General features: G+C 43.1%; 1 protein-coding gene and 1 pseudogene across 1 annotated transcript; one reads left to right on the top strand and one right to left on the bottom strand.

Moving 5' to 3' along the window:
- Nucleotides 1–2906: 2906 nt before the first annotated feature.
- Nucleotides 2907–6636, bottom strand: LOC112246558 (annotated as a pseudogene).
- An 8059-nt stretch (nucleotides 6637–14695) lies between these two features.
- Nucleotides 14696–57763, top strand: fhl3a (four and a half LIM domains 3a). The gene is made up of 6 exons (XM_024414952.2): nucleotides 14696–14946; nucleotides 48062–48246; nucleotides 49365–49539; nucleotides 54560–54729; nucleotides 54970–55156; nucleotides 55496–57763. Exons 1-6 carry the CDS (start codon nucleotides 14868–14870, stop codon nucleotides 55651–55653), a joined length of 954 nt encoding a protein of 317 aa, XP_024270720.1. The 5' UTR covers nucleotides 14696–14867; the 3' UTR covers nucleotides 55654–57763.
- Nucleotides 57764–72089: the final 14326 nt, after the last annotated feature.

Here is a 72089-nt window from a genome sequence, read left to right on the forward strand (position 1 = left end):
CCGGCTTTCTAAGAGTGAATTAAGCTATTTTGAAAACGCAATTAAGGGAATTAACTGGAATGATCTCGTCCTATACAGACGTGGAAGCTGATAGTCAGGTTTTTCTATCCACAATCCAGACTACAATAAATGGTTTCCTAAAGAAAATCAAATCCAAACCTGGCCAAAAGAGCACTCTTCCTTGGCTAAATGGAGAAATCTGGAAATTGATGAAAGAACGAGATTTATGCTCTAAAAATAGCCCTAAAATCCAAATTAGAGCATGACAGACGTAGGTTTAAAAACTCCAAAAAGACTAGAAATCATGGTGAATAACAATCTAACACAGGATGCAGTCGAAATAGCCTTCAATTCCTACTTTATTGACTGTCAGGGTACTGACACAGAACCCCTCCACTGGTTTATTGGGCTCAGTGCTAGTAAATGATGCTCAACCGGTCTTCATCATAAGGGAGGTTTCTGAGTCAGAGGTGAACAAGGTGATTAGCTCACTAAAGAACTCTAAAGCCAAAGATGTGTTTGGGCTGGACTCTACCTTTCTTAAAAACTACAAAGAGTCACTCATTGACCCCATTACTAAGGTCACCAACACATCTATTGGTCTCGGGGTGTTTCCAAGGGTATGGAAGTCGGCCATAATAACGTCCATCTTTAAATCGGGCGACCCTGCTGACGTGAGTAACTACAGGCCCATTAGTATACTACCTGTGGTTTCAAAGGTTATTGAAAAGTGTGTAGCAGAACAACGGTTTGCCCACCTCAACAGCCCCTTCACATTACACTCCATGCAGTTTGGCTTCAGAGCGAAACACTCCACAGAAACGGCCAACTGCTTTCTTCTGGAAAATGTGAAGTCCAAGATGGACAAAGGGGGCGTTGTTGGGGCTGTGTTTCTGGACCTAAGGAAGGCTTTTGATACTGTTAACCATGAGATTCTCACCACAAAATTGTCCAAGTTCAACTTTTCCCCTGATGCCTTGAGATGGATGAAATCATACCTCGAAGGCAGAACTCAGTGTGTCAGAGTGAGCAATGAGCTGTCGCCCACTCTTAGATATGATGTGGGCGTGCCCCAAGGGCCAATACTGGGGCCCCTCCTGTTCAGCCTGTACATCAATGATCTGCCTTCTGTATGTACTGGGTCTGAAGTTCAAATGTATGCAGATGATACAGTGATATGTGAATGGAAAGAGCAAACAAGATGCACAAGAACTCACTACTGTAATGGTCCAGGTTACAAAGTGGCTCAGTGACTCGTGTTTGCATCTCAATGTAAAAAAAAAACTGTTTGCATGTTCTTCACAAAGAGGGCAACAGATGCTACTGAGCCAGATGTCTATGTGTCAGGGGAGAAGTTCCAGGTGGTATCTGATTTTAAGTACCTTGGCATCATACTTGATTCCAACCTCTCTTTTAAAAAGCATGTGAAAAAGGTAATTCAAATAACCAAATTCAACCTAGCTAATTTCCGATTTATACGAAATTGTTTGACTAGAGGTAGCAAAACTGTACTTCAAATCTATGATACTCCCCCACTTAACATACTGCTTTTGACTAGTTGGGCCCAAGCTTGCTGTACAACATTAAGACCTATTCAGTCTGTCTACAAACAGGCTCTCAAAGTGCTTGATAGGAAGCCCAATAGCCATCATCATGGTTACATCCTCAGAAAGCATGAGCTCCTGAGTTGGGAAAATCTTGTGCAATACACCGACGCATGTCTTATATTCAAGATCCTAAATGGCCTGGCTCCCCCTCCACTCAGTATTTTTGTTAAACAGAAAGCCCAAACATATGGCAGCAGATCCACAAGGTCTGCCATGAGAGGTGAATGTATAGTTCCCTTAAGGAAAAGCACCTTTAGTAAATCCGTTTTCTCTGTGAGAGCTTCCCATGTCTGGAATACACTGCCATCAGACACACATAACTGCACCACACATCACACTTTCACAAAATGCTTGAAGACATGGCTAAAGGTCAATCAGATTTGTGAATATGGTCTCTAGCTGTGTGTTGCCGCTTTCCATGTCTGTAACTTGTGAGGTGTGGAAACACTGCTGCTTTTATGAATTTTGTCTTGCTGCTTTTTGTTCTATGTTGCTCTGTCTGTATGCTACGTCTTGCTTATCCTGTTTGCTCTGTCTGTATGCTATGTCTTGCTTGTCCTATGTTGCTATTGTCTATATTGTAATTGTTTTTAATAACCTGCCTAGGGACTGCGGTTGAAAATTAGCCGGCTGGCTAAAACTGGCACTTTTACTGAAACGTTGATTAATGTGCACTGTCCCTGTAAAAATAAAATAAACTCAAACAGCTTCAGTACATCCCGTCATAGATTCTACAAGAGCCTGGAATTCTATTGGAGGGATGAGACACCATTCTACAACAAAAATGTCTATAATTTTGTGTTTTGGTGATGGTAGTGTAGAGCACCGTCTCAGGTGCCGCTACAGAATCTCCCATAAGTGTTCAATTGGGTTGAGAACGGGTGACAGCCGGCCATGGCATATGGGTTACATAGTGTTCATGTTCTTCAAACCATTCAGTGACCACTTGTGCACGGGGGCATTGTCATCCTATGGCGGCATAGCCATGGTAGCCAAAATAATGCCCAGAATAATGGCGTGCCAAGTATTTCTATACACGACCTTAAGAATGATGGGATGTTAATTGCTTAATAAAAATCAGGAACCACACCTGTGTGTAAGCACCAGCTTTCGATATACTTCGTATCCTTTATATTTACTCAAGTGTTTCCATTATTTTGGCAGTTACCTGTACATTGATGAAGTACACTAGTGCCATCTACTGGTAGTATAACTGAACAACATGAGATTGATAAATGCTCATATGAACCTATAAAAAAGACTTTTGGCATAGACATATACAAGATTGAGGCTTAGAAATTGGTCTCAAAACAATTTATTCATACAAAAATCTAACTTATATCCTTTGATGAATATGTACAAAAACTCTGCATTGCTGCAACCATAGAGATCAATCTATGCCTCCAACAACAATTGAGAGGGTATTCCCTGACCATTTCACCAGTCCATATCCACATGAATTGCAATAGGAAAACCAACGTTCACATTACTGTCCGATGGAGACCGACTGGTGATTGTATAACAGGCCACAGAACTGTCTGGTTGATGATGCGTTTCCTGTTCAAAGAGGTTTACCTTTCTCATCGCTTCCTCTTAGCTTCAAACTTGTAGACGGCAGAGGCATTGACCGTCTCTTTGCTCACCTTCTCGTTCTTATCCTGGACAGAGACACCATAGAGATGGTAATACTGTTGAACATTCTACTGTTTAGTGTGTCATCGTATTCTGTGGGAGGCACACACAAGCACAACGAGGATCAAAGAAACCTCCTATATAGTTAAAAAGCAGGCTGTTCTTTCTAGAAGTAGATGCACCCTTTGGGACAGTGGATAGAATCAGATGAATTAGAACAGAACCCAATTGAAAAGCCTAGAATTAAGCACAACTTGTCCACCAGGAGGAAATGTACCTTTGGTTTTGCTAACATGTGACACGCCTAGAAAAAAACCCATCAATACAATTATCATGGGGAAATCCATGTCTTCCCCAACCACGTCTTAAGCATTACGACTCATTAAGCTTCTATGGCTTGTAGTCATCCCCTACTCACGTGTAGGTCTTTGCGGGTCTGGATCTTCTGACCAATGACAAACATCTTCTTCTCCCGGTCAATCCGCTGGGACAAGATATTATACTGGTGCTTCCTGTCTGGCCATCTTCTGCAGAGAGGAAAACAAACAAAAACATCAATACATGTAACAGAGAAATACACTGTAGAGAGTTGAATAACCACACAACATCATCATTTATGCTAACAAAGGCCTTAAATGAAAGACTGGAATGGTCTAAAATGTGCAAACTCTACCCACCCCGGTGCCCTGGGTGAGCTAAAAAACAAATGTACCCATTGCTGAGGAACAGTGTGGCTGTCAGGCTATACAGGGACAGTCCTGACTGACCTTTATACTGAGAGGCTCCACGGCGCCCTGGATGGTCTTGCTCTCCGGCATATGGAGGGTGGTCCAGTTGTACACTCTGTCCACCAGCTCAGGGGCTGTATCCAGATGGCTGGCCAGGTCAAAGTCTGCTACTGTAGTGGAACACAAAACCAGGAGAAATCAGGGCTCTGTCAGTTTCAGATGGTCTTTAGAAACAGTCTTCAGTTAAAAGAAAGATTCATCCATTTTAAACGTTCTAACATATTTGTGCATCTCTGAGCGATGTTTTATCGATTCCCGGGGTCATTTCATGTTTTCATGTGTATCTGAGCTATTTGCCATTCAAGCAGGCAGAGATACAGCCGCTGGATCAGACATTTTTCCTTTAACTATTCATAATGCGTCTCAGATTGAGAGTGCTGATCTAGGAGCAGTTTTGCTTTTTACATTGTAATGAATTACATTATATTACAAGGACAGGGGGACCTGATCCTAGATCGTCTCTCCTATTCTTAGACGCTTTATGAATATGGGCCCTAATTCCTTGGTGTACAAGAAGAATGTCTGTATGTATGACAAAAGTGGGATGGCCTTCTGTATGACATATCCAATGCAATACTACAAAATAACACTGCGCAGTGTGTGTATACATTGGTGTTTGTATTAATGTATTCCTCTACCTTTTTGCTTCGAGCCCACGTAGAAGGCGTGCCCGTTTTTCTGTTTGCCGTCAGCGTCCAGGAGATGGAGTTCCGATTTCAACCTCTCAATTTTCTGAAGGCAATTCAAAACACTTAAGCCTGCACTTTCACCACTGTATACCACCATTGACAACTTCAGTGACTGAACTGAGTGAGTAGAAGAAAGCAACAGTCTGCACGTTGCACCCCACAAGATAAATTGTTGTTCAATTGCTTTTCATAGGCTCTTAAAAGGTGCCGACTGGCATACATTCCCCTCACAATTTCACACTGTACATATTCACAGCCCATTCATTTATCTATTCATACAGCTAAAAGGAAATGAGGTCATTCAAGAACATAAGGAACCATTTATTCCAGTTTACAGGGCACCACAGTGAGCTCTTACCTTGCCCTCAGCCACTCTCTTCATCTCCACGTATCTGATATCCTGCGTCCTCATCAACTTCCTCTGTTCCTCTGTATTCTCCTCCTCTGTTCCTTTAGCCTTATTCGACACATGCACTCCGTCCTTTCAAAACACAAGAGGACCAGAGATGAGAGGGGATTTTATTATCAGACTGCAGAAATGGCACAACCATTAATATATCATGTTTTGGATGAAAGCAAAGCTGACATATGGACATGGTAAAACATGAAATGATCATATATAGGCTAGCTATTGTATTAGCCCGAGTGTCAGTCTGTTTGTGCCATCATGCCAACTGATTATCACGCTTGACAATGAGCAATAGAGTTGGCAAGTGCACAAAAAGATCTGGGAACCTGGCTACTCTTGTATAACCTGGTCCCAGACCTGTGCGGTCTTACTCCACTGTGTTTAGCTTGACAATGACCAGAGGAGTTGACAAGACAGCACAGACCTGGGACCAGACCAACATGATGACTTACCTTAAGCTGAGAGCTGACCATCTTGAAATAGAACTCATCAGGGTTCTTGTCCAGGGCTTTTTTTAACGCAAAGCAGCAAGGGTGTTCGGATTCTTGTGGTAGTCACTGAAAATGTCCAGACAAAAGGGTATAAGATCAGCAACCAAATCAAATCTGTACATGGACCACACATAGTTAGCTGTGTAGCACATGTGACAGTTCAGCAAAGGTGAATAAGGGGTGGGTATAATTTGTGGGAACGTTCCATCAGGAATCTGTTCCAAAAACTTAGTAAATAACAAAGTTGCCAACAAGCAACACATAAAGTAGTATAGCGGCCGAATAAGATACCGGGTAAGGAGCGGGCTATTTCATTATTTTTTTCACTCACCACGTTTATTCCGAAAAATGTCTGTCCTCACTCTGGTAGCCTATGGACAAACATTAAGAATAAACTACGTGGTGAGTTGATGCCTATTCGGCAGCTAGTTAGCTAGATGAATTGATCGTGCTACTTTGTACGCGTTGTTTGTTAGCAACCTTGTACTTTACGAAGTTAAAAGTTTGTAATCCTTCTTCTTTTCAAGATGTCCCAGATGTTTTCGAAAACCAGGCTGTGGCACAAAATGAAACAGATAAATTAGTTAACGTTAGTTATTACAGTAGGCAACAGGAACCAAATGCACAATGCCGTTAGCAACACAATGCTACATGTCAACAACCACCAATCACACCAGTTGAACAAACAACAATAACATTGATTCCTGGAAAGCTAACGTAACAACTATCTAATCCTTAAAAATGTTTTTTTTTTTTTTTTACTCTCTCATCCTTACCTGGGATCTTTCTCTGTGATTTTTTTGTTGTTGTTGGGACTTCAATGCCTTTCTAAACGAGGACATATTGACAATTTTCAAAGTAAAAAAATAAATAAAAAATCAATCGACTGTCTGGCTAACTACAAAGCCAAGATGCAAATGCCTCAAAATTCTTCCTTAGTAAAACACGTGGGTATACAGGAAGCGCTACCTCACTTTTCACTTAAGAAGATTCGTTAGTTCTTCTCTCTGCCGGCTACCATATGTAGCACAAATCAAACCATGATGATATCATGGTGAGCTCTCTTGATGTTATGGTGGGTGAAATTAGTGATGACGAAATATTAATATATGTTTAGAATTTCCGTTAGTGTCCTTATTCATATCAACAAAATACACAACATCAAACTTTTGTTGACATTATCAGATGTGGTTGTTGCAATATTCGCAATTAAACAGCAGGTGACAATGTTGCACACATTTTGACAATTACCCAGGCACTCCTGCCCTGATGTTGAAGGTACTATGTGATAGGTATTTGGGTATGGTGATGAGTCAGGCTCCTGTAAGTGTCACCTGTCTGGTGCTGAATGTCCTAACAGAGAAGATATAACGGACACCTTGGTCCTAAGGCCTTACATTCTAGAATTCAGCAGAATATGCACACTACACTGAGGGGCTTAAAATATATACAGTATTATAATGCTATTATGCGTGTATATTGTTATTAATGTCAATTTTCAGGGTGAATTTAAAAAGTAGCTTTAACCTCTGTTGTTGTGAGGATAATCAAATAAAAATCAGTGATAAGACAACCAAATAAGCCATTCAGCCCAGTAAATCCTTAAAGTTTTATTGTGTTGAAAGTTTTACATAAAATGTTTTACTGTGGCTTTAAAATATAAACTTTGGCAATCTGTCTTCAAGCAGACCAAGGCAGATGCCAACATCCTGCTACAGAGACACTAAGCACACATCACCACGTTAGCTTTATATGGACTTTTTAAGCATCCAACACTGGGATTGTCCTGTCTGGTCTGTTCTGTCTCATGCTGCACAATGCCAGGCTTGGAACAAGGAAGAGATCCATAACAAACCCAGATCACTGCACTAGTCAGTTTATATGTCTTGGCCGCAGTTTTGATGCTCCAAATGACTTTGGTCACTGTAATGAAGGCCTGCCTTTGCCAAAGAAGTTGTTTAACACTAACATATAATATGTTTGTGTTTTTCCAACATGAGTTCTTTATGTTTCCTGCTGGGGACCAGACCCCCATTATGGTTCATATCCAAGTCAATGGTTTCAAATAACCTCAGTGATAAACATCAGTGACAAATGCCTTTGTTGATGGACACCTGAGTGGATCTGTCCCTCTCATTTTTACTCTCACATTCCCCTGGCCATGTTTCTGTTTATGATGTGGGAAACATGGGAAAATAGGTAATATACAGTACCAGTCAAAAGTTTGGCCACACCTACTCATTCAAGCGTTTTTCTTTATTTTTACTATTCCTACATTGTGGAATAATAGTACTGACATCTTTGCACACTCTTGGCATTCTCTCAACCAATCATGAGGAATGCTTTTCCAACACTCTTGAAGGAGATCCCACATATGCTGAGCACTTGTTGGCTGCCTTTCCTTCACTCTGTGGTCCAACTCATCCCAAACAATCTCAATTGGGTTGAGGTCGGGTGATTGTGTAGGCCAGGTAATCTGATGCAGCACCATCATTCTCCTTCTTGGTCAGGTAGTCCTTACACATCCTGGAGGTGTGTTGGGTCATTGTCCTGTTGAAAAACAAATGATAATCCCACTAAACTAAACCAGATGGGATGGCATATCGCTGCAGAATGCTGTGGTAGCCATGCTGGTTAAGTGTGCCTTGAATTCTAAATAAATCACTGACAGTGTCACCAGCAAAGCACCCCCCACACCATTGCACCTCCTCCTCCATGCATCACGGTGGGAACCACACATGCGGAGATCATCCGTTCACCTACTCTGCGTCTCACAAAGACACAGCGGTTGGAACCAAAAATCTCAAATTTGGACTCATCAGACCAAAGGACAGATTTCCACCGGTCTAATGTCGATTGCTTGTGTCTCTTGGCTCAAACAAGTCTCTTCTTGATAGTTGTATTTTAGTAATGATTTATTTGCAGAAATTCAACCATTAAGGCCTGATTTACGCAGTCTCCTCTGAACAGTTGATTTTGAGATGTGTCTGTTACTTGAACTCTGTGAAGCATTTATTTGGGCTGCAATCTGAGGTGCAGTTAACTCTAATGAACTTATCTTCTGCAGCCGAGGTAACTCTGGGTCTTCCTTTCCTGTGGTGGTCCTTTTCCGGATTGACTGACTTTCATGTCTTAAAGTAATGATCGACTGTCATTTTTCTTTGAGCTGTTCCTGCTGTAATATGGACTTGGTCTTTTACCAAATAGGGATATCTTCTGTATATTACCCCTACCTTGTCACAACACCAGTGATTGGCTCAAAAGAAATTCCACAAATTAACGTTTAAGGCACACCTGTTAATTAAAATGCATTCAAGGTGAATACCTCATGAAGCCGGTTGAGAGAATGCCAAGAGTGTGCAAAGCTGTCATCAAGACAAAGGGTGACTACTTGAAGAATCTCAAACATAAAATATATTTTGATTTGTTTAACACTTATTTGGTTACTACATGATTCCATATGTGTTATTTGATTGTTTTGATGTCTTCACTATTATTCTTCAATGTAGAAAATAGTACAAATAAAGAAAAACCCTTGAATGAGTAGGTTTGTCCAAACTTTTGACTGCTACTTTATGTCAAAACATGTGGGGCCACAGTGCATGAACCAGAATCATGTCGGAAATTACACACTCCCCATCTCTCTAGCACAAAAATAGTTATTTTTCATACATTCCATATACTGTCACGTGCAACGAAAGCATGCTCTTCTCCTCAGTGACATGGTTTCATGACCACAGCATTCCATGGAGAGGATAAGGGGGTCACAACACCTCCTTGGGGAACACCGCTCTCTCTCGCTCCACTTCCTGATACAGTAATCCAAGGAGAGACCAGGCAAAGCCACAGTTGCCCCAGGTCCCTAATCCCTAATCTCACGTAAACTCTCGCTTTGGGAATGTTGTGGAAAAAGCTCAAGAAGGAAGAGGGATATTGCACTATTCCACAAACCATATTTTTCTTCTGGGTCGCACTCTCTGTGCTCTGTCCCCAATGACCACAGAAAATGTGTTTAATATGTGTAAGATTTGCCCAGCGAGCAGAATATTCTGCGGGTGATGAAGAAACCTCTGAATTGGTTCAGTGTTTCCACATTATGTCACCCACTTGTTTTTCATTTTCATCTCTAATGACCCTACTGTTAGGGGTCCGCCTCGGGGCCGCTGTGATATACTAGCCCACTAACATGAGTCTAATTACCAAAACACAGACAGCACTTCAGGATTTACGGGTTAAATAATGTCTGAGTAGATTCTGACTAATCAGCACTTATTGTAAGGGGTAAATAGTAGAATGAAGATTGTGAGTCATAACAAGTCGATCCTAGAGTGGGGGGATAAGAGCATTCGCCAAGGGTCAGGGATTTTGGAATACCCTTATGGTGGCAGATCTATGTCCTATTTGGTTTTTAATATGACCCTGTAAACATAACAGCAGTGACATAAGCATGCTAGACAGTGGCTGAGTTCAGGACTCTGGTCCTGTTTCCGCTGGCCCTGACCATTGCAGGAACTTTTTTACAGCAGGCCGACCCCGTCAGAAAGGCCATTGAAAGGAGTTCCTTAGTGTGGTTCCAGATCTGTTTGTGCTGTCTTGCGGGCTCCTATGGTCATTGGCGTGACAATGGCCATAGAATTTGGCAAACAACCCAAACAGATCTGGGACCAGGTTAGGAGTTTAACATTTTAGTCCCCCAACCAAGACCACAGTATTTTCCCAGTGCAATTACATTAAGTTTCTACGAGGAGACCCAGCCTCTAAGACATAATAGTGCGAGATGTAGCATTCTTCCTGTCTTTTCTCCCCTTCTCCCCCTCTGTTCCTCGAGAGCCAGCAACAGAGAGTGCACCCCTGGACGTGATTCCCTCTCCGACCGCAAAATTCCTATAAAACGTAAATCGTCTACAATTAACTGTTAAGTCTGCTGCTGAATTGCTCTGCTTGAGGTTGTGGTCTATGTTAGTGGATTACCTGTTTTATTATGGAGCCTCAGAGTGAGGTAGAGTGGGTGGTGGATGTTGTAAGTCTCCAAAATATGTCTGCAATCCTGAGGTTAAGACAGTTCATCTCAGGCTTGCTGTGAGCTCTAGGCCTGGGGTTCTCTTATTGTCTTCTAGGTATGCATAGCCCTACATTTAATTTTTGGACAAGCAACCAATTGGATATTGCGTTTGGACAAGCAACCACCACTTCTTAGACGTGGTCAAATACATGTGGTCTTAGACGTGGTGTATAGATATCTACTCTAGCCTATGGTGACCCATTATGGCTAACTCGCTTGGCAGATGCGACAACACCCTTCAGAAATGAACATTTTATTTTTCGTGACGTTTTATTTGGCACATTACATGACAGTCACCTGGCTAAACTCATAACAGGTCATACCAGGTCGGCATTTCGAACCGCATCCAAATCTGATTCTAAATTGAATCTAAGACTCTAAATCTACATCAAAGGTCAAAATACTGGACTCTTGTGGAAAATTGGCACTCGTGTTATTTTTGCTGTGACGGTTCTCAACCCGACACCCCCCACACACACACAAACACGACAGGCTGGGTGCAGAATGGGGTCAGCCACAAAGCAACATCCCTGGAGCAGTTTGGGGGATAATACCTTGCTCAAGGGCACAATGGCGGTACAATTGGTGGTACCTGAGATAAATGCCAGCCTCCGATTGCCAACTTACTCCATATTTTTCCCATCAGCACAGGCAACCCTCCCCCGCCATCAGGAAATGTATCATACTTATATCTCTAGTCATAGGGCTTCAATTAACCTCTGTGCTTGTTTTCCAAAATTGAGACAGAGAGTTGTTCTCTGTTGGGGTATAATATGGATCTCAACATCTCTAGGAAGAAGATCACTTTTTCCCTGTGTGAATAGAGCGGCTTCTATTCTCTAATTTGTTGTGCAGGACTGATGTGTTAAATACAATTTTATAATTAGGGGAATGAGGTGTTGAGAGGTCCTGACAGTATCAGGCACCACACTCTTCCAATTGTCTTGCCTTTGATCCGTGGAGACTGAGGAGTCTCACATGTCGTAGGAAACGTGAAGAATCCTTGTTTGTCAGCCCTCATCCCTTTAAGAAATGAGACACAATAGTTCTCTGCATAACGTTTTGCAACTCATGACGCAGGTTGCAAAATATGAATAGGATTTCTGATATGGTTTACATCACATGCGTGTCTTCTTTACCACATTAAATATATTACACTGAATCTAACAGTAACATAATCAAATCAAATCTAATTGTATTAGTCACATGCGCCGAATACAACAGGTGTAGACTTTACAGTGAAATGCTTACTTACGAGCCCCTAACCAACAGTGCAGTTCCAAAACATACGGATAAGAATAAGAGATAACAGTAACAAGTAATTAAAGAGGAGCAGTAAAAAATAACAATATATACAGGGGGTGCCGGTACAGAGTCAATGTGCGGGGCACCGGTTAGTTGAGGTAGTATGTACATGTAGGTAGTGTTAATTAAAGTGACTATGCATAGATTACAACAGAGAGTGGCAGTGGTGTGGAGAGGGGAGGAAGGGGGGGCAATGTGAATAGTCTGAGTTGACATTTGACTAGATGTTCGGAAGTCTTATGGGTTGGGAGGTAGAAGCTGTTTAGAAGCCTCTTGGACCTAGACTTGGCGCTCCGGTACCGCTTGCCATGTGGTAGCAGAGAGAACAGTCTATGACTAGGGTGGCTGGGTTCTTTGACAATTTTCATTGCCTTTCTCTGACACCACCTGGTATAAGGGTCCTGGATGGCAGGAAGCCTGGCCCAAGTGATGTACTGGGCCGTTCACACTACCCTCTGTAGTGCCTTGCGGTCGGAGGCCTGAGCAGTTGCCATATTAGGCAGTGATGCAACCAGTGATGCAACCATGCTCTCGATGGTGCAGCTGTTGAACCTTTTGTAGATCTGAGGACCCATGCCAAATCTTTTCAGTCACCTGAGCGGGAATAGGTTTTGTCGTTCCCGCTTCGCAACTGTCATGGTGTGCTTGGACCATGTTAGTTGGTTGGTGATGTGGACACCAAGGAACTTGAAGCTCTCAACCTGCTCCACTGCAACCCCGTCGATGAGAATGGGGACATGCTCAGTCCTCTTTTTCCTGTAGTCCACAATCATACACACTCTTGCTTCAATGTCAAAACCATATCCACCCAGTTACTTTTCCCAACTACACAATCTTGTTCTCCATTTATGTACTTTGATGATTTCGAGGCAGCACTCAAAACCCTTTCTTTTAAAAGTTTCTTTTAAGAATAATCAAAGCAGTGCTCAAAACTATTTCCTTATTCCTTTTTTTATTATTATTTGAAAATATAGATTTATTTTATCACGTCCATCTTTTTCTTGTCCTCAGTGAACTGGTACTGTTGGCACCCAGTTGGCACTCGTGCCTAGTTATGTAAAGGGGGTTTGGGCTGAGTGCAGAACCACATGAAATGGTGATCTGCTAGCACTAGCCTAGGCACTTGTCTCCGTGTAGTCTAAATCAAATGTGACGATCAAAACATGCCTGTTCAGACCAGAACAATACCATGGCGTAGGGGGATGCATGTGTCAACATCATGTTCTATAACACTTGGATTAACCTCTCCACTGTTCTAGGGAGTGTATAGAAAAAGCTTCTAGACGTGCTGATCTTAGGATCAGGTACCTTCATGTCCTTATAATCGTATTCATTATTATCTAAAAGGCCAAACTGATCCTAGAGCAGCACTTCTACTCAGGTGAGTATTTAAGGTGAGTATTTCATTTCTAACCCAAGGACATACTGTACAGCTGTTGACATTTATATCGAGAATGCTCCCTCTTGTTGACTCATATCGTCAAGATGAGACAGATGAGAAAAAGAGGAGAACAGAAGACGAAGTGAAACAGGAAGTGAGATAATTACCCATATTGGGGCAAAGTGCGCCAGATAGATCATGCCTGAGTTAAGAGAAAGAACAGCTGTGCAGTTTTGGGAAAATAAGAGAAAGTACTGATACTGGTCACAAAAATACATCCACACATATAGGTTTCAGTTTAACACGTGTAAAATCTATCAATAAATTTACAACAACAGAAAACGTAATGAAAGTATGACCAAAGGATATGAAAGCAATACCAATCCCCCAGGGCCCATTGTGCACTTGTTGACAACATTGGATGAACTCTACACTATGGCAATTCAAGTCCATAACACCAACACAATACAGCAGTAGGCTTATTGTCCATATTGTTGTGCAAGTTTGATTGTCAGTGTTGTGTATAAACCAGGCCTACCTGTTGTCTGTTATCCACCTACCTGTCATGTGTGTCTAGCAAAATAATGATATCAGCTCAAGCATAGATTTCAATCAAATCACCATTTACATGAAGTTATTTTTGGGAGAACTTGCATCTGTGTAAGGTGTGAATATATTTTGTTATCAGCAAAAACAACTTTATCACTGTCAATCAACTTCTTCGCTCAATAGTTGCCTAAAATATATATGTATGCAAATGTAGGCAAATCCATCAACACTACATGTCTATTCATGTGGTGTCAGGTGACATTGGAGCAAACAGTCTGGAGTTCAAATTTGATGTAAACTAGGCCTATGCTGGGGGAGTAGGCCCCACTGAGGAAGGGCTACTATAATATGGCCTACATAATGGATGGGCAACCTTGATGCGGGTGGGGGCCACAAAACATCTACATTTATCAGGAAGGGCAGCAGCGGCTCTGTGTACCCACATTTAATATATCTGAGCGAGAGTGACAAAGCAGATCAATGGGGGTCCTGGTCAGCAATTCAACCGTTATTAATACACGTTTGGATAGCTGTCTAGACTATGGGCTACTTGAGTGACTGTCAGTGACTGACATAACAATAGAAAAACTGCTGAGGCATAACCAAATTTAGGAATTGCACCTTGTGTATTCTACTATTCTTACTCTCCCCGATTTATTTTTGGGGGCCGCCATTTCCCATCCCTGGCCCACAGTACATGACCAAAGCGCAGCACAGTCCGAAGGTTCGAAGTCAGAAGGAGGAGATTTTTCTCCAATATCGGGGCGGGGTCTTGTGACTCAACACTAACTTCCTCATAGACAGTAGAGCCGGTGAACTCTGTCACTCTTCAGCATTGTACAGTTAGAGGTCTGAGTAGGCTGCAGTGGAAGAGGAACGGGAAAAGTTGTACAGTATAGTAATCTGCCCACTGGAGTAGCGACCGGTATACCGGCTGCAATTCTCATCATTTGAATGTCTGGTGACACAACGCGAGAGGTGGGCTTCGAATGTCAAGTCGCAAAGGTGCATTCAACAGCAGATATAACGTCGGGTAAGCGCAATCACCCATTCTACCTTCAAGAATGAATTGCAAACTTTTCGCCATCCTATCGCCACTATTCTTGGGTAGGCCTACGTAAAATCTAGAGTAGGCCTACACACACGTTTCTTATTCTTTGGTTTTCATCAAAGAATCCATGTGCATTCTTTATTTTTAATAATTCGTTTGTGCTATTTTGAATCCCATTCATTACGCATTTTTAGCCTGACGTCAGTAATGTAGGCCTAATGTGCATTTATTGAAGTAAATACTTTTTAATTTGAATTTTTCAGTTTTTAACTTTTAATTTGCAAGGTGAGGTAAAGGTAAATTCAGCAGTGCTCCGGGATTATGAATGAATGAATGAATGATACAGTAATGCGCATAATCCATGTCAGGACAGGAAGAAAGGATCATCAGACAATTTAGAAATAGCCTACTTTGTAGCAGTTTTGTTCATATTATACTACTGGCACTAAGTAACCTGAGAACAACTGGAAATTGAGACTAGACTATACTTAAATGTTAGCTTTCTGCTGGGCAATGCAACAAAGGGAGTTATTAAGTAATGCCATAACAGCATGTAGGCTTTTGTTTTCAAGTGTCAAGCATAAGAGCCTCATAGAATGGGATCTTTTGACGAATGATATGTCAATTTCAATATGAAATTTCTACTTTTCACATTTCTAAAGCAACAACCGGTCAGTAGACGACTCCAAATATCTCCTTTTATAAGTATAGTAGGAAAGGTGACCTAGTAGTGCATGTGGTGCACTATGTAGGGAATAGGGTGCCATTTGAGACAGAGCCATGGAATACTTATCACCACTATTCCCTCTGTTTTCACTGGCTTTCGTGCTACCTGTTGAACCTTGAGGCTGTCATCAAGACTAGCATGCCTGGGGCATCCTGGCACTGATGCAGGTAGGTAGCTGAGTAGTTCCCTCCTCATTGACTCGGTGGTCAGTCCCCAAGGCTGAGCAGTTCTCAGTGGCAAGAGGAAATGAGATGTGGCCATGTGTTTGGGATGGGTATGTCGCTGTGTTTTGAGTTATGTGAATTTTCATAGTTGCATAGTACTGTAAATGCTAGCCATATTTAGGGTTGAACTTTCCCCAAATTCCCTGGTTTTCCTGAAATCCTGGTTAGAAAACATCTGGAATCAGTATGGAATAAGCAGGAAAACCTGGGAATTTTGCATCCCTAGTCATGTTGCTGTCTCATCTGTTGCCGTTTCACACATGTTACATTGGGCGAGAAAGGGAAGATAAATCATACCCTTAAAATAGCTGTGTTACCACGCTTACTGTGGGTTCCAGACCGACTAGGTAAGGCGCCTGCCTATGCAGTTGGTTCTCCCTTCCATGCTTCCTGCCTCCTGCCCCACCTGGGACATCTTTAGAGATCCCTGTTTTTCTACACTCAAAAGACTACAATAGCCACAAGGCTGTTGACAACCAAAGCAACCATTATTGCAGTTGTTTAGCAGTTAACCCACTTCTTGTAGTTTGTTTCAAGTAATAATTTTATTTTCAAGTGGAGCACACTTATTAACATATAAAATAATGTCATTCAAATAAGTTGACTCACAAACATAAGTATACCTGGATGCATATGTATCAACTTTAAAATAGGGTGTGCTTTGTTTGGGCAAATGGCTAGGTTCCAAGATGGTGCAGCAGTCGGATGTCTGTTTTGTCTTGTCCCGTGTATATATCGTTTTCTTCGTATGTATTTTTATTCTCAATATCCATCTACGGATTGAAAGAGGGTGGTAACTAATTCCATCAGCGGCATCATTTAGGTTGGCCCCTAGGTATACTTAGGGACCAACCTAAGTTTGGCTATGAACCGAGCGTGAACCAGCAAAGTTCCCCCATTTGTTGTTGCGTCACCTCGCCTTAGCTGAGGAGCGCACCCTTAACCTCTCTCACTAAAGTGTCAGAGGTCTGACAAACTACAGTGTTCTTTAAAGGAGCTCCTCTTCTGGGTGTGTTGATACAGTATAACAGATGCCCAATCTAATTTATAAATCGGCACCATTCCAATTACACTATATATACAAAAGTATGTGGACACCCCTTCAAATTAGTGGATTCGGCTATTTCAGCCACACCCATTGCTGACAGGTGTGTAAAATCGAGCACACTGCCATGCAATCTCCATAGACAAACATTGGCAGTAAAATGGCCTTACTGTAGAGCTCATTGACTTTCAATGTGGCGCTGTCGTAGAATGCCCCCTTTCCAACAAGTCAGTTTGTCAAATTTCTGCCCTGCTAGTGCAGCCCCGGTCAACTGTAAGTGCTGTTATTGTGAAGTGGAAACGTCTAGGTGCAACAACGGCTCAGCCCCGAAGTGGTAGGCCATACAAGCTCACAGAACGGGACCACCGAGTGCTGAAGCGCTTAATGCATAAGAATCGCCTGTCCTCAGTTGTGACACTCACTACAGAGTTCCACACTGCCTCTGGAAGCAAAGCCAGCACAATAACTGTTCGTCGGGAGCTTCATGAAATGGGTTTCCATGGTTGAGCAGCCTCACACTAGCCTAAGATCACCATGCGCAATGCCAAGCGTCAGCTGGAGTGGTGTAAAGCTCGCCGCCATTGGACTCAGGAGCTGTGGAAATGCGTTCTCTGGAGTGATGAATCACACTTCACCATCTACCAGAAGTACGCTACCTGTCCCAATGCAGATGTTTACTGTAAAGTTAAGTGGGAGAGGAGTAATGGTCTGCGGCTGTTTTTCATGGTTCGGGCTTGGCCGCTTAGTTCCAATGAAGGGAAATCTTCAGGCTACAGTATACAACGGCATTCTAGATGATTCTGTACTTCCAACTTTGTGGCAACAGTTTGGGGAAGGCCCTTTCCGGTTTCAGCATGACAATGCCTCCGTTCACAAAGCGAGGTCCATACAGAAATGGTTTGTTGAGATTGGTGTGGAAGAACTTGACTGGCCTGCACAGAGCCCTGACCTAAACCCATCAAACACCTTTGGGATGAATTGGAATGCTGATTGCGAGCCAGGCCTAATCGCCCAACATCAATGCCCAACCTCACTAATGATCTTAAGGTTGAATGGAAGCAAGTCCCCCCCAGCAATGTTCCAAATTCTAGTGGAAAGCCTTCCCAGAAGAGTGGAGGCTGTAATAGCAGCAAAAGGGGGGCCAGCTCCATATTAATGCCCATGGTTTTGGAATGAGATGTTTGAAGAGCATGTGTCCACATACCTTTTGGTATTGTAGTGTATGTCTTCATAAATGATTTTAAATACGACAATAAGCTTGATTCATAAACAAGGATGGAAGTAAGTGTCTTACCACTAAATCTTACGCATAAACCTTAGATTTAATAGATCAAATACAAAGCTTGTTTCATAAACATGGATAGAAATAATAGTACTCGTTGATCTATATTAAATTACATTTGATTTATGAAATTAGATTGGATGGGAATTAGATTACTTTCTACATTGATGCTCTTCTTTTTTCCGTAGCATCACATTGTCACTTATGAAAGTCAGAAGGTCAAAGATCATACCCCCAAAGACATGCTTACCTCTCACCGTTACCAATATGGGGATATGATATTTGACCCCCTCTAGGGCCTTATTAATTCAGTGCTGCGGAGAACACGGACGGAATCACAGAATCAAGACATTAAAACGTAACTCAACAATATTAAAACATTTATTGAACATAGGATATCAACTAAGTGGATTGAATGGACGTATTAGAAAATGCGTTAATATGCCAAAGATTATCATAAGTCCTGAACAAAATGCATCAGTAATTCATATTTTCCCGTAAACTTTCTGAAGCGGCACAGGAATCCCCTTACCTGAATTTGCGCATTTGTCTACCACTTTGTGTAGCCATTAGCCATGATGCTAATGTAAGACAACTTCTTCTGGTAGATGGAAAGGTTCCCAAAAACCTTCTCAATTAAATGTTAACTACAAAGTAGCCTATGCCTACCTGGCAGAATGATATGATTGTTTGTATCAATCCAGTGGCCATTTTGTTTTGCGAAATCCGCAACCGCATCATGAGCATTACAGTAACATCACTAACCAAATGGTCTCAGGATGGTGCAACGTTAAATTAAAGGGTAACTACACCCACAGTGTCTTTAGATTTTTCCAGACCTTAAAACTGGTCTCCTGATGTGGTTTAAGCATGGTTGTGGACTTAGAACAACCAAACCTGAAAAAGAAGGGAAAAACAGAAACATGAGGGGGGGGACTAACAGAATCAGGCATAAGATTTGACTGATTTGTAACTCCAAAAGACAGAAACTCCAGTTATTTGTTGATTGCTAGGCATACAAATAAGATCATTTGTTGATGCTTTTGAACAGCTCTTGGCAGAATGCATTGCTTGACTGCCGTGAGGGTGATTGGCACCATATCGTTCGCAAACTGCAGCACCCCAACGATTCGTTCTCGAGTTCGAATTTGTTGCGCAAAGGCTGTGTGTATGTTTTGGTTCTGCAAATCTGTGTCCATCATAACATTCCATAATAAATGAATTGCATACATTTTTCCACCATGTGATCAATTATCAGTTCTATAAATGTATTACTTTTTTTGTGTGTATTTCACCCCCCTTTTCTCCCCTATTTTGTGATATCCCGTTGCGATCCAATTATGATCTTGTCTCATCACTGCAGCTCCCCAACAGGCTTGGGAGAGGCAAAGGTCGAGTCATGCGTCCTCCGTAACATGACCTGCCAAACCGCACTTCTTAACATGCGCCCGCTTAACCCAGAAGCCAGCTGCACCAATGTGTCGGAGGAAACACCGTTCAACTGATGACCGAAGTCAGCCTGCAGGCGCCCAGCCCGCCACAAGGAGTTGCTAGAGCGCGATGAGCCAAGTAAAGTCCCCCTAACCCAGACGACGCTGGGTCAATTGTGCGCCGCCCCATGGGACTCTCGGTCACGGCCGGGGTTGTGACACAGCCTGGGATCGAACCCGGGTCTGTCGCGACACTCAGGAGGCCCATGTATTTTCTTCTTTATGCGACAATCTTTTTCCCTGCGCACATATATGACAGACAGCTGTTGGTCGGAGCACGGCCACTGAGCCGTATTTCATTTGAGCTGTTTTATCCATTTTGATGTAAAATAAACAATTTTTTTGCTTACAATATAGCTCATTATTTGAATGATTTATTTTAGAAATATATTGCTCATCTTTATCAAGGGTGTCAGTCATTTCTGACCCTATATGGACAGTGGTAGTTCAGCTCAAAGCCATGTACCGCCGTCAACTTTGAAATAAAACCGCTCTTCCTCTCACTTGTACACCACAACTGGGGTGGCAGGTAGCCTAGTGGTTAGAGTGTTGGGCCAGTAACCGAAAGGTTGCTGGATCAAATCCCTGAGGTAAACATCTGTCGTTCTGCCCCTGAACTAGGCAGTTAATCCACTGTTCCCCGGTAGGCCGTGATTATAAATAAGAATTTGTTCTTGACTGACATGTCTAGTTAAATAAAGGTTGAGTAAAAAATAAACTCAACTTCCTCCTATGAAGAGCTGTGTGATCTGTAGTGTCCTGCTGTGCCAACAAGGCCAGTCTGTTGGTTTTACAGTCACTTTTTTTTTTCGGAGGGCAATAGAAGCCAACATCCTTTATGCAATATGTAGTGTCTGGCATTCCTGCCTTGACCCAGCTTATGGCGTATATAATGTGTTTTGCCTCTCTCTCGCTCTTCTTTTCTCTCTATGGCATTTTAAGCGACCACGGTCACATTCTTTGGAGGTCTCTGTGTTTTGCTGAAGGTTAGTAGTGCTTTGTTTTGGAGTGGTGTCATGTTTAAACTTCAGTGGGACCATAATGACTTGTAATCAAATGTATTGGTCACATACACATATTTTGCAGACGTTATTGCGGGTGTAGTGAATTGCTAGTGGATGGGTTTGGGGGCTGACGGTTTCTAGCCCATAGTACAATGATGACGGACAACCCACAGTCAAGTGCTTGCAGGTCGCTAAAGACTACAATGTTGAATTGTTTCTCCAACTCTGTTGAGGAAGGTTCCAGTCGTTGTTACTTTTTGCGGTCTGCTTGCTGTCTATTTGCTGACTCTCAAACACTCTTAAGGGGAATTGTTATTGTGGTCTGTGAGATATTGGTTAAGCTACCGAGGCAATAAGAAAACAGCTAGTTTTACAGAGAAAAAACAAACATAATAAAGGTATTGAGCACACAAGTGGTCCTGAAATGGACATGTCAAGCATTACCTACAAAGCAGGCTTTTCTTTCTGTATTCTGTATCCTATATCCTCAACCCCCATTTCCCTCGTCCTCCTGCCTTCCTCTGGTAGCCAGACTAGCCACTAACCAGGCACCCTTCAATTGAGTGTGGGGCTGCGTGGCAGGCAGCTGGAGTGTGTTTGGCCTGTCTGTGAATGGGGGGGGTGACCTCATGTTTCCTGCGTGAGTGGGGGTGGGTGTCCAGGTGCTGCAGTGTTATTGTGAGGGGGCACGGCTTCCTCCAGCGGCTGCTTTGTTGGTAAATGACTGAAATATGATCCTGAGAGTTTGACCCTCTGCGGGAGTCAGCGTAGGTGCTCCCTGTTCTGCTGTCTCTTCTCCTCTCTTGTCTCTCTCTGCTATAAAGGTTATTTATGCCATATGTCGTTCTCTTCCATATGTTGTTGTTCACTTCTCCCCTCACCTCTTTCTATCATAAATGTTTATTTTGTCCCTCCTATGAATGACATCAAGTAATCCTTCATCTCTACCCGATCTTGTCAATGCATGTTGTTAAAGAGTTTGGCTATTCCAATAACATTTTGTGAGAAAGCCCTGTCCACTCTCCTAGCTGCGGTTGGAACTGCATGACGTCAGCTCCAGCTCCATAGTTCTCGTGACGAAGCAGATGTTTAGGTGCACGATTCCTGTCGGGTCATCACCCCCCCCAGTCATGTATCCGGCTCTTGTGAGTCAGCCATGACTGGTTCCCTGGCCGCGCCCAGGCCTCTCCGGTAGGAGGATGTTGTCTACTGCAAGACTATGAGAAGTATAGCTATTGAGATATTGAAAGGCGTGTAATCATAATTAGTCCCCTCCTTCCACAAAACAATCATGTGACATAGCAAGATTTTATCCTGTATTTTAAGCCTCATCCAAAAATAAGAATTAGACAAATGAAAGCAATTGGCTGAGGATGATGCTGGACCATCTGACCCACAAACAAAAAAATCTGGGCATATCACATGACTGCGCAAAACACATGGCCCTAGTCATGACGTGAGATTGGCTGTCTAGATAGTATCAACACCTTCCCTTGTGATTTAATGTTATCCTGTTTGAAATTGTTCATCATTTTAATGGCACGTCTATAGTGTGGTAACCTGCCATCTCAGTTGAACTGTTGTGAAACAACGTGAGGACAGTGTTCAGTCTGGCTTAGGCAGTCTGATGGTTGATTTCATCTTCTGGCATGCATGACGATCCCCCTCGCCTAAACTTGCAACACTGTTAGATAATGTGCCCTAGAACACTGGCAGGGCACACCACAGTGCCTAGTCAGTTATAAACATCACTCTCATTCCCCATTTTCCAATAAATGGAGGCCGTGAATATATATGTATTTATATATTTTTCCTACAGCAAACATGCCTCCAAAACCAACAAGCAAAGTCACATCAAGCCGTAACTCATAGGATGGGCCTAAATGATTAACAGAGGCACTTGGGGGGGGTGTAATGTCATCCAATAATCTATACAGCGTGGTAGGGTGTGTAATTTTGTCTTGCAACACACCTGAGAGAGACACCATGTGTACAGGCCTCTTTGCAACTGTTTACTCTGCAGCCCTATGTCCTCCATTGACGTGGGAGTGTATATGTTACACAGATATATTCGCCATGCAGTAACTTAAACGTCCCTTTCGTAGCTGTCCCCTGTTACTTTGTCAACTCCCAAAAGCATTTATTTCGAGGACCGTGACCTGCCAGAAACCTACTGGCTGACAACAAAATGAAATGAATAACAATGAGGAGGAAGGGTGACGTTTTAGCGAGAAATCCATTGATCAATCAAACGCATCAGCCCAAACCTTTTTCTGTTTGCTTTCTTCTAATGGTAGTAATACATGGGTTATGTATAGCGTCTTTCAAGACCCAAGACGCTTCTGCTCCGTGAACTTAAAGGCGGCTGCCAAAAAACCCACATCTGTGGGACAGACTGTCCTGAAGGATCACCCGCCCGTGATAAGCATGTTGTTTCTCTTGTCGTCTTTCAGTAATCTCATTCTCTGCTAGATTTACACCTCCCATAATGTATGTGACAGAAGTCATTGTTCATCTGGAGTGTCATGGATTTTTGTCTTCTCCTTTTTTGGGTTGCTCTCACTCACCAAGCACATGGCCTAATTGGCCATCACTTTGAGGCATTGTGGCTTGCTCTGATCCCCACCACAGAGTGATTCTCAACAGCCCTGAACAAGGCCCAGCACTGTTGCTAATGCTAACGATACAACCAGAGAGCATTAGAGGGCCTGACATCTTTCCACCACAGCATGCTCACAAGGCTTTCTCATAACAGTGATGTCCTGGCGTAGCAATCCTTGTTTGTTCCAACATGCCATCAACACCACTGCAGTGGCTTTGTCTTTTATATGGCTCGGCTACCCACCTCGCCCCAGCACTCGCGCGCTCACACACTGAGCTAAGTGCCAAGGCCGGTGTATTAGGCTTGATTGCCTCCCACCACATCTGCAAGAAATTAAACCAAATGACTGTGACATCGCCACAGATGTGGAATAATCGGAGGTGTGTTTGTGTGTGTGTGCATTTCCTTGAATTTGTGTGTGTGTTTGGATGTATGTGGAGTGGACCCCTTTTTGTTCAGATACTGAACCCTGTACCATAAGTTGTTACTCAGCGCATCATCTTTTCTGAAGACGCTGTGTGAAGTGTGTACGTGCGCAAATTCCTCAACCCAAGTTATGGATTGGCTCACCCTAGCCGACCCTGGACGGACCCGTCTTGCATGGATGTTACTTGTACAGATTAGATATGTGTTTTCTCCTCTGTTAAATTCATATGGCTATTTTGTTTATTTGGAGCACAGCTGCGAGTGAGTGTGTTCCCCTCTCTGAGTAAACACAGGCAAATCTCTGCTCCGCCTGATGGAACTGGTGGGCCATCAAGAATGTGACTCCTTATCCGGGTATCTTCAGTAGCCGCCTCTCTCCTTTTCTCCCGCGCTCCCTCTTTTCTCTTCCCATCTCCGTCGTCGAATAGACAGTTGAGTTCTCTCTCCAGAGGAGGCAGGCTTAGACTAGGCCAGACCGACCTGCCACATTCACACATTCCGATAAAGGTGTGAGTGCATGTCACTCCGTGGACCATAAATCGAAGTGGATATGATAAGTTGCCCAAGTCCAACATAAACATAGGGGAGTGTTTACTTGGCAGCACCATGGGTACATGATGGCGCTAATGTGCAAGAGTCAAAGGCAGAGTAGGAGGGGGGAGGCTGTTCCCATCACAATGCCTTGTACTTGCAGGAGCCATAAATGGGAGAAAGTGTCCTTGGCTTGGATATAAAAGAACACCAGCTCCTGGTTGATGAGGAGAGGAAGACGGAGGTGATTTACGACAGGACGAGCAATGGCGAGCCACTGCCAGGGATGTTGAATGAAGGGCTGCAGAGAGGAGATGGAGAGAGGAGTGGCCCAAGAGGAACACCGTTAATGCTCGAAGGAACATCTGTCAGTGGCCTGTCACAGCTTGGCTTAATCTGAGATTACTACAAGTCCCTACTGTTTAGATGGCGTTCAGTCCATACTAATGCTATTGACTCTCGCTTGTAATGAATGGCTTGTGTTAGGCACTAGGCCGGAGATATTCCACTCCCTTTTTTGCTGCATGTTAAAGGTAGACTCCGTAATATGGCGTAGATGCAGAAAATAAACATTGCAGTGGGTACATTTCTGCATCTCTCATCTCTATCTGCAGTGCTGCACATGGCAACGTAATTTAGCGGTGTCTACCTTTTTAATTCAACAGAGCGGAAGAGAACAAAAATATAAACGCAACATGCAACAATTTCAAACATTTTCCCGTGTTTCGGCTCATATTAGGAAATCAATCAATTGAAATAAATTCATTAGGTCCTAATCTATGGATTTCACCATCCATGCACGTTGCCATCTCCATTTTGACTAATTTAACGGGGGTTGCCAGATTACCTCTCTACTCTCCACTGAGACGGAGTCAAAGCTACACATTCTCAACGCATTCCCCCATTCCTCTCGAGCAACGTCTGGCAAACATTATTAGTAGTTTGTTCTCTACTTTTTGATATACTTTAGCAATTTTTGCACTTCAAGTTGAGTAGGAGACCTAGGCATCAAACAACCACATCCAAAGCAAGTGCAAAGGAAATTAAATCAATGAGTAGAACGGGAGAGCGCCAGACTGCTTGGAAAGCAGTACAGCATAGGGCCAATGACACCAACACCATGACTAAACCCCGAAAATATTTCAACCCCCCCCTCGGCTGCCCTCATCCCCCCCGCCTGCTTCCTTGAAGAAGCTGGTAGATGGAGACCCGTATTCAAATTTTGTGATCGCCGAAAACAGTGGCACTCCACTGGTCAAAAACTGGTTGAATCAACGTGGTTTCCACATTTCAACCCCCCAAAACATCAATGTGATGTCGTTGAATCAACATGGACAAGTGATTGGATTTTGAAAAAAGTCATCAACGTACGGGCGTTTCATCTTCTTTCACCCATTTAAAAAAAATAATATCTAAATCCAATGACATGGTGACACTTTTGAATTCACAAAAGTTTATAACTCAACCAAATGTCAGTTCAACGTCTAGCTTTGATTTTACATCTGTGCCCAGTGGCACTATGATGTTAGAGGACTTTCGGTCTTCTTATGTCTGCATATAGATGATAAGGATCATAGGTCAGACCACGTCATACTTCTCTGTTGAACGCAGAGATAATTTGTGTATGCTGTATATGTGTGGTCCTACACGTTCTTGTGTGTGTGTGTGGGTGCCAGCTTTTTAACCTTTACAGTGTAGCCAGATTGAATGGTGTTTACTGTAGAGTGCCGTGGGGTGCCCTTTTATGTCACCATCTGTGGTTGACTGTGATGCTGTGCAAGCTAGCATCCCACTAATCAGGGCTGTGCAGTAGATCTCGTTAATTTACACCTTGTGTGACAAACATGTACTTTTAGTTGATCGATGGAGACGCCAGGTTTAGTCAGAGCAGTGGCTAAACCTGGGCTAAACCTGGAGCCTTTGCCTACACACTACAGGTTTAGTCAGAGCCGTGACTAAACCTGGTGCCTTTGCCTACACACTACAGGTTTAGTCAGAGCCGTGACTAAACCTGGTGCCTTTGCCTACACACTACAGGTTTAGTCAGAGCCGTGACTAAACCTGGTGCCTTTGCCTACACACTTTGTCTGTCTGCCAGGTTTCTGTCTTTTCCCGTTTCACTGCTAAAGTCATTTTCCTGTTCTTACTAGTGTTGCACGGTATACCGAAACTTCGGGACTTTTTCGTACTAGAACATGAAAAACGGTTCGGTACTAGAACTTGTTACTTTCGGTACTTCTGTGAAATCTCACGTCGTCTACTGATTGGGAGAGGATCAAGTCTGTCCTACGGCGCAGCCGATGTCCCCTCATAGCGCGAGCGCACCGTTCCTGCTCCACTACTCATTGCTAGCTCTAGCCTGTCCTGAGGAACCACTGCACTTACTGGGAGTCTTGGCTACATCATGTTAGCGCCACACTTAGGCTGCCCAGAAGTTAACACACTTGAATAATGCAACACGGCATGTTGAAACTGTTAATTACTGTTCGCAAAACAAGTTCATTACAGGCTAGAACACTTTACAATGAAAGATATTGGTAGCTTCCAGCTTTGTAGGCTAACTTTCCTTGCTAGTTCACAGCTGACGCTAACATCAATACACTACCGTAGTACCTCAAAACATAACGAAATAATAAAAACATATTGTTGAAATCCAAAGCTGATAGTCACAAAAACTTTATTCATTCCCTTCGTCTCCCCTGACTCGCATATCTCCCAGTCAAGATCATCCTTGCCCCATCCTTGAACTGACTGTGTGTGAATAAGCACTCACTTTTGTGAAATAACATACTGCTTCTTCTATGCAAATGTTGTTTATCAGTATAATAAACTCAGTCCCAAATGGAAAGGAAACTGTTTTTCATCTGTAGCCCCATGAAATCAGTCAATACAAGCTCAATAACACAATGCATGCACACACTTCTACTGAATATTCATTCACCGGTATTGTGAATAGGCCTAGGTTACATCTTGATTTACCCTGTTCATCAGTAGATTTACCATACAAATAAATCAATACCGTAGTTGGATTGGTAAAAAAGAAAGTCAAATTGATTGTATGAATGATTCATTATAATGCCTACATTTCAAAATTCAAACATTTTCTTCAAATGTAATGACATTGAAGTAAAAAGATCTGTCTGGATCAAGTGCTATTCTGTGACGTTGTTTTTTGCCGTTGTATCGCTTTGGTATCAAATATTGTCATGTTATCGCGTATCGTGATACCAACCTGGTACTGGTATCGAAGTAAAAATTCTGGTATCATGTCAACACTACTTCTTACTCTGTTTAATCTGTTCTTAAGTCCTAGTCTTGAGGTTTCACCTATACTGTTTCCTATAGCCTACCGTCTCCTAAAGAAGAGACATGTATAGGACCAGAGTAAAAGAGGGAGTTGAGAAAGAGCGGTGGAGATTGTGGATGATAGATTGCGAGAGATTAGACATGTCTGATTGGGACTCGACGTAATTCAACTCCCCTATCTGTGTTTACCGAAACACCTGTGCTTGCTTACGGTGTCTCTATTTATTTAACCAAAGTGCTGGGTGGACTTTGCAGTTTATCACTTTGCAGTGAATTAGGCGGAGAAGACGAATAGTGTTTTGCATGGCTGCATGATAAAGAGATCCCATGTGACACAGCGAGATAAGGGAGTGTGACGGATTGTGGCTCTCCTCTGGTAAAGTCGAAACTGGATTTCTTAGATTGGGCTCTCCTTCAAGCGCTGTTGAACACTACAATAGTCAAGTCCAAGAAAAACTCCCTGCCCATTCGCACCAAGGTATATCTGCTATTTTTGATAATGATTATGATAATTAAGAGGTGTCTACTGAGCATCTACTTATAACAACCTGCCACTCCCCAAATATCTTCTATGACAAGGAAGCAATGACCTGCCCTTGACCTGGCTACTACTAGTTCTGACTCCTTTTCATCAGCAGTGGAGGCAGAAGAAGTGTGCGACCAGAGTGAATGAGCATGGAGAATGTGCCTGCATTGCAAAGTCCAGCAGATAGTGCACCTTTATAGAATAAGGAGTTTCATCTCAGGGCCCATGAGCTACCATCTTTCATGCACAACTATGAACGTGGTCCAGGTTCTCAGGTTGGAGAAGGGCAGAGAGATGGAGAGGTAAGGGGAAGGGTAGCGGAGGGGCACGGAGTGGAGTCCTTGGCATGGCAGCTTGATTTATGGACACCTTTTAAAGTGTGCTCATTCCAGCCGGTGTGTGTGTGTGTGTGAGCCGGGGCGTTCTCCTCACGGTACGGAGAGGGAGAAAAATGACCCGCGGGTCGCTGACCCCCACTGGCTGCACCACTCACATATGCACTTCCTGATTTTGTGGCAATTCATCAGCATGCATTTGACCTCCGACGCTAAAATGAGCAACGCAGTCTTCTCTCAACAGACACGTGACATTCTCTTCTCTCGGGTCCTATGTGAAGGTCAAAGAAAATGAGAGAAGGGGGGGGGGAGAGAGAGAGAGAAAGGAGGTGGTCCTTTTTGATGGGTCTGCTGGGGATCCTAAAATTGGGTCAGGAGAGGCGTGTTTCAGCACAAGCCAGCAGTATTTCCTCTTTCTTCCTTCATGCCGGACTCTGGAAGGATGTTTAGTAACCGTGTGGTTGTGTAAGTGTATCATTATTCCCTAGTGGCCTAATGCTGAGATGTTTTTATTTTTTATCTCCCCCATGGCCGGTGTGTGTAAAACTTGTCACTTTTCCCTGTTATGACAGCTTCAGTGCAATCAGTGTTTGAATGAGCACAGCTTTCATTGGTCTCTTATACCAGTGAGGAGGGTAATTTGGCAGGATTATGCCTATTAAACCCTAGTGCTTCTTATCCCAGTCTGGTCCACTCTCTGTCTGGACTGGTTATCCACTCAGTGTGCTTTGATGACTGACCAGGATCTGCCCACTTTGTTTTTAGAGCTCATTTCCGAAATATATCAAGTTGTTTGATCATATCGGGTTCAATTATGAGTGGAAGAGTCGGAATTGTGAATATAAGCAATAATTACACTCAATGTGAAGTCCCCTAAAAAAGAGACTTTGTTTTCATCCTTGTTCCCTATATATGGTGCCCTACGTTTGACCAGAGCGTGAACTACAGAGAATAGGTTGCCATTTGGGACTCAGTTTAAACAAACTGCTGGTGTGTGTATACAGCTGCTCTCCGTGTCTGGTCTTCCTGCACAAGTCACCCATTGTCCCCCGATTTTTGTGTTTTTGTCTTTGAGCCCTCGATCTTCCCATTTAGCTTTTCAGTGTAAAGAAGTTGTGTGTGTGTGTGTGAACTTTTGCATGTGCTGTATATGTTTGTATGTGTACACAGTGGCCTGTGTGTGTTTCTTTGTCTAGTTGCTTGTCTCTGTGTCAGGCGTGTTTATACAGTACATGTCTGTTTTTCTTTGTGACCGTGTGTGCATGCCTGTGTCGGTGTGTTTTGTGTGCACATATAGTACTCGTGTGTACTGTGTACTGGGGTTGGGATCTCTGAGATATCCCAGAGCTCTCTGTTTGGGGGGACAGGAAGGAGCAACTGGCCCCCGCGTTGCCGTTGACCCCATGCTAGTCATAGGGGTCGCCGTCCAGCAGGAAAGGAACCCACTTCTGGCGCCTCCTACAAATTCCGGAATTAAAGAAATGGTCATTACGTTTTTATGAGTGGAAAATGTACATTTGAGATGGGGGGAGGGAGGGGGGGGTGGTACTCTCGACATAGAAATGCCTGCCTGTCGCTCCACCATTATCACACCCAGTTATTAGGTCTATTATTCTATTTTTGTACTGTAGATATTTAGTACGCTGCTTTTAATATGCTTCTGTTACTGTCCCTTACTGTACTGACATGGATTGACCTGATCTACAGGTTCTGGAGGCTTTTGGCCAACTTTTCCAGCGTTGCATCAGTTTTTTATATAAATTTTATTTTGGGCACCTCGGATCCAGCTGCCAGCTCCTCCGCCAAAGACATAATGTGGTTTTATCGGGGCAAAAGTAATGAAGTCAGCCCACAAGTCATGTACAATATCCCCTGAGAGTGAAAAAAAATATATCATGCACTACATTGAGTGAGAGAGTCAACATATTTCGCATTGCCACAGCATCACCTCCAGAACGCTGGTTGCTGCCCTCAGTGAACTCTGGGAGGACAAGAAGCAAGGGAACACTTCACTGCCAAACGTTTTATGGTGCCAGGGAATGAGGGCACTGTTTACACGTCTCCAAGGAGACCTTACTCTGTGAAGAAAAAAAGGGCCTCTGCATATTACTGGAAATGACTTACAACGGTGATTCATCCCAGTCGTTTCCCATTTGGCAGGTTCCCTCAGCATTTTCTGGACATACGTGATGTTTTTTCCCTACAAATAAACCCATCTTTTCAAGGTTATGGAGCGAGAGAGAGAAAGGGATGGTTTTTGGTGACCGCAACTTACTCTTTTGAGTTGCAGAGAACATAGCTAGGGTAGATGAGGTCAACTTTAGTACTCATTACAAGTGTACTTACTACTCTCACCCCCAGGTGGTATATACTGTACTCGATACCATCTACTGCATCTTGCCTATGCCTTTCTGTACCATCACTCATTCATATATCTTTATGTACATATTCTTTATCCCTTTACACTTGTGTTTGTGTATAAGGTAGCAGTTGTGGAATTGTTAGGTTAGATTACTCGTTGGTTACCACTGCATTGTCGGAACTAGAAGCACAAGCATTTCGCTACACTCGCATTAACATCTGCTAACCATGTGTATGTGACAAATAAAATTTGATTTACTAGGACCGATGTGCAACACTTCCAATAGGACAGATGCCTATACCTGCAACCTATACCTGCAAGCCACAAAGCCTCCAGATAGTCCCTATGTAGGTTTGAAATGGAGAGAGCGAGAAATAGGGAAAGAGACCATTGCCACATTGACCAAAAATCTGGCATCTTAACCCAAGGATCAGGTGCCACCATAGCAATCATGAGTGGCCATGTGTGTTTGTGGAATAATTGCTTGCAGTTGTGGCGAGCAGCAATTGTGCGTCGCCATCAAAGGGTGCTCAAATTGCTGACTGTGCGGGCTCTGAAACGCTACACCAGCTCCTTGATGCTGAGTCGGCAGAATCAGGCGACCCCCTGGGAATGGCCAGTTTACAGGAGCCATTTTGGCTCTGTGCCGCATGGTCTAGCCTTGGTTTTTGGTCCCTGTGGGTTGGAAATGGACCTATAAAAGGCGGTGGGGAGGTAGGGCATGAGGGGATGATGTCAAAACAACTTGCTGATGTATTCATGAACATTGTGCTTACTCTTGTCATGCTAAATGGTCTGTGCAGCATTTGACTAGCCAACTTTGTGTCAAAGGTTAAGGGAACAACACAGATTACCATTTTGGTAAGCAAATATAGAATGTGAAGTGTCATTCAGGTCAGATCCTTAGAAACCAGGGAGGATGGAATTTGCATTGTCCGTTACAGACGAAAGGAAATCCACTGCTCTGGAAAGGAAGGATAAGAGGCAGCATGGATCTTTCACCACTGTCTCTGCATGATGGACCGGGCTCTGAAAAATGCCTTTGTTCTGTATATCAAGTTACCGGTGTCCTATCTCAGCCATTTTGAATACAAAAAAAATGTATTTCACCTTTTATTTAACCAGGTAGGCAGTTGAGAACAAGTTCTCATTTACAATTGCGTCCTGGCCAAGATAAAGTAAAGCAGTTTGACACATACAACAACACAGAGTTACACATGTAGTAAAACAAACAAAGTCAATAATACAGTAGAAAAATAAGTCTATACAATATGAGCAAATGAGGTGAGATAAGGGAGGTAAAGGCAAAAGGCCATGGTGGTGAAGTAAATACAATATAGCCAGTAAAACACTGGAATGGTAGATTTGCAGTGGAAGAATGTGCAAAATAGAAATAATGGGGTGCAAAGGAGCTAAATAAATAAATACAGTAGAGGAAGAGGTAGTTGTTTGGGCTAAATTATAGATGGGCTATGTACAGGTGCAGTAATCTGTGAGCTGCTCTGACAGCTGGTGCTTAAAGCTAGTGAGGGAGATAAGTGATTCCAGTGTCAGATTTTTAGAGTTCGTTCCAGTCATTGGCAGCAGAGAACTGAAAGGACAGGCGGCCAAAGGAGGAATTGGTTTTGGGGGTGACCAGAGATATACCTTCTGGAGCGCGTGCTACAGGTGGGTGCTGCTATGGTGACCAGCGAGCTGAGATAAGGGGGACTTGACCTAGCAGGGTCTTGTAGATGACCTGGAGCCAGTGGGTTTGGCGACGAGTATGAAGCGAGGGCCAGCCAACGAGAGCGTACAGGTCGCAGTGGTGGGTAGTATATGGGGCTTTGGTGACAAAACGAATGGCACTGTGATAGACTGCATCCAATTTATTGAGTAGGGTATTCGAGGCTATTTTGTAAATGACATCACCGAAGTCGAGGATTGGTAGGATGGTCAGTTTTACGAGGGTATGTTTGGCAGCATGATTGAAGGATGCTTTGTTGTGAAACTTTGGATAGGAGATGTTTGATGTGAGTCTGGAAGGAGAGTTTACAGTCTAACCAGACACCTAGGTATTTGTAGTTGTCCACATATTCTAAGTCAGAACCATCCAGAGTAGTGATGCTGGACGGGCGGGCAGGTGCAGGCAGCGATCGGTTGAAAAGCATGCGTTTAGTTTTACTTGTATTTAAGAGCAATTGGAGGCCACGGAAGGAGAGTTGTATGGCATTGAAGCTCGCCTGGAGGGTTGTTAACAGTGTCCAAAGAAGGGCAAGAAGTATTCCGAATGGTGGCGTCTGCGTAGAGGTGGATCAGAGACTCACCAGCAGCAAGAGCGACCTCATTGATGTATACAGTGAAGAGTCGGCCCAAGAATTGAACCCTGTGGCACCCCCATAGACTGCCAGAGGCCCGGACAACAGGCCCTCTAATTTGACACACTGAACTCTATCAGAGAAGTAGTTGGTGAACCAGGTGAGGCATTCATTTGAGAAACCAATGCTATCGAGTCTGCCGATGAGGATGTGGTGATTGACAGAGTCGAAAGCCTTGGCCTGGTCAATGAATACGGCTGCACAGTATTGTTTCTTATCGATGGCGGTTAAGATATCATTTAGGACCTTGAGCATGGCTGAGGTGCACCCATGACCAGCTCTGAAACCAGATTGCATAGCGGAGAAGGTCCGGTGGGATTCGAAATGGTCGGTAATCTGTTTGTTGACTTGGCTTTTGAAGACCTTAGAAAGGCAGGGTAGGATAGATATAGGTCTGTAGCAGTTTGTGTCAAGAGTGACCCCCCCCCCTTTTGAAGAGGGGGATGATCACAGCTGCTTTCCAATCTTTGGGAATCTCAGACAACACAAAAGAGAGCCTTGAAACCAGTCCTACTTCAGCAGGGGTCCAACATTTTCTAGCTATTTTTAAATTTTGAAGCATGTCGCAAGCAGCTCATTAATTCTTTCCTAGCTTTCAAATAGGCAGTATTTTGTCATTTCACATTCTGTGTTTCTCCATTTTATTTTTCCTGGTTTGGGATTTTTTCAGTTATTCACTCAAAATTACAAGTATTCATAGAACATCCAATGTCATTGTTTTCTCTAAGTCCATGTTAATGCTTAAATTGCATCAGAAGAAAATTTGAGGGCTGAAAAAAAACAATGAGATTTTTTGTGTAATACCCCTTTACTTGTGCATTTTGTGAAAGAGGAATGTGCTGGTCTAGGGATGTTTTTACTGCTGCATATATCCAGTGGTGGGAAAAGTACCCAATTGTCATACTTGAAAAAAAGTAAAGATACCTTAAATGACTCAAGTAAAAGTGAAAGTCACTCAGTAAAATACTACTTGAGTAGAAGTCTAAAAGTATTTGGTTTTCAATAGACTTCAGTATCAAAAGTTTAAGTAATTTCATACATTAATTTAAGCAAACCAGACATCACAATTGTCGTGGTTGAATATATATATATATATATATATATTTTGTTTACGGATAGCCTGGGGCACACTTCAATACTCAGATAATTTACAAACGAAGCATTTAGGTTTAGTGAGTCCGCCAGATCAAAGGCAGTTGAGATGACCAGGGATGTTCTCTTGATAAGTGTGTGAATTGGACCAGTTTCCTGTCCTGTTATTAAGCATTCAAAATGTAACAAGTACTTTTGGGTGACAAGGATAATGTAATGAATAAAAAGTACATTTTCTTTAGGAATGTAGTGAAGTAAAAGTAGTCCAATGTAAATGGTAAAGTATAGTTACCCCAAAAATGAACTTAAGTAGTACTGTATTTTTACTTTACACCACTGTATATATATATATATATATATTTGACCTTTATTTTACTAGGCAAGTCAGTTAAGAACAAATTCTTATTTTCAATGACGGCCTAGGAACAGTGGGTTAACTGCCTGTTCAGGGGCAGAACGACAGATTTGTACCTTGTCAGCTCGGGGATTCGAACTTGCAACCTTTCGTTTACTAGTCCAACGCTCTAACCACTAGGCTACCCTGCTGCCACGACAGAGTTTTTAAATCAAAGTCCCACCCAATTTTTATATAAATAATCATTATATTATTCTGCCAGGTAAGCCTACTTTGCAGTTAACATTTAATTGAGAATGTTTTGGGGTAAGTGGTTTTCTATCCAGAAGACACTTCTCATTATCACAAACTGGTTACAAGAAGTGAATAAGAGACAAACGTGCGCAGCACACAGACATACAGAGGCAATATTGATGGAACTTAATTTGCAGATATTATGTTACGTTTGGCTTTTTAAGCCAGTTCTGGCTAACTAGGAGTGGGATCATGTCAATGTGGATTTGATTGGTTAGAGCTTGAGGTGTCTGATACTTGTGAGATTTGTTTCGGACAGTTTGTGCTGGAACTCATGCACTTTCAGAATTGTTTTGCGAGCTAATGATAGGTGGGCTGCGAGCTACCAGCGTTCGACCTGTTGGAGACGCCTGTACTACAGCATAACATGTGTGACCATTTCTATGACTGGTTCACTCCCCTCCAAATGAGAAAATCACAATTTCCGTACCAATATCCAAGTGTCAATAAAGCGCCACAGTTCAAAAATATCTGACAGATTTTGTGTTTTTTGTTTCTGGCTCCAGACATAACAGCCTTGTGACTGGGGAGGTTGTTGTGACTGGGGAGGTTGTTGTGTCTGGCTGTAGGTACAAACGTGGGGAACGGGGAGGGAGGTCGAGATGTAAAACACCAGCAGAGATGAAATTGTCACCACGCCAGTGAAGATATTGCATAGGAGGACTCCCTCCGTTTCCCCTTCTGAAGATATGTGCAAACACCATCCTCCCCGGAGACCAGCTAGGCTGACCTGCTGCTGAATCACTCTGAAAGGGATCCAGAGTGTATTGACCCACTGTAACTAAATATTCTGGTCGTACCGCTCTAGTAGCAACATTCTCCATTTAGGTGGGAGAAATGCAATACTTTTTCCAAGGATCAAGCGAGGGCGGCGTGTTTTTTGTTCTGTTGCAAGCATTAATCAAATTTGCCACACAAAAAAATAACTACAGCCTTCGACAGACATTCAAGCAATCCCATGGTATCTTCACGTCCGCATTTACACCTTGCTCCAATGACGCCTCAGAGGATGATATTGAGCCAAACCCCTCCCCTCACTCTGCCAGTGTCTGTAGGGTTCTGCTTTCAAAGAGATGAAAGAGATGTCCTGGCCTATCCCCTGGATTGGAGTGCAGATGATGACAGGCAGCCCAGCCAGGGGGAGGACAGGACAGTGACGAGAATGATGGGATGGCCATGTTTGGTAATAAATCTTCACGGTGCTGCTGGTCAGTCGGAAACGGGGGAGCAAGGCCACTCCTGGGAATCAGGGTCATTTTGGCTTCTGAACAGTACTCACCCCACTCCATATAACACACTCCCTACCAATGTCCACTAGGGCCCTAACTGAGAACTACATGCTTGCTCCTTTTTTCAGACATTTCTCTCTCGCCTTAGCGTTTAAGTATATTCTCTTGTTTAACTTCATACTCTTTCTTTTTTTTAGCATGACTAGCGTTTTATCCTTTGGTTGAAAATGATCTCTATATAGCCTTTTCTCTCAGCTCTTTAGTCTCTGCATTCCTTCACTTCCTGTATTCCCCTTGCAATGCTGACAGTCTTGTCATTATCTTTCCATCAACTAGTTTTTCCCCACTCAGGTCGAGGCTGATGTATCTCCCCGCTTGCTACCTGTCTTTGTCACTTACTGTACCTCTCGCTTTCTCTTTCTCGCTCTCTCCGTTTTTGCCTCTGCCCTCTTCACATTTACCGGCGAATACCAGCGCTGCAGAGAAAGTAAAGGCAGACCTTCCTGCATTCTCCAGTCAGTGACTGTCCAAAACCTCCTTTGGCATGCTGGAGTTGACTGCATACTTCCCCCGAATCTAAACCAGATGTGAAATTGTAATGTATGGCAGTGTTTTTTTTTCTCTTTCTCTTCAAAGGAAGACAAATGTGGTCCAAAAATGTAGTCTTTTGACCATCCACACAGTGATATATAAAAATACATCCAGATACATTTTCCAGAATCTAAAGCTGTCCTTCATGGTTGGTTGAAAAAGCACCGTAGGATTTAGAATAATTTTTCTGTTATTGCTTGGTGCTGGGGGAGCGTTATGGTAAGCTTGGATAGACAGTTCGCAGAGGGGGGAGGGGATATATGAAAGTTGCATTTCGGACTGCTTTACTTCTGAGTAGCTATTCATTCTTTCCTCACAATGAGCGTGTCCTCTCTTGGCAAGTAAGAATGTGCTTTTATCACAATGTACTTTTTTTGGCATTTACAGAAGTCCGTAATAGGCCTACAGCAATTACTGATGAGGGCTGCGTTACCTTCTTTCCTGTGGTTTACTGACATTCTCCATAAGATGCTTTAAATCACCATGAAACTCCTGTTCAATGTTAAACTCCATTTTTTTCCCCCCTCCCCTTCGGGGCCAGTAAGCATATATCCGTCTACTCACTGCGCAAAGTAAACCCTGCTAACGTTCTAGCGGAGGTTTGTGTCCCACATAAGCCTGTCTTTTCCCGGGTTTCCTCTGCCTCTCTTCAAATCTCTAAATCACATCTCTCCTCTACACCTGCTCGCTCATTAAAAGCTAAGAGAAGAGACAAATTACAAAGGCCCTGCCACAGGTAGTCATTTGGCCTCCTTTATGTTTACGACACTCCCCCTCATCGGAGCCCTCGGTGTCCTCCCACCACCACACCAGGCTGTGTTTAAATGCTCAGGGACAATGACCGGTTAGGCCTCCTGTGTCTGGTCCTCTGCCCAGCCCTCTTTTGGTGAAGTCAAACCCTCCCGCATGGGAACAGTGTACCCCTTTCTCGCTACTGAGCTAAACAAAGCTGAGCTGTACTGGGTCTGCCTGTTTACGCTTCCAGCGTAGTTGCTGAAACCATGTGGGAAGGACAATATGAGAAGAAGAAAATATCTGAGCCAGCACAGTATGGCTTGAGTCTGCTTGATAGTATGAAACATGGTCAGCCGAGACAAAGCATCTCGGTGGTGTTATTTTAGGGATCATGGAGAATAGCGATGGCCACAGCAGTAGTGTTTTGATGGGGCCTACTGATTGTAGCCTTATGAAATGTGTGAGAAATAAGGATGTTGGTGGGTGGGCCAGGTTGTTCTCGTCTGAAAGTCGGGGAGAAAATATGTAGAAGTGGCAACTCTTCCGCTGGAGCCGATCTGTGGCTCCACTCCGAGGCTGGAAGCGTAAACAGCGGCGGCCACAGATTGCGCAATGGCTATGCAAGCATCCCGACCCGTGGAAGCTATGGAGTGCTGGGGCGGAGTTGGCCTGTTCCAACCACACTTAAGGAAATGTTGGTTTGACGAAGGTTTGACCTACCGAAACGCATCAGTTTAAGATATTGTTCCATTGAACTTGCCACCTCAATAAAGGCATTTTAATCATGAAGAGTGAGTGCCTTTGTCCTCCTCGTTTTTTTGATGTTGGGTACTATTGGAAAGCACCTAGCTAGGTTCTGTGTCATCCCCATGTGGATTGTCATTCTTCAGTTAGAAGCCGAAAGCATCTTTGTGGTCTGTGTCTGTACATTGGGTTGTTATAGTGACTGTTTGTAAGCCTGGCGTTATCTCGTTTTCATGAGAAATTTTCCTCTGACTTCATTGGCTCACCCCTTCCTCATAGTTACTGTAGTGTCTTTATCTGATACTGCGAATGCCAGCAAGAGCAGTTCACAACTAAAAAGTACAAACAGATGTTGCACATGATATGTGTCCCCCTAGTTTGACTTTGTGTTGCCTCATCGTGCCTCTTCTCTCTTGTCAACCGACTTGCATAGGCCGAGTTACTGTCTTCAGAAACTTATTTCTGACTTATTCCACATTTTGTTGTTACAGCCTAAATTCAAAATTGATTAAATAGTATTTTTTTCTCTCGCCAATTTACACACACTACGCCATAATGACAAAGTGAAAACCTGTTTTTAGATTATTATTTTTTGCACATTTTTGGAAAAGGAAATACATGATCTAATTTGCGTTAGTATTTACACCGCTGAATCAAGAGTTTTGTAGATGCACCTTTGGGTAAGTCTCTAAAAGCTTTCCACACCTGGATTGTGCAACATTTCCCCAATAAAAAAAATGAATTCTTCAAGCTCTGTCAAATTTGTTGTTGATCATGCCTAGATAACCATTTTCAGGTCTTGCCATAGATTTTCAAGTAGATTTAAGTCAAAACTGTAACTCGGCCACTCAAGAACATGTATTGCCTTGGTAAGCAACTCCGGTGTAGATTTGGCCTTGTGCATTGTGAATTAATCTCCCAGGGGAATTCATATCCCCGTGTCTGGTGGAAAGCAGACGGAATCAGGTTTTCCTCTAGGATTTTGCCTGTGTTTAGCTCCATTCCGTTTATTCTGAAAAACTCCCCAGTCCTTAATGGTTACAAACATACCCATGACATGATGCAGCCACCACTATAGTAAAAAATAGGGAGCGTGGTACTCTCTAATGTGTCCTGAATACAAAATGTTAATTGCTTTGCCACATTTTTTGCAGTATTACTTTAGTGCCTTATTGCAAACAGGATGCATGTTTTGGAATATATATATATATATATATATATATATATATATATATATATAATTATTTTATATATATATATATATATATATATATATATATATATATATATATATATATATATAATTATTTTAATGTACAGGCTTTCTTCTTTTCACTGTCAATTAGCTTAGGATTGTGGAGTAACTACAATGTTGTTGATCCATCCTTGTTTTTTTCTACCATAGCCATTGATCTGTAACTGTTTTAAAGTCACCATTGGCCTCATGGTGAAATCTCTGAGCTGTTTCCTTCCTCTCTGACAACTGAGTTAGGAAAGACACCTGTATCGTTGTTGTGATCGGGCGTATTGATACACCATCCAAAGTGTAATAATTGTACCATGCTCAAAGGGATATTCAATGTTAGCTTTTAATTTTAACCATCTACCAATAGGTGGCTTTCTTTGCGAGGCATTGGAAAACCTCTCTGGTCTTTGTGGTTTGAATGTGTGTTTTTGAAATTCACTGCTCGACTGAGGGACCTTACAATTATCTGTATGTGTGGGATACAGAGATGAGGTAGCCATTCAAAAATCTTGTTAAACACTGTTATTGCACACAGAGTGAGTCCATGCATCTTATTATGTGACTTAAGCATTTTTACATTTTTACCCCTGAACTTATTTAGCTTTGCCAGCTTTGGGTAGCCTAGTGGTAGCCTAGTGGTTAGAGCATTGGACTAGTAACCGAAAGTTGCAAATTCAAATCCCCGAGCTGACAAGGTACAAAATCTGCCCCTGAACAGGCAGTTAACCCACTGTTCCTAGGCCGTCATTGAAAATAAGAATTTGTTCTTAACTGATTTGCCTAGTTAAATAAAGATATAAAATAAAAACGGGGGTTGAATACTTATTGACTCAAGACATTTCAGTTTTTTATGAATAAAAACAAAATCCGACTAACACAACACAATGTGGAAAAGGTAATGGGATGTGAATACTTTCTGAAGGCACCACTTATCTAGTACGACTAACAGTAGCTAGATCATTCTGTCCCCAAAAGCCTAAATAGGCAGTTGAACCTGACAACCCGTTGATGTCCTGATGTTAACCGAAGTGGCTAGGCAATTGTCCAGCCATCTTGGCCTCATAGTTTTCTCTATGGAGAGTGTAGTCCTTGAGAATGATCAAGTGTTTAAATCCCAAAGGACTCTGACCTTGCCTTGCATTCCAGTTTATGAGTCAAGGGATTGTAAATCCTAATGACAGTCTAGAACAAACAGGTTCTGGACCATTTAAAATATTGTTGTGTAATTTACGCCATTTGACATTTTAGCATTTGTCACCAAATGGAAAGTCTTATCTGGCTGACACGGCGTGATGCATTGAGTAAATAAGACCGGGGAGAGGTTCCCGGTTTTGGCGAAGTTCTGAAATGGCCATATTGCAATTGGGCTGTGACACAAATGAACTTTTCTCGATATGCTCAACCGGGCCTTAAATGATATAGTGAAGTGTCCAGCGCTGTATTTTTCTACCCGTCTCAAAGCCAGCCAAGGAGCTTTACTCTGTCTGGAAGACATCCAGACGGTAGAACTGAGGAACACAATGTGGTGGTATGTGTTTATCCAAACCCAACGTTTCACTTTTCCTCTGCTCTGATTTATGACGTGCCATAGGTTTCAGATCCCACGCCAAGATTGGATTTCCCTCTAAATGTCACCCTCTTCTTTGCTCTTTCTATCTATTCCATTTGGTTTCTTCTTAATTTCTCCTCACTCTGTCTTTGCCTTTTTGTCTCTGTCCCTCTCATCTTCCCCATTCAAGCCAGTTTAGCTAATGCAACAATTGTCATGTAAAATAAAATTTAAAAAAATACTAAGCAGGTTAATATTAAATGATACACTACATGACCAAAATGATGCGGACACCCCTTCAAATTAGTGGATTTGATCAATTCAGCATGGCCGAGCAGCCGCACACAAGCCTAAGATCACCATGCGCAATGCCAAGCGTCGGCTGGAGTGGTGTAAAGCTTGCCGCCATTGTACTCTGGAGCAGTGGAAATGCATTCTCTGGAGTCCTCTGGCAGTCCGCTTCATCATCTGGCAGTCCGACGGACAAATCTTGGTTTGGTGAATACCAGGAGAACGCTGCCTGCCCAAATGCGTAGTGCCAACTAAAGTTTGGTGAAGGAGGAATAATTGTCTAGGGCCGTTTTTCATGGTTCCGGCTAGTCCCCGTGAAGGGAAATCTTAACCCTACAGCATACAATGACTTATAGACATTTCTGTACTTCTAACTTTGTGGCAACAGTTTGGGGAACAGTCCTGTTTCAGCATGACCGTGTGTAAATAATTAGGTCCATAGAGAGCTGGTTTGTCGACATTGGTGTGGAAGAACTTGACTGGCCTGCACAGAGCCCTGACCTCAAACCCCATCGAACACCTTTGGGATGAACTGGAACGCCAACTGCGAGCCAGGCCTTATTGCCCATTCTCACTAGTGCTCTTGTGGCTGAATTGAAGCAAGTCCCCACAGCAATGTTTCAACATCTAGTGGAATCTCTTCCCAGAAGAGTGGATGCTGTTATAGTAGCAAAGGGGGGGGCCAACTCCATATTAATGCTCGTGATTTTAGAATTAGATGTTTGATGTGTGTAAACTATATTCCTTTGGGCTGCAATAGGAAGCCATCTTTGTTTCCCCTCTACTCTTCCATGTCTTTGAGATGTTGTGATATAGGAGAACTATTGGATAGATTCAGACGAACTGAGGAGTGGTCATAGACTGTACGGAAGTACTCCGTGCGCATTAGACTTGCCTGACCTACTGCAGAGCGCTGAGTGGTTAGAGAGGTAATATCCCTAAGGAGACCATTGGTTAGCTCATGTCTAACACGCAACCGTTCCCCATATTCTGGTAGTCTATCCTTTTTCTTTTCTCACACTTTAAGATGTCCATTTAAGGCCATTCATGTCCTTTTCTTCGTATATGTCCTTTTCTTAGCATACGAACAACAACAACCAGTCTCATTCCCAAGTCAGTAAAATATAAGTGGCATTTTGAAACCGGGAGCACACATTCTTGTCGAAGTTAAAACGGTTGTAGTCGGTAATAATAGCAAGGTTTTGTTGACCTTGTTTGAGTCTCCTTTCCACACTTTGGAAAGGAGACTGAAAGATACAGCAGCATTGATTGTGGTTGACGTCCGTGTGTGTGTGTGAGGACTGTGTCGTGTGTGTGTGTGTGTGTGTGTGTGTGTGTGTGTTTGTGCTTAATCATAGAGTACACACAGACAAGCACGAGCATGAACTCACAGAACGAACACCTGTTGGGCAAAGTACACAGGGCGACGTCGCTGTCTAGTACGTCAAGGGCTCTCCTTGCCATGTTTACACCGGCTCAGCTCCAGCAGCCTAACGCTTACTCACCGACACTCTGATCCACTACGGCAGACTAATTCTCAACACATGATTATAGATGAAATGTTGAGAAATGGCACAAGTAGAGTAGCTATAGAGTCACATTTTTCAGCCCCTAAGACATGCATGTGTTTCCCATAAGAGGCACACATGTTAGTAGTGTGCACTCCGGCTATAGATAGGCCTGTAATGCACTTGGTTTATTTGGTTGTCTCGTAAATATCACCCTTATATCCACACTTTGAATTCCTTTTTAGAATAACTTTCTCTGCTCATGCTCCTCATACCATTCTCCTTCACAACTTGTCTCGTCAATGGTATGCCAGTGTTTTTATAATTGTGAAACATTAGATGGTTATGTCATCATTTGCTTGTGTAGCATACTTAGTGGGACTCGCTACAGTCTCCTCGACAGCCGGGGACCGTCTCTCTCTCTCTCTCTCTCTCATCTGTTGATGTAAGCACACTGTCTACTGCTTTGTCTGGCAACACTGACCGTAGCCAAACAGACGTTTTACAAGCAGATACTCTCATTGGGCGTTGGGACAGGGGAAGAGTACTAGGGACTGTTCCCAGCGCGGAGTGCAACGGACGGTTTGTTTTGGAGTGAACCGAAGCGCGAGCAAAGTTTGGGCAGGGGATTAGCGGGCTGTCAGTGAAACCGGACCGAGGACTTGGTTTGGTGTGAGGGAGCCCTAACTAACCCATCTCTGGCGCACATCCTGAGTCGGAGCCTGATCAAATGGCATATAGTGCTGACTGAGTTGGCAGTAATGAGTAAACAACTTGCATAGACCCATACAGATAAAACAATAGAGGCAGATTGCTTTATCTCTATGCATAGAGAGAACCCTAGCAATGAAATGTGATTCTATCTCTACGGATTAACCTCGCTCTGTTGGGTCTCCAATCAGCCCACCAATTTGTCTATCGGGGGGGGGGTGTGATGACTAGACTGGATGTTCTGGCTGAGAATGAGAGACTTCAACTCCAAACAACGACCTAGAAAGAGTTAAGAAAGTCAAAGGAAAAGGCAGTTGTGAGAAGGCACTCCGTTTTACCTACAGTATATAGCATTTGCAGCATCTGGATGTGTTTCCATTGAGCTAAATGTCTTTCAGTTGCAAAAGGGAGTGTCTGTAGTATACCAGAATGTATTACCAGTGGAGTATAAGTAACCTTACTGTAAGATATGACAGCATAAGCATAATTGTTGTCCTTGGTGGGGGAGTTAGTGCTTTCCTAGGAGTCTCTGTCAGGGGACTCTCACTCACTACTCTAGTGTTTGGGAATGTTATGAGCAGAAAGTGTTTTTTCTTAGTCACTGCGCCCCCAAGCACAGAATATGGACTCCTTCCAGGAATCTGGGATACACTGTGAGAAATAGTCTAGATTGTAGTTCACTGAGTACCACTTCCACCCCCTACAATCCCCCCCGTCATCTGCGCAAAATCAGCAGCCCCCTCACCATCTTTTTAGGGGGTGGTGGTGATTGAAAGGGGGGTTGTCTTGCTTTGCTTTCTGGATTGAATCACTTGTGGAGCCCCAGGGTCATACACTGACGTCATGCTCTCTCGCTGTGAGAGCCGGGTCCTGTGGCATCCGGAGTTCATTTACCCATCAGGGCAGTCCGCTCGCCCCTCACGGATTGTTACTCTTGCGTTTCAATACTACAAGACGTAAAGTCAAAACAACCCGTTCTGTCCTACCATAATATGTATTTATGTATCGGGCTGTGGAATATCGACAAGTGTAAAGTTCCCATCCGGAGTTTGGAGCCCTTTGGAGCCACTGGCTGCTACCTAATCTTAACTGATTGCTGGCAGGCGGGTTATTGTAGCTCAACCCCCCCCGTCTCCCGAGGGGCCATAAATAGACTTGTGGTTTGGATGTTGGGCCAAAGCTGCCTGGATGGGCCATGCAAGGGGGAAACAAGTGGGCTCCAGAATGCCCTGGATGATCCATTCCAGGTACCCGAAAGCTTGTATCCTTGGTTGTTTAGACATATCCGATGCAATATTGGTCCAGCCTTCACAGAACTAGTGCTTACATCAAACATAATTGCTTTCTGGCCATACTTTGAACGACTTGTTTGCAAGCTACTGATACCAAAGAACAGGGAAAGGGCAATTAACAGATCCTCCATTTTATTTTAGATGAAGGATGATGTCAGAACACAGGCTAACCTCTACTTTCAGTACCGTATGAGTATGCACATGTTTGGAAAGCGAGGCTAGCGCATACCTGGTGTGGCTGATATGTTTTTGGTTTGATGGCGCAGGCTACATCATAGACTTGTGTCATATGTATAGACAAGCCATTGGCATGAAGCTAGCTAGCATTTACTTTGTCACGCTGAAGAAAGTATTGAACCGCGGGGCTGCGAGATCAAATTCCATCCAATCAACCGCGTTCGGGTTAATCCAAGGTGGTTGTCAGTGATGCGAGCCCCAAGTTGAATGACTATGAAGGGAATAATGGCTGAGTCTCTCAGGTCTTCGGGGGATAGGTATCAGTTGCCTCATTGGTTGTAGAGATGTGGTAGGCTTGAGGCAGCAAGAATCCCCAACAGTAACGCTCCCTAATTTATGGTTCTGTTTATTGAAGGGGGAGTAGAGGGGGTTGAAAGTGCCTCTCCAAAATGGGCAAAGGGGTGTCATTTCAGAGAGAACACATCAGTGGGTTATTTATGAACATTAGGAGCAGGTGAATACATTTTTATCTCGACTCCATCACCCGACTCATTTAACAGCCTTTGTCTCGGGGCAATTCCACATCAACAGAATGTTGGTTATTTTAAAATGTATGTCAAACAAAAACCAATGATTGCAAAGATCAACAAATCTTACAACTCTATGCACAAGGACTACTTTTAACAATTTCCACAAACACATTTACTTGAACAGTGGAATGGCCCCCCACCGAGAGCTGAAACAGTTGAGGTCTGATGTTGTCTTTGATCCAGTATTGTGTGTGTGTGTGTGTGTGTGAACACAGGCAGCACTAGACCTCAAGTCTTGATTCATTATTTTATCAGACATTATTATTATTTCTGGGCGGCTGTAAATGGATACCCGGCTGCTTGCTTTGCCAGCGTGCCGTATCACTTACCACAGGGCTTTCCTTCAGCGACGCTGTAGTGTTTTGGCAACCAGATACCATTGCCATAATGCGCAAACAATTTTGTGTACTTCAGCTAAGATCTAGTATGCCATTAAACTGCTGTTCCTGTAAAAACAAAGTATAAATATAACATTACACTATATGTTAGGGAATATACACTACATCACCAATAGTATGTGGGTACCTGCTCGTCGAACATCTCATTCCAAAATCATGGGCATTAATATGGAGTTGTTCCCACCGTTTGTTGCTATTAAGTTGGAAGCACCGAATAATCTAGAATGCCATTGTATGCTGTAGCATTAAGATGTCCCTTCACTGGAACTATGGGGCCTAGACCGAACCATGAAAAACAGCCCCAGACCATTATTCCTCCTCCACCAACCTTTACATTTGGCACTATGCATGGAGTCGGTAGCGTTCTCCTGGCATCCGCCAAACCCGATTTGTTCGTCGGACTGACAGATGGTGAAGCATGATTTATCACTCCAGATTACACATTTCCACTGCGCCAAAGTCCAATGGTGGCGAGCTTTACAACACTCCAGCTGACGCTTGGCATTGCGCATGGTGATTTTGGGCTTGTGTGCGGCTGCTCGGCTATGGAAGTTTCAAGCTCCCGACGAACAGTTATTGTATTGACGTTGCTTCCAGAGACAGTTTGTAAGTCGGGAGTGAGTGTTGCAACCGAGTGAAGCTAGGCGCTTCAGCACTCGGCACTGAGCTTGTGTTGGCCTACCACTTTGTGGTTGAGCCGTTGTTACTCCTAGACGTTTCCATTTCACAATAACAGCACTTACAGTTGACCGAGGCAGCTCTACCAGGGCAGAAATTTGACAAACTGACTTGTTGGAAAGATGTCATCCTATGACGGTGCCACGTTGAAAGTCACTGAGCTCTTCAGTAAGGACATTCTATTTATTTTACACCCCGTTTCTCCCCAATTACGGTCTTGTCTCATCGTTACAACCCCTCCCCCCAGCGGTCTCGGGAGAGGCGAAGGTAGAGTCCTGCGTCATCCAAAACATGACTTGTCAAACCGCGCTTCTCAACACACATCCGCTTAACCCGGAAACCAGCCGCACTAATGTGTCGGAGGAAACTCTGTTCAACTGATGACCGAAGTCAGCCCGGCCTGCCACAAGGAGTCGCTAGGGCGCGATGAGCCAAGTAAAGTCCCCCTGGCCAAACCCTCCCCTAACCCTGACGACACTGGGCCAATTGTGCGCCGCCCTATGGGACTCCCGGTCACAGCCTGGGATCGAACCCGGGTCTGTAGTGCCTTTGACCGCTGCACCACTCTGGAGGCCCAGTAAGGCCATTCCTCTGCCAATGTTTGTCTATGGAGATTGCATGTCTGTATGCTCAATTATATACACCTGTCAGCAACGGGTGTGTCTGAAATAGCTGCATCCACTCATTTGAAAGGGTGTCCATATTTTGTGGGTGAGTGGGCGGGCGGGCAGGCCGGCCTATCCTGCATTTGTGTTTTCACAAGAGTCAACTGTGATGAGTTTGACATGAGGGTAGTCGGTCTTCACCGCTGTCTCAGTTGGTGGTCCACACAGATCTCCATCTCTTCCCAACATAAATGTATACATTTACCGTTTCATTCCTTTAATCTCACAGACCGTAGATTCAGAGGGGTTGATAGTGTTACGGAGGAGTGCAAGCAAAGCCCAGAGTGATGGCTCTGTGCAACTCCGTTGTCTGTTTCTGTGTGTGCATCTCACTATCATCACACAGCAAAAAAAGTTAATAGCCGCTTTGAACTACCTCTCATGAATGTCTCCCTCCATCTCCTGTTCCCTCTGTCTCCTCTTTCTCTCCCTGTCTCTCTCGCTCCATTGAGTGTTAAGGTTTAGTTAAACTTCAATGCAGTTAAAGGTGAACAGTAGAAAGTGAAACGAATGACAAACAGCCAGAAAAATGCTTCCAAATGACACGTTTAACAAACAAAAACAATACAGGTGTTAACGTTAAGTTCACTGATGGGTACGGTCTCTCCTTTCTCCTTCTCCCTCTCTCCACCCTGCATGTCCCCCTCTCCCCGCCTCCTTGCCGCTCGCCTTCCCTAGCACTAGGGGTTCATTTTAAAGGCTCATGTTCATGCCGATCCTGCTTTTCTGTTGCAGGGATGGAACAAGTCACAATGAGCGACCGGTTCGATTGCGACAACTGCAAGGAGTCCCTGTACGGACGCAAGTACATCCAGGCAGACGGGGGAGAGGGGGACAACCCCTACTGCATCCCCTGTTACGACAGCCTGTTCGCCAACACCTGCGACGAGTGCAAGGAGCTAATCGGCCATGACGCCAGGGTAAGACTTTCATTTTGGCTCCACTAGTGGGTCATGTTCATTAGGGCATGCAATTCTAGTTGAGTCATTTTAACACTGCAAACTGTTGTTACATGGTAATGAGTGGTAGTTAGGGGTCGTATCTCGATAATTATGCATTCTGTATGCTAAATGAGGCAGTTGTCTTTCATGGTCTGAATGTGGCAGGGCAAGGTCTAGGCAAATTTAAGATGCCATTACAGAGGTTTTCCAACCAAGCTCAACTAGCCAGCCATGCCATGTCAGACCATGAAATGTTGTGTGAGGAAAATGTCTCCTTGTTTCCCACAATGAATGCAGTTTTAATATTTCCTTAATGGAAAACACAAACACGTGAAGTTGATAATTTGCTACAGTAAGAAGAGGGAGTGGATGCGAAGGGATAAGCATTGAGGGTGCGTGCTTGGCTAGCATACACACACACACACACTGACACACACACAGGAGTCCAATGAGTTATCATCGACACCCTCAAAAGCAGCGAACACACAGTAAAGCCTGTGTTTGTCTTCGACCACACAAACTGTTGCTTCTTCCCTGTCTGGAACTCACACACACACACACACACATTCTGTCTCCCATCTCTCCTCTTTCCCGTCTCCTCTCTTACCCGTCTCCTCTCTTACCCATCACCTCTCCCCTATTCCCTCTGTTCATAACCAGAAACCCCAGTGTTAGTTTGAGTTCTCCAGGTACTTGCAGTGTCAGGATGACCTGGGAGTCACCCAGAGTTGTTTTCATTACAGATCCAGAAACACTTTAAATTAGATGTATAATGCACTCTTTTCAGATAATTTACAATACTTGATCATTTGTCAATTTGGAACAGGTCACCAATGCAATTGTATTCAATGTACATGTGTAGCCAATAACTTCTACATAACATCCATTACATTGTGTGGCCTACATTACTGTACACTCCTTTCCAGGAAGTCCTAGGAATTTGTCTATAAATTGTCTTGAATAGAATTGTACTTTATTGTCAATCTTGCAATGGTAACCAGTGCAGTTTAGGGGTAAAGTGGCTTGCTCAATGGCACAACGGTTGTGGATGGTAGCTTTGATTATGATCTCGACTGTTGCCCTTGTTGTATCTCCAGGAGCTGTTCTACGAGGACAGGCACTACCACGAGCACTGTTTCCGTTGTTTCCGCTGTGACCGCTCGCTGGCGGACGAGCCCTTCACCAGCCAGGACGAGGCCCTGCTGTGCAACGACTGCTACTGCAACGAGTTCTCGTCCAAGTGTGTGGCCTGTGACAAGACTGTCATGCCAGGTACTGGGGGAGGCATGGAAACACTCTGCATGTAACACTGGAGGCTGGTGGAGGGAGAAATTGCTCATTGTGGGTGTAATGGAATGTAACTTTTCCATTCATTCCTTTCCAGCCATTACAACGAGCCCGTCCTCCAATTTTTAAAGTGACACCAGCCTCCAGTGACATGAACACACTCACTCCTAGCATATATATTTAACATAGGCTACACTACGCGACACAAGACTAACCATGATCTCCCCCACATCCTTGGAAATTTAGTCCTTGCGTCACCCTGTTCATAATTTCTGCAACTGAGTGTTTAAGATGGTCTGAATATATAAGCTACTGAACATGAAAAGCACATAGGCTTTGTTGTAAAAGCTTGGGATCTAGAGAAAAATCTTTGACAACAAAACATTTGCACTTAGCCAGGGAAAGAGAGAGCAAATGTCAGAGAGACAAAGAAAGAGTTAGCGAGTCAGCGCGGCCGGGGCAGAATGTGACCGAGTAATTGCCCGTTTTCCTTACTTGCTGTCTCTGAGCCAAATCCCAGTGCCTTGGAGAGCGGCCAGGTATCTGACGATAACGAGATAAGCCCGTAAACTATTTCAGCACCGCTGTATCTATCAGCCAAAACGAAAAGTCGTAAAACAGCAAGTGATTCCAGGAAGAGTGTGGTGGAAGGTGGTCTTTTGTTGTTGTGGTTACTTTTCTTTTAGTTTAGACAAAAATTCCCATTACTGTATTCAGTATGCATTGATGGTGTTGGATATCCGGGAACCCTCGTTCAGTAATGATGGCAAAGACAAACCTATCATGTTTCCTGGAAAATAATGACATGTTTTAGTGCCAACCAGATTGGGTATAGTGTATTATTCTTTGGTCTCACTTTATTTGGAAAAAAATTTTTTCTTTAATGAATCGGACGAGAGGGATTTCTCCAAACACCCGAACAGGCCCTCATCCCCGTCATTCGCAGGAGAAAGAGAAAGAGGTTTCGCAGAAGGAGATCGGGGTGCCTTGTGAGGATCCGGGCAACGAGTGGCTAATCTGCCTTTGCCATCGGTACTATTGGCCAACGTACAATGGCTGGATAATAAAGTGGCTGAACTAAAAGCACATATATCCTACCAACGGGACATTAAAAACTGTAGTATCTTGTGTTTCACCAAGTCGTGGCTGAACGGTGACATGAATAACATGCATCTGAATGGGCTATACACTGTATCGGCAGGATAGAACAGCAGCCTCTGGTAAGACCAGGCGTGACGGTCTATGTATATTTGTAAAAACTTGTCATACTCTAGCCACCCTAGTCATAGACTGTTCTCTCTGCTACCGCACGGCAAGCGGTACCGGAGCGCCAAGTCTAGTTCCAAGAGGCTTCTAAACAGATTCTACTCCCAAGCCATAAGACTCTTGAACATCTAATCAAATGGCTACCCAGACTATTTGCATCCCCCCTTACGCTGCTGCTACTCTGTTATTTATGCATAGTCACTAAAAACTCTACCTACATGTACTTACTGTTGAAGTCGGAAGTTTACATACATTTAGGTTGGAGTCATTAAAACTCCTATTTCAACCATTCCACACATTTCTTGTTAACAAACTATAGTTTTTGCAAGTCGGTTAGGACATATACTTTGTTCATGACACAAGTCATTTTTCCAACAATTGCTTACAGACATATTATTTCACTTATAATTCACTGTATCATAATTCCAGTGGGTCAGACGTTTACATACACTAAGTTGACTGCCTTTAAACAGCTTGGAAAATGTCAGAACATGATGTCATGGCTTTAGAAGTTTCTGATAGGCTAATTGACATAATTTGAGTCAATTGGAGGTGTACCCGTGGATGTATTTCAAGGCCTACCTTGAAACTCAGTGCCTCTTTGTTTGACATCAAGATTGTAGACCTCCACAAGTCTGGTTCATCCTTGGGAGAAATTTCCAAACGACTGAAGGTACCACGTTCATCTGTACAAACAATAGTACGTACGCAAGTATAAACACCATGGGCCCATCAGCCGTCATACCGCTCAGGAAGGAGACGCATTCTGTCTCCTAGAGATGAACGTACTTTGGTGCAAAAAGTGAACAGAACAACAGAAAAGGACCTTGTGAAGATGCTGGAGGAAACGGGTACAAAAGTATCTCTATCCACAGTAAAACGAGTCCTATATCGACAAAACCTGAAAGCCCGCTCAGCAAGGAAGTAGTCACTGCTCCAAAACCGGGTCTTCCAAATGGACAAGGACCCCAAGCATACTACTAAAGTTGTGGCAAAATGGCTTAAGGACAACAAAGTCAAGGTATTGGAGTGGCCATCACAAAGCCCTGACATCAATCCCATAGAAAAGGTGTGTGCGAGCAAGGAGGTCAGGAGGAATGGGCCAAAATTCACCCATCTTATTGTGGGAAGCTTGTGGAAGGCTATTCAGAATTATTACGAGTGAAAAAACTGAAAAACAGAGTTTTTAAATGTATTTGGCTAAGGTGTATGTAAACTTCCAACTTCAACTGTATTACCTCAATTACCTTGATTAACCGGTGCCCTCGCACATTGACTCTGTACAGGTACCCCCTGTATATAACCTCGCTATTGTTATTTTACTGCTGCTCTTTAAGTCTTTAAGCATTTCACTGTAAGGTCTACATCTTTTGTATTTGACGCATGTGACATACAATTTATTTGGATAGTCCAATACCAGTCAAAAGTTGTACACACCTACTCATTCAAGGGTTTTTATTTATTTGTACTATTTTCTACTTTGTAGAATAATAGTGAAGACATCAAAACTATGAAATAACACATGGAATCATGTAGTAACCAAAAGAAGTGTTAAACAAATCAAAATATATTTTATATTTGAGATACTTCAAAGTAGCCACCCTTTGCCTTGATGACAGCTTTGCACACTCTTGGTATTCTCTCAACCGGCTTCATGAGGTAGTCACCTGGAATGCATTTCAATTAACAGGTGTGCCTTGTTAAAAGTTAATTTGTGGATTTTCTTTCCTTCTTTAATGCGTTTGAGCCAATCAGTTGTGTTGTGACAAGGTAGGGTTGGTATACAGAAGATAGCCCTATCTGGTAAAAGCCCAAGTCCATATTATTGCATGAACAGCTCAAATAAGCAAAGAGAAATGACAGTCCATCATTACGTTAAGACATGAAGGTCAGTCAACCCAGAAAATTAAGATCTATTTTCATATGCAGTCACAAACACCATCAAGCGCCATGATACCTGGCTCTCATGAGGACAGCCAAAGGAAGGGAAGACCCAGAGTTGCCTCTGCTGCAGAGGAAAAGTTCGTTAGAGTTTCCAGTCTCAGAAATTGCAGCCCAAATAAATGCTTCACAGAGTTCAAGTAACAGACACAACTCAACATCAACTGTTCAGAGGAGACTGTGTGAATCAGCCTTTGTGGTCAAATTGCTGCAAAGAAGCCACTACACTACTAAAGGACACCAATAAGAAGAAGAGACTTGCTTGAGAAATGGACATTAGACTGGCGGAAATCTGTCCTTTGGTCTCATAAATCCAAATTTGAGATTTTTGGTTCCAACCGCTGTGTCTTTTGTGAGACGCAGAGTAGATGTATGGATGATCTCCAGATGTGTGGTTCCCACCATGACGCATGGGGGTGGAGGTGTGATGGTGCTTTGCTGGTGACACTGTCAGTGATTTAATTAGAGTTCAAGGCAAATTTAACCAGCATGGCTACCACAGCATTCTGCAGTGATACGCCATCCCATCTGGTTTGCGCTTAGTGGGACTATTATTTGTTTTTCCACAGGACAATGACCAAACACACCTCCAGGCTGTGTAAGGGCTATTTGACCAAGATGTAGTGCTGCATCAGATGACCTGGCCTCCACAATCACCCGACATCAAACCAATCGAGATCGTTTGGGATGACTTGGACCGCAAAGTGATGTAAAAGCAGCCAACAAGTGCTCAGCATATGTGGGAACCCCTTTAAGATGGTTGGAAAAGCGTTCCATATATTTTGATTTGGTTAACACTTTTTTTGGTTACTACATGATTCTATATGTTATTTCATAGTTTTGATGTCTTCACTATTATTGTACAATGTAGAAAATAGTACAAATAAATAAAAACCCTTGAATGAGTAGGTGTGTCCAAACTTTTGACTGGTACTGTAGATGTACAGATGGTCATACTATCTTTAGCATCTAGGGTTAGAATAATGGTTAGGCTAAAGGTTAATGTTAGTGGGTAGTTTGTTGAATTGTTGTTGACAGTTATTGAACATCTACTGAACATCTACAAACCATATATTGTACTTGGGAGTTGGGAATATCCAAATAAAGTGTTACCTATTATTCTGATGTTCGGTCAGTAGTGGCTTCTTGTCGAGGGTGGAGTTTTGCCCTGTTGGCTTCACTTGGTAAAGCTCAGGTGTCATTTTCCTTAGAACTCCAAACCAAACTTAAATCACCTCAAGAATACCCCCTAAGCCATTTTGAATGGAATCCTCAGTAGTACTCGGTCACTTAGATGGATCTGATAGAACAAGACCTGGGTTCAAATACTATTTGAAATCTGTCAAATACTTTAAGCATTTGCTTTAGCCTGCCTGGAATACCAGGTGGGTGGGGTTTGCACATTTCTGACTTTTCTATTGGTTCCATTGCAACAGGCAAGTTCAATCAAGCACATCTTTAAGTATGTGACATTGTTTCACAAAGTATTTGAACCCAGGTCTGGATTGAGCTACAGTAATGTCGGTTTCCAGGAATATTCAGCCAGGCGGGGAAGTGTTGTGCACTCTTGACAGGGCCTTTTCTTTTTGTTCTCACTCAATTTTCCCTTCAACAAAATATTTCTTCAACAGTGGGACATTCTGTTGCTATTATCGCTGTCAACTGCCATGCATCTTCTGACTTGGACCTTCTCTTTAGTTTTTTTTAATGCTTTTTACTTCAATATGGTCCTGTTGATCAATATTGATAAATACCTCCTTTCTCACTTCATTTTTCTCTCCGATCTCTACACTCCCAGGCACGAGGAAGTTGGAGTATGGTGGCTCCACATGGCACGAGGGCTGTTTTATCTGCCACAGCTGTGAGCAGCCCATCGGCTCTAAGTCATTCATCCCAGACAAGGATGAACACTACTGTGTGTCCTGCTATGAGGATAAGTTCGCCCCGCGCTGCACCCGCTGCAAAAAGGTCTGTGTGGAAATTTTCCCCAAATTCCCTCTTTGTTCGGCAGAATTATATCCCTGCTTATTCCTTATTTCCTGATTCTGGGAACCTAAGGAGTTGTGGCAAAAGCCTTAACAAAGAGTGTATCCATTTGGTATTTTTATTTTATTTTTTATCACATCTTTTGAGTGTGTTCCATTCTATCGTTTTGACTTGTGGTCTTTTGACTAACTAGGATGACCTTTGACCCTCTCTTCCCTCCAGGCCCTGGCTAAAGGGGGTGTGACATATCGGGATGAGCCATGGCACAAGGAGTGCTTTGTGTGTACGGGCTGCAAGGTGCAGCTGGCAGGGCAGCACTTCACCTCGCGTGAAGACAACCCCTACTGCCTCAAGTGCTTCGGCAGCCTATACTCTAAGAAGTGTGAGGCCTGCAGCAAGCCTATCACAGGTAGGGTCAAAGGTCATCGACAGCTATTATGACCCAGGAGCATGGGACAGTTGAGAAAGGCTGCTATAGACATGTATTTTTTTCTGAGGATGCAGGTTTACTGAGTAACTGTTGGCCATGTTCCAGGCTGCCTACATAGCAGTCACGCACCAATTCTCAAAAAGGATGGATAGCATGGCGTTCAATCATTGGTTATTTTTACTTGTGGCTACTGCATTGCAGATAATCTGGAACGTGGCCATTGAGTACACATGTTTATGTATGGGAGGAGACCTCAGTGGCTACTTGTTGGTTGTTAAATAACTATTTAAATGTCTAAAATAACACCTTCTTGTCTAGGTTTTGGCGGAGGGAAGTACATCTCGTTTGAGGAGCGCCAGTGGCACCAGCCCTGCTTCACCTGCACAGAGTGCTCTGTCTCTCTGGTGGGGGCAGGCTTCTTCCCCAATGGAGACCAGATCCTGTGTCGCGACTGCAACACCAATAGCAATCTATAGACTACACACACACACCGTATCGCCCCTCTCCTCACACACGCCCGCCTAGTTCAACCCCAGGGCCCCCCTCATCACTGCCATAGTTGTTAACACAGACCCACAGACTGCCTCTCAGGTCATACACACGCACACACACACACACACACACACACACACACACACACCTTGCTCACTAGACCACAGCTCAATCCCTCATCCTCCCCCTGTGTTTTCTGCTGCTTGCTGTCAAATACCAGAGCTAAGCATCAGGCTACTGAAGCACAGACACAGACAAAAATCAGCTAGACTAAAGTTGATCTAACTTGGCAGAGGCATGTTTTCATGACCAAATAGACCTATATTTCCTTCACCTGTATGTATGGGGTGACTTTTTGGTCGGATTATGTTTGGTTTAACAGAGGGAAAAGTATTGTCTTTGGACAGAACTGAACCGTTCTGAACGTTAGCTGGACAATTTGAAAATGATTAGTGGTGTCATTTGATGGATTGCCAATGGTCTACCAACCAAAAGAATGATGTACCAAAGAAATGTAATATCTGCCATCAAATAATTAACTGGTATTTGGGGGGGGCGTCGTCATGGATCCGAAATCACCGAAGAATTGAATTCCACTATCGCTACTCCAATGTTCTGTATTAGAGGCTGTAGCATTTTAATATGTGAGGATAACACTGACCAACATGCAAATAGTCCATCGAACATAGTTCGAAGTCATACTATTTTGATGTAGTTGCTATCTAGCCTGGAGAGGGGAGATCCACTCCAAGGCTTTCCTTCTCCACAGTAAGTCGTGACTATGTGAAAAAAAGGGTTATGTGCCTTAAAAAACGACATACTTTATATGGTATGTATTATCAAACCAAAGCGAAATGCTTCCAGCTATGCAAACTTGCTAGATTTTTGTATGAACGTATCACCGCTAATCAATGAAAGCGGCACTTTGTAAAGCAGCTACAGAACACTGATATTTACTACATTGTAAATATGTTATGCAAGTAAAGTATGTTCGAGTGATTCAATGCTGATAATTGCAGTTTTGTGCATATGACTGTTCTAAATGTCAATTAGGTTTCAAAGCAGTATTTGCTCTCATGCTTTAGTTGTTACTTACCCTATAGCCTTATCATGATTATTTGAAGAGAATAATATGTTGCGGTCATTTGTTTATGCAGTTGTCAAACACTGCTCCAGAAAGTGAATGTCTTTATAGTATACTAAAGAATATGTCCAAGAGATGTAAAAAAAAAAAAAGATAGATATTGAGAGAACGTGAAAAGAAAGATGGCTTGGTGGTGCTGGAGAAAACCAATGAAGTCAGTTAAGGCATAAGTGAAATGCTGTCATGTATTTGCACTATGGCTAAAATATTCCCCTTGTTCCCATAGTCTGTGAACATACAATCGCAACTCAAGCATTTATATATGGAGCAACACCTAAACCACTCTGCCTTTTTTAACAACTATTGTTTACTTTTTTCCATGTTGACACTTATCTATGATATTTTTCATTAAGCTTATTTCCTTTTTTTTTGCCTTTTTGTATTTAATCTTTCTGTTACTATCGCTGTTGTTTGATAATGAATGGGCTAGTCCCAAAGAAGCTGAGCTGCATTTCATCAACTAAGTGGTATGCATGTCTTTGTCATTACCAGACATGGGTTCAAATCCTATTTGAAATCATTTCAAATACTTTATCTGGGCTTGATTGAGCTTGCCTGGCCCAATGGAACCAATGGAATAGTGGCAAAACTGCAAACCTCATCCATTTGCACTTCAGGCAGTCTAGGGCAAATGCTACAAGTATTTGGGAGATTTCAAATAGTATTTGAACTCAAATCTGGTCATTACTTGTTTGCCTAAAAATGTATATTGATTATTGCTGTTGAGATTGTCACTTATAGAAAAAAAAATTAAAAAAATATCTTTATTTCATTATTTTGAGCTTTGATGCTGGCAAGTCAGAGTTGGCAAATGTGCTTTTCATGATTCTAAAAAAGATGGAGAAACACACCTGTGTGATGGAAGAGTTGATTCAAATCAGTTGAAAATGTATACTGTTAAATTTGTATGACCTGTTTATAAAATGTTATTAAAGAAATCTTAATTGAAACTTAGTAACTTTCATTTAAAAATAAAAAAGTTTAGTCGGAAACCAGATGTTTAAGACTTAGTTATAGTGAAACACCTCAAAGTTATATTTTGGTCTTTTAGTAGTGAATCTAGCTCTTTATGCTCTTAGCGGTTCAACTCTACCATCTCAAGACAGGTATTCGGTATGAAATACACTCGCTTTCTATATGAGTTGGTGGTGCCACCACAAAGCTTAATATAAAACCAGGTGACAGCAATGGTCTTGGTAAGTGGAGTGTGCCAAATATATTGCATGATGCTTCCTTGACTAGACTACTGACGTTACACAAAATTCAAAAGGATGTAAGGCACATTTCCGCATATGGCCAAATTGAACGTTTTTCCTTACTGTTTCATACACGTACTGTATGTGCTTATACGAATACATTAAACATGTAGGCTAAGAGGATTATGTTTATATTTGTAGCTACAGCCATCATAAGAAATAGATGACAATGGTGGTCATGTCAACTAGTTGGCGCAGTCCGAATTAAGTTGGCTCATAGTTCAATTATTGTGAGTTCTAATTCCACATGGGCCTGTATTTGCAATGTTCATCCCATGCCAACACAATTCTAATTCTCAAAAGTGAAAGCATACCTGTGAGATGGGTAGTAGTTGTAGGTTTTTATAAAGTACCCAAGACCAATCTGTGAGTTAATTTGATCATTGGAAAAAGAGGGACTGTGTAAATACTGCAATACAGGTTGGATTGAATTGAATTGAGCCCATCTTCATTGCAGTTTTCTTCCCAGCACAATACTACAATAAATGTGAGTCCACATATCAAAGATTTGTCTGTGTGCCATATGGGGGATTTGAACTTACTCTGCCAGTGGCAATAGATGTCAGGAACTCAGCACCTTGCCATGTAAACTAACTGTCCACAGCCATATCTAGTTCCGATGCACATTATTTTATTATCAGAACGTGCCAGTGGACCTCTGGTAAGTATGCTTTAGTGAAAAAGTGTTGGAATTAGGTACAACTAAATTTACCCACCCCCCAAAAATGAATATTTATGCGCAATTCCCGCCACCCACAACTTCTCACCTGAATGCATTTTTTGTATTTATTTGAAGGGGTTGGGTAAAGGCTCTAATTGGGATTGAGAGTTTCCATAATGTGTGGGTTTATGTTGTGCTAGTGATCTTGTACTGTATACAGTAAGTCATCCAGTTCGGCACTTGTTTGTGCAACTAGCTTTAGACAGTCAATGTATGTAATTCAAATTATATTTTTCTGGCAGTATAGTACATGTCCAGATTCCTACTTCTTTGTTGGCTGAGGTTCAGTGTAACCCAACCACTGGAAGCCTCTAAGCCTGATTCCGTATATAACACAAGGGTGTAGTAACTACACATCTTTGCTATGACAGTGTGTGTATGTATGTGTGTTTATGCTGAGTAGGCCATTTCATCGCCTTGATAAAGCCCACAGGCCAATAACAAACAGACCGCCAAATACTCTCTCCTGTGGGCATTGGTTCAATGTCTTTCTCTCTCCCTCCCGCCTTTCAGATTTTTTCACCAAAAAAGGAAATGGAAAACTTCGCTCATGGGAGGAGAGGAGGACTGGAGGGAGGGAGTGAAAGAGGGAGGATGAGCACATCTGGAGCTGCTCCATGGTAACCTTCACTCAGGGCCAGTTGCACAGACATGGTCCCTCAGATTTATGGGAAGATGATTCGGGTAGTGAGGTGAGGGCTGATCGGAGGGGTCAGAGCAAGCCCATATGACTGAACCATCTCAGAAACAGACATGGGATGAAGTTGTTTACATAGAAGCTGACCTTAAACATGGTATAGGCTACACAAGACTCTCGGGCTCTAAGAAGTTAGACTATATTTGTATTGACTGAAAGTGGCAGGGATGGATTTTTTTTTTAAACGCAATCTAGCAGGGAATTTAAAAAAAGATTCAGAGTAGTGTGGTATTAGTATATTGTATGCCTTTTTCTATAGTGATGACCTTATCCACATCGACGGGACCGCAGTGGAGAAGTTCCTCGGCGTACACATCCCTGACAATCTGAAATGGTCCACCCACACAGACAGTTGTGAAGAAGGCGCAACAGCGCCTCTTCAACCTCAGGAGGCTGAAGAAATTCAGCTTGTCTCCTAAGACCCTCACAATTTTTTACAGATGCACAATTGAGAGCATCCTGTCATCAAGGACAGCAACCACCCGAGCCACTGCCTGTTCACCCCGCAGCTTACGTCTTAAGGCCGTCAGACTGTTAAATAGCCATCACTAGCTGGCTACCACCCGGTTACCCAACCCTGCACCTTAGAGGCTGCTGCTCTATGTACATAGACCTGGAATCACTGGTCACTTTAATAATGGAACACTAGTTTAACACTAATAATGTTTACACACTGTTTTATTCATTTCATATGTATATATTGTATTCTACTGTATTTTAGTCAATGCCACTCCGATATTGCTCATCCTAATATTTATATATTTCTTCATTCCATGCTTTTACTTTAGATTTGTGTGTTCTTGTTGTGAATTGTTAGACCAATACACTTTGATTTGATATGTCGGCTCATTTGGAAATGACCTTCGCATTTCTATCGCGATATCTGTAATACTTCAGCGGAACAGATTGAATAGAGCCCTTAGTGGCCCAAGAATACACACTATCTGTTGAGTCTCGTGCAGTGTCTCTCAAGCTAAAACATACAATCTCTAAATTCCATGTCACAAGTGCTATAAGAGAAACCATCAAATGTATCCCACACTGGGCCTCAAGTTGAAGTCGGGCTGAATTTAGGTCAGTGTCTGGATCCTAACTTGAGATAGTTGTGGACAATTGAAATTTCCGGGCAAATAAAATCAAAATAAATCCAAAAACAGACAGTAAAATAGACTATTGCCATTTAGCAACCACCCAGATGCTTACAAACAACCTTGGCCTTCCTAATATTGTCTACAGTTGTTTTTAAATGGTTCACAGTAGCTGACAGATGCCAAACCTGACACAATTCAGGTTTGGCATCTGTATACTGTAAAGGCTAAGCTCCCCACCTGCGACTTGAAAATGCAATCCTCTGGCAAACAATCGCCATTTTTCTTTACCGCACCTATTACCAACATGTTCAATTAGGAAGGTTTTCTTGGAAATAGAATTGTGGAATCACAATGAATGTCTGGTATCTAGCCACAACTGGCAAATGAGAGAATACCACATACTCTCAAGGTTTCTACCACAAACAGGAATTGGGAAGAGCACAAAAACACATCTCTTATCTGTGTCTCCCTTCCATTGAATTTGTTTGCCATCCCTTTCTCAGTTCCAAGCCGAATCATCCTTGCACAGTAAACAACTCTGGACAAACATCTAATAATGCAGAGAGTTGATGTTGCATAGGCATGATAAACTACAGTATGGGCTTTCACTTGGCTCTACCTTTATTTAACTAGGCAATTCAGTTAAGAACAAATCCTTATTTTCAATGACAGCCTAACTGCCTGTTCAGCAGCAGAACAACAGATTTGTCAACTCAGGGATTTGAACTTGTAACCTTTCAGTTACTAGTCCAACACTCTAACCACTAAGCTACCCTGCCACCCAAGGTTTATTTTCTTAATTAAAAATGTCCATTAGAAAATGGCACACGCATCCACGCTACTCAGAAGTCCTTAGTTTCTGACAAAAGACGTTAGCTACAGTATCTGACTTAACATACACAGTTTGACTGACCGATAAGCAAACAGGACAACCATGAGTGGAAAGGAAATAGTAACTAATGCATATTTAGGCTGTGAGGCCAGCAAGAATAACAAAGTAGTCATGACATTACTTTAGTTTCTCACTCAAACATACTGACAAGCTTTGTCATTCAAGACTGCCTGACAATTTGTTTATTTCCAATCTTTAATTTCCACTGATGTGGAGAAAGGAATGACAGTTAAGAAAATAATATGATGCCTCTGACTCAATGTCCAGAATATTTCTCCCAAAATATTTTATCTTTAACAAACTAGATTTTTTTTTTTCCTTCTTAAAACTCTAAGCTTTGGTGGGGGTACTAAAATAACATATGGAATGTATTTAATATGGTCATTTAGCTATGAGTGTCATGCGGAACGGAACAGGTGAACCCAAGAGCAGACTCAGATGGGGAGACTGGGAGGAGGTAACCAAGGTATTTATTGAAACACGGGGGGGATTGAGCGCAGGCCAGGGAAGCTCAGGCGGGTTGCCAGAAACCAGGTGCGGAGGCTGAGGCTGGAGTGAGAGATGTTGGGACAGGGTAAGCAGGTCCGGAGGGGAATCCAAGGGAAGGTAGAGTGGGGAATCCAGGACAGAGTAGGAGGACTGTCGAGAAGTCGGACTGGAGACAGGGACCAGAGTCAGAGCGGGCAGAACTGTAGCGGAGAGGAAAACAGCGTCAGGCAAGGGAAACCAGGCACAACAGGAACAAACGGCTAGAAACATGGACTGACTGGACAAAGATTATAATCTGGCAGTGTGGAAGTGGCAGGACTGAGTATTTGTAGAGGTCTTGATTATGGAACAGGTTGCAGCTGGTGGGGATCTGCTCTGTCTCTGCCCACACAATCACACACACAGAGGGAGAGAGCACTGAGGAAGTGGCGGCAGGTCGGAGACACCAGATGACCACTAGAGGGTGTGGCAGGAGCAGATGAGTTTTTATTTTAGGGCCCCTTTAGGTGTAATTTTTATTTTAAATGTATTTGATAAATATTGATTTAGGCCTTTACTAATATAGCCCAGAGAAAAGCATTGAATAACACATTCATAAATGGCAAAAAAAAGTCAGTCAAAAAAGAAATCATAAGAAACAAGGTTTGGAAGTGTTTGTCCTACTGTATATCTAAGAGATATAGTAAAGCTCAGGAAATGTTTTTTTACTTATTAATTTTTTTCACATTCACCCCTTTTTTGGCTCGGCACAAAATGCCTTCATACTTTCATTCATTAGTTTTTTTACCGGTTACGGTTAACTTCAGATGAGTCCTGTGACATAGAGCAGAACGGAGAACACCATCGTGTTTGTGAGAATCTCTCCTTTCCACATTAGTGCTTAGGTCAAACCGTTCGGACGCTACAGACATTTTCGTGAGAAGACTGATTTTTTTTTCGGGATGTCTCCTGGTCTGACAAACACTGCTCTAGCTCTGTCACCTTTCACCGCAGGTGCGGAAGTGCGACACAGGTGGATGCGGTGGATTGAGATGCAAACAATGCAAAAACATACAATGCACCGGTGCGTCAATCGACTCTAGGGGGTTTACACAAAGGCAGTCTATTGCTCCACATCTCCAGCTAATGCACGTCTGGTGCACATGTGAGTTTCATCCCACTAATAATTATGCTCATCGCACTTCCAGCACGTGGCACAAAATCCTTTCCCCGACAATAAAGGGCATAACGGGTTATTATAAAGTCCATAAAAGTAGGAGGGAGGCTTGATTTGACACTAGTTCCAGTGATCCTCAGGCCTTACAGGAAGTGGGGTCCATAAAGCCAGCTGTATAGGGTAATAACAGGCTCCATGTTGTTCCCACATGGCCTTTCCCATTCTCATTATACTAGACCTAGAGGATCAAGTCTGCCGATTACCGGACCAGTTAACAGAGGCAGAAAAACCAAATGACTGGTTGAATAGTGTAATAATTGTTTATTATTAGTTTATAAATATGCATTTGTAAATACAAATACAGAGTGAAACTTCATACTATAGTTGTAGTGTTTCAACCACAGAAATGGAATGAGCATTTGAGGAGATTTCCCCCCTCAATTTGGATTTGTTGTAAGTGTAACACTAGGGTAACACAATTGTCGTTATTCAGAAGCAGAAAACATTAACCTACTAAGAAACCTGTCGAAGAATAATAGCTCTGACTCATAGACACGTTATCTCACTCTCATGATGAATCATCCACTAGGTGGACACATTTGAGATTCTGAGAGCAGATCTCCAACAGCAAATTGAATGAAAAAGCTTTTTCTTTTATAAGCTGCTGCATTGTTGAAACGGGTGGTTTCATGGAAGACTGATAAAAGTAGAAAGTAGGAACCAAAGCGTGTTATACTCAAGAGGAGGGGAGGGGACATACAGTGCCTTGCGAAAGTATTCGGCCCCCTTGAATTTTGCGACCTTTTGCCACATTTCAGGCTTCAAACATAAAGATATAAAACTGTATTTTTTTGTGAAGAATCAACAACAAGTGGGACACAATCATGAAGTGGAATGACATTTATTGGATATTTCTAACTTTTTTAACAAATCAAAAACTGAAAAATTGGGCGTGCAAAATTATTCAGTCCCCTTAAGTTAATACTTTGTAGCGCCACCTTTTGCTGCGATTACAGCTGTAAGTCACTTGGGGTATGTCTCTATCAGTTTTGCACATCGGGACACTGAAATTTTTTCCCATTCCTCTTTGCAAAACAGCTCGAGCTCAGTGAGGTTGGATGGAGAGCATTTGTGAACAGCAGTTTTCAGTTCTTTCCACAGATCCTCGATTGTATTCAGGTCTGGACTTTGACTTGGCCATTCTAACACCTGGATATGTTTATTTTTGAACCATTCCATTGTAGATTTTGCTTTATGTTTTGGATCATTGTCTTGTTGGAAGACAAATCTCCGTCCCAGTCTCAGGTCTTTTGCAGACTCCATCAGGTTTTCTTCCAGAATGGTCCTGTATTTGGCTCCATCCATCTTCCCATCTATTTTAACCATCTTCCCTGTCCCTGCTGAAGAAAAGCAGGCCCAAACCATGATGCTGCCACCACCATGTTTGACAGTGGGGATGGTGTGGTCAGGGTGATGAGCTGTGTTGCTTTTACGCCAAACATAACGTTTTGCATTGTTGCCAAAAAGTTCAATTTTGGTTTCATCTGACCAGAGCACCTTCTTCCACATGTTTGGTGTGTCTCCCAAGTGGCTTGTGGCAAACTTTAAAATACACTTTTTATGGATATCTTTAAGAAATGGCTTTCTTCTTGCCACTCTTCCATAAAGGCCAGATTTGTGCAATATACGACTGATTGTTGTCCTATGGACAGAGTCTCCCACCTCAGCTGTAGATCTCTGCAGTTCATCCAGAGTGATCATGGGCCTCTTGGCTGCATCTCTGATCAGTCTTCTCCTTGTATGAGCTGAAAGTTTAGAGGGACGGCCAGGTCTTGGTAGATTTGCAGTGGTCTGATACTCCTTCCATTTCAATATTATCGCTTGCACAGTGCTCCTTGGGATGTTTAAAGCTTGGGAAATCTTTTTGTATCCAAATCCGGCTTTAAACTTCTTCACAACAGTATCTCGGACCTGCCTGGTGTGTTCCTTGTTCTTCATGATGCTCTCTGCGCTTTTAACGGACCTATGAGACTATCACAGTGCAGGTGCATTTATACGGAGACTTGATTACACACAGGTGGATTGTATTTATCATCATTAGTCATTTAGGTCAACATTGGATCATTCAGAGATCCTCACTGAACTTCTGGAGAGAGTTTGCTGCACTGAAAGTAAAGGGGCTGAATAATTTTGCACGCCCAATTTTTCAGTTTTTGATTTGTTAAAAAAGTTAGAAATATCCAATAAATGTCATTCCACTTCATGATTGTGTCCCACTTGTTGTTGATTCTTCACAAAAAAATACAGTTTTATATCTTTATGTTTGAAGCCTGAAATGTAGCAAAAGGTCGCAAAGTTCAAGGGGGCTGAATACTTTCGCAAGGCACTGTAATTAAAGTCACACAGGAATTACACAGATCAGCATCTACACAGCAGCCATTCTTTGCATATTATTTTGGCTCATTTGAAGGGAGACACTTTCAGAGATGAAAATCACACCATTCACACTTAACACTGGAATTGGAGAAGTAGTATTCTGATAGACAGTCGCAAGTCAGGCATGACGGATAAACCAGTCTTGTCAAGACATTTCGTTTATTTAGTCTGTTCCGAGAATTCACACATACAGACAGAAATTTATTTTTTAGCTCTTAAAGATAACTTCCACCAATATTTCTTTACCCAAGCAGACAGAAGCCTGATTGCTGTAATGCCATTAGCCTGTAGCCATTAGTCTTATTAGCTACAAAACTGCTAAGCCAAAAACTTCTATTCTAACTTCTGTTCTATTTAACAGACAGAAGACTGTCAGATCATTGGCTGTTTGAGGCAGTACTAATGATCAAAGGACAGTGGTTAAGTGTTTGGCTTGTGAACCTTTAAGGCCTACACATTGACACTGTGAACAAGAGTCCATGTGGGGGAAAGTATGGGATCATGGCCAGTTGCTAAAATCAAAAATGGAGGACAATCATAAACTACTGTCTTCTCATTGCTCATGGACCAGTTGGTCAATAGTGAAGTCTGTTGATGCCTACAGTACCCATATGGCTGTTCTAATATGGACACCGTACCAGTGTCAATTTCTCCTGTGATACTCGATGACTGACGATGACGTAATCTGAAAACCTCAATCTGTCCAGCCACTCAAACAGCTGCCTTTCTCTCAGTAGTAACTCCTCGCTTTGCCCTGTGTGAAGTCTGCACAATGTCTAGACAAGCACACCTAAAGATTAGTCACTGAGATGGTGTTACTAAATGTGTCTGTAATGTGCCCTGAAACAAACTATAAAAATTGAGGCCATAAATTATGCCATGGCTCCTCCTGATGCTGGGCCTAGGGGAAGGGCCATGGAATGTGATGAGATGACACCATCACCATCTGATCTGACACACTTGTGTCCCCGGCAGCACTGAGGCCACCTGCCATTCCTGATCCAGAAACAGACAGCGCTATGAGAACAAATGGGATGGGCCATTTCACCCAAGCATTTGAGTCAGCAAATGCTCACACAAGTTTGTAGTAAATGTCATGATGTCATCAACTACTTGTTTAGATACCAGTAAACAAGATAACATCAGTGTTAACAACTTTTTATTATGTTTTAATTGAACTAGGCAAGCCAGTTAAGAACAAATTCTTATTTACAATGACAGCCTACCAGGGAACAGTGGGTTAACTGCCTTGTTCAGGGGCAGAACAAGATATTTTTGACCTTGTCAGCTCAGGGAGTCGATCCAGCAACCTTTTGGTTACTGGCCCAATGCTCTAACCACTAGACTACCTGCCGTGTTAATACCAATGCAAGAATAACTTTGCAATAAAAGCATTATAACCTGTATTGGTTCAACTGAGAGGTGGAATATTAAAGCAAAAAGCTGAGCACACATGAGAGAAACTTTGTTTGATTGCCAAAAGATGACTTGAAGAAAACCTCAAAGCTGTCTCCTTATGATAAGTCAGGGTTTGTTAGTGATCATTTTTGGCATTAGGGTCTGCTATACAAATTGATGGAAAGTGGTGTTGGGGGGAAAAACATTCAACATGATAAAATCCATGTAGACAAACAAGAAGTGTGTGGTTAAAATGGGCAAAAAACACACATTTCTTCCCACAGGGCCATGGGGTGAGACAAGGATGCAGCATAAGCCCCACCCTCTTCAACATATATATCAACAAATTGGCAAGGTCACTAGAACAGTCTGCAGCACCCAGCCTCATCCTGCTAGAATCTGAAGTCAAATGTCTACTGTTTGCTGATGATCTGGTGCTTCAGTCCCCAACCAAAGACGGCCTACAGCAGCACCTACAGTTGACGTTGGAAGTTTACATACACTTAGGTTGGAGTCATTAAAACTCATTTTTCAACAACTCCACTCTCACGTCCTGACCATAGAGAGTCCTTATTTTCTATAGTGGAGTAGGTCAGGGCGTGACTGGGGGTTTATTATTTCTATGTGGGTGTTCTAGTTTTCATGTTTCCATGTTTCTATGTAGTTTATTATTTTTTGCTAAGTTTCACTGTTAATAAATTATGTGGAACTCAACATTCGCTGCGCCTTGGTCCGTTTCTACAAACGATCGTGACATCCACAAATATCTTGTTAACTAACTATAGTTTTGGCAAGTCGGTTAGGACATTTACTAGTAATTTTTCCCAATTTTTTTTACAGATTATTTCACTTATAATTCACTGTATCACAATTCCAGTGGGTCAGATGTTTACATACACTAATTGACTGTGCCTTTAAACAGCTTGGAAAATTCCAGAAAATGATGTCATGGCTTTATAAGATTCTGATAGGCTAATTGACATAATTTGAGTCAATTGGAGGTGTACCTGTGGATGTACATCAAGGCCTACCTTCTAACTCAGTGCGTCTTTGCTTGACTTCATGGGAAAATCAAAAGAAATCAGCCAAGACCTCAGAAAAAAAATTGTAGACCTCCACAAGTCTGGTTCATCCTTGGGAGCAATTTACAAACAACTGAAGGTACCACATTCATATGTACAAACAATAGTACTGTCACGACTTCCACCGAAGTCATTTCCCCTCCTTGTTCGGGCGGTGTTCGGCATCACTCGTCTTCTAGCCATCGTCGATCCACTTTTCATGTTCCATTTGTTTTGTCTTGTTTTCCTACACACTTGGTTTCCATTTCCCTCATTAAGCATTGTGTATTTAACCCTCTGTACCCCCATGTCCTTGTGTGGAATTGTTTGTTTGTAAGTGTTTGTGCATTATGTTACTGGAGCTCGTCGGGTTTTGTACCCATGTAGGTTCTTTTTTTATTGCCGTTGGTTTTGAAATTAAACTGCTCCAGCTATTACCTATTTCTGCTCTCCTGCACCTGACTTCACTGACACCAGTTCCGCAACCCTTACAAGTACACAAGTATAAACACCATGGGACCATGCAGCCGTCATACCGCTCAGGAAGGAGACGCGTTCTGTCTCCTAGAGATGAACGTACTTTGGTGCAAAAACAGCAAAGGACCTTGTGAAGATGCTGGAGGAAACGGGTACAAAAGTATCTATATCCGCTTAGCAAGGAAGAAGCCACTGCTCCAAAACCGCCATAAAAAAGCCAGACTACGGTTTGCAACTGCACATGGGGACAAATATCGTACTTTCTGGAGAAATGTCCTCTGGTCTGATGAAACAAAAATAGAACTGTTTGGCCATAATGACCATCGTTATGTTTGGAGGAAAAAGGGGGAGGCTTACAAGCTGAAGAACACCATCCCAACCGTGAAGCATCGGGGTGGCAGCATCATATCATTGGGGTGCTTTGCTGCAGGAGGGACTGATGCACTGGATATATTGATGCAACATCTCAAGACATCAGTCAGGAAATTAAAACTTGGTTGCAAATGGATCTTCCAAAAATGGACAATGACCCCAAGCAAAGTTGTGGCAAAATGGCTTAAAATGGCTTAAGGACAACAAAGTCAAGGTATTGGAGTGGTCATCACAAAGCCCTGACCTCAATCCTATAGAACATTTGTGGGCAGAACTGATAAAGCGTGTGCAAGAAAGGAGGCTTACAAACCTGACTCAGTTACACTAGCTCTGTCAGGAGGAATGGGACAAAATTCATCCAAATTATTGTGGGTAGCTTGTGGAAGGCTACCCGAAACATTTGACCCAAGTTAAACAACTTCAAGGCAATGCTACCAAATACTAATTGAGTGTATGTAAACTTCTGAACCACTGGGAATGTGATGAAAGAAATAAAAGCTGATCAGTCTCCCTACTATTATTCTGACATTTCACATTCTTAAAATAAAGTGGTGATCCTAACTGACCTACGACAGGGATTTATTACTAGGATTAAATGTCAGGAATTGTGAAAACTGAGTTTAAATGAATTTTGCTAAGGTGTATGTAAACTTCCGACTTCAACCATAGATCTTCTGCACAGATTCTGTCAGACCTGGGCTCTGACAGTAAATCTCCAAATAAGGTCCAGTTGCCAGGACCACAAATATAAATTCCATCTAGACACCGTTGCCCTAGAGCACACACAAAACTATACATATCTCGGCCTAAACATCAGCACCACAGGTAACTTCCACAAAGCTGTGAACGAGCTGAGAGACAAGGCAAGAAGGGCCTTCTATGCCATTAAAAGGAACATAACATTCAACATACCAATTAGGATCTGGCTAAAAATACTTGAATCAGTTAAAGAACTTTGACTCACCAAACAATAATTCACAAAATGGACAAACACCAAATTGAGACTCTGCATGCAGAATTCTGCAAAAATATCCTCTGTGTACAATATAAAACACCAAATAATGCATGCAGAGCAGAATTAGGCCGATATCCCCTAATAATCAAAATCCAGAAATGAGCCTTTAAATTTTACAACCGCCTAAAAGGAAGCGATTCCCAAACCTTCCATAACAAAGCCATCACTTACAGAGAGATTAACCTAGAGAAGAGTCCCCTAAGCAAGCTGGTACTGGGGACTCTGTTCACAAACACAAACAGACGCCACAGAGCCCCAGGACAGCAACACAATTAGACCCAACCAAATCATGAGAAAACAAAAAGACAATTATTTGACACATTGGAAAGAATTAACAATTAACAATAAAACTGAACTAGAATGCCATTTGGCCATAAACAGAGAGTACACCGTGGCAGAATACCTGACCACTGTGAGTGACACAAACTTAAGGAAAGCTTTGACTATGTTCAGACTCAGTGAGCATAGCCTTGCTATTGAGAAAGGCTGCCGTAGGCAGACCTGGCTCTCAAGAGAAGACAGGCTATGTGCACGATGCCCACACAATTAGGTGGAAACTGCACTTCCTAACCTCCTGCCAAATGTATGACAATATTAGAGACATATATTTTCCTCAGATTACACAGATACACAAAGAATTTGAAAACAAACCCAATTTTGGTAAACTCCCATATCTATTGGGTGAAATACCACAGCGTGTGTCACGTCCTGACCTTAGTTCCTTTTTGTGCCTCTGTTTTAGTTTGGTCAGGGCGTGAGTTGGGGTGGGCATTCAATATTTTTGTACTATGTTTTGTATTTCTGCTTTTGGCCTGGTATGGTTCCCAATCAGAGGCAGCAGTCAATCGTTGTCTCTGATTGAGAACCATACTTAGGGAGCCTGTGTTCCCACTATGATTTGTGGGTAATTGTTTTCTGTTTTGTGTATTCACCTGACAGAACTGTTTAGTTTCTTCCTTTCACTTTGTTATTTTGTTTCGTGTGTTCAGTCTAATAAATAATTAACATGGTCACTTACCACGCTGCATATTGGTCCGATCCTTCCTACTCCTCCTCAGAGGGCGAAGAGATTCGTTACAGAACTACCTACCACAACCCGGACCAAGCAGCGTGGTAACCAGGAGCAGAGGGTTCTGGACTCATGGACATGGGAGGAGATTTTGGACGGTAAGGGACCCTGGGCACAGGCTGGGGAATATCTCCGCCCCTTGGAAGAGCTGGAGGCAGCCAAAGCCGAGCGGCGGCATTATGAGGAGTTAGCCAGGAGAGCGGAGACAGCAGGTAAAGGGAGCCAGCGCTTTGAGGGAACACGGCTGGCAAGGAAGCCCGAGAGGCAGCCTCAAAAAGTTCTTGGGAGGAGGCACACAGGGAGTGTGGCTAAGTCAGGTAGGAGACCTGACCCAACTCCCCGTGCTTACCGTGGCGAGAGGTGGACCGGGCAGACACCGTGTTATACCGTGAGGCGCATGGTGTCCCCAGTGCGCAGGCATAGCCCAGTGCGCTACATCCCAGCCCATCGTATCGGCCGGGCTAGAGTGGGCATCGAGCCAGGAGCAATGAAGCCGGCTCAGCGCATCTGGTCTCCAGTGCGTCTCCTCGGCCCGGGTTATATGGCACCTGCCCTACGCACGGTGTCTCCGCTTCGCCAGCACAGCCCAGTGCGGTCTGTTCCACCCCGCCGCACTTGCTGGGCTATGGGGAGTATCCAGCCAGGACAGGTTGTGCAGGCTCGGTGCTCGAGACATCTAGTGCGCCTCCACGGTCCGGTCCATCCGGTGCCTCCTCCACGCACCAGGCCTCCTGTGGCAGCCCCACGCACCAGGCTGTCTCTCCGTCTTCTCCCTCCAGAGTCTCCCTCCTGTCCATCGCTTCCAGAGTCTCCCTCCTGTCCAGCGCTTCCAGAATCTCCCTCCTGTCCAGCGCTTCCAGAGTCCCCCTACTGTCCAGCGCTGCCAGAGACGCCCGTCAGTCAGGAGCTGCCGGAGCCGCCCGTCAGTCAGGAGCTGCCGGAGCCGCCCGTCAGTCAGGAGCTGCCGGAGACGCCCGTCAGTCAGGAGCTGCCAGAGACGCCCGTCAGTCAGGAGCTGCCAGAGCCGCCCGTCAGTCAGGAGCTGCCGGAGCCGCCCGTCAGTCAGCAGCTGCCAGAGACGTCCGTCAGTCAGGAGCTGCCTTCACGCCGGCGCTGCCGGAGTCTCCCACCTGTCCGGCGCTGCCG

The sequence above is a fragment of the Oncorhynchus tshawytscha genome, linkage group LG03 (assembly GCF_018296145.1).
Source record: "Oncorhynchus tshawytscha isolate Ot180627B linkage group LG03, Otsh_v2.0, whole genome shotgun sequence".
NCBI classification, from domain to species: domain Eukaryota; kingdom Metazoa; phylum Chordata; class Actinopteri; order Salmoniformes; family Salmonidae; genus Oncorhynchus; species Oncorhynchus tshawytscha.

What these genes read in the sequence shown, in the direction of transcription:
- fhl3a (XM_024414952.2), top strand. Translation starts at nt 14,868, where the DNA reads ATGTCTGGTGACACAACGCGAGAGGTGGGCTTCGAATGTCAAGTCGCA. An exon ending in AACAGCAGATATAACGTCGG is followed by an intron (nt 14,947 to 48,061) that starts GTAAGCGCAATC and finishes TTTCTGTTGCAG; the next exon opens with GGATGGAACAAGTCACAATG. An exon ending in TAATCGGCCATGACGCCAGG is followed by an intron (nt 48,247 to 49,364) that starts GTAAGACTTTCA and finishes TTGTATCTCCAG; the next exon opens with GAGCTGTTCTACGAGGACAG.